The following is a 72,089-nucleotide window of genomic DNA, read 5'->3' as shown; positions in this document are numbered from 1 at the left end:
AAGAACGTGCCGAAAACCGGCCGACGATGTCAACGGTGGTGTTGATGTTGAACAGCGAAACAGCAACAATGGCTCAGCCTAAAACACCTGGCTTTTGCCTTGGAAGAAACACACATGAAACAGATTCATCTACAAGCAAGCAAGATGAATCATGCACTGTGAACCAAGTCACTGTTACAATGCTAGATGCTAGGTAGTGAAAAGCTTCACATGCCTCATCCATGGCTATGTTGTATATTCTTATTTATTATTTTAAAGCTTTTTTCTATAACTTTTGTGGCAGTTTTGGGTCTTCCATTAAATGTTTTTTTTTTTTTTGTTAAAAGAAAGAATTGTGATTCATGGTTGATTTCGTAGTCCTTTGTCTTTCTTTGCTGATTTGCTAGTTGAATGGTAAATAAATGGGAACACTAATCTTCAAGAAAAGCTCTAATTGATGTGTAATTATGATTGTGCATTGTAATAGATTATCATGATCAATAGACGGATATAGTATTATCCCTTTTTTGGGTTATATTGTGTTACTGTGATTACTATATCTCAATTTCAAAATTAAGTAAATTGATCTCCTTAAAGAAAAGAGTAATTTAATGTTTGTCAATTTTAAAAGTGAGTAACTAAAGGCAATTAATTATGGCGTTATTGTCTTTTTGTCAATTGTACGTAATTTTGATTGCTATAATAATAAATTTAGTCTTTTATGTTCACATGTTTTGTTTATTTGATCTTGATTCTAAAAAAAAAAATTCAACCTCAACATTTATACATTTACACAAATGTTGCAGGTTTGTTAAATCTGGACTAAATAGAACTTTAATGGCTAAATTTATTGTTATATCAATCAAAATTATGAACAACTGATGGAAAATATTAACACCGTAATTAATTACCCTTAATTACTCTCAAAATGACAGGAATTAAATTGTTTCGATTTTTTTTGAATAACCAATTTACTCAATATTAAAATTGAGAAAAATTAAAAAGGTTCTCTTACCAAACTTTTTTATTGACATTCTAAATATCAAAATTCAATCCTGCTAAAATGTACTAAAAAGAAAACAACCATAAGTAACTAGGGGTAATCAAGGGCATAAATATAATTATAATTTAAGTATTTTTCAAATTTAAATTATTCAATTTAATCTCTTTTTAACTTTTATTCAAATAGGACAATTGCAATTTTAACCCTTTTTAAAAAATTTAAACTTAATTTAAACTCTTTTTGTAACCTAACCCGAATTTGTCGCTAGAACAGGGTTACGAAGTATTACCGGAATTTACAAATCAAACAGACAGAAAATGCAAACATTTCATATATCATTCATGTCAAAAACTAATTAAAATCATACATATTGTCCCTTATACGAGCCCTCGAGGCCCAAAATATACATTAGAAACAAATCAAGACTAAATCGAAAACTCAGAAAATTTTTCGAAAACATTTAATATTTTCGAAAACATTTAATATTTTCAACACTGCAGGGGTCACACAGCCGTTTGATCAAGTCGTGTGGCTCACACGGTCAAGAGACACACCCGTGTCTAAGGCCGTGTAACTTACTGACTTGCATTCATTTAAAAGATACAGGGGACACACGGCTGTGTCACCTGGACGTGTGTCACACACGGCTGAGACACACACTCGTATCTCTACCCGTGTAGACGAAAATAGACTATTTTATAAGCTTTTTTTCTCACTCAACAAGGCATGTATCTACAGTTATCATCATACATGTAAACAAACCATATTAAAGTATCCAAAAGAAGTAAAAATCAAGCCTTAAATATATATAATATCTTCACATACAACCATTATTCCTTCAAACACCTCAGATGACAAATTATAACATGTGTATTCATGTATTCAGAATACTCATATGTATAACTAACTTATTTGCAAAATTGTACCTATGGTTCACCAAGCTAATTTGCATTATTTCAAACCAAGTCACCTACCTACCAAAACATACCAAAACACATGTATATAAATGCACATTTAGCTAACATTTTACCTTTCACTATACAATCATAAACCAACCCACACCTTAACCATAAAAGGCAAATATACACAAACCAAAATGTGCCAAAACACAAGCCAAATAAGTGGCTCATATTAACAAAACTCATATAGGCCAATATTAATCAGAATACTTATACATGCCACTATAATTAAAATCAAAACATCTTAAAGTACCGATAGAACTGATGGATAGTGTGATATAAATCCGACAAAATTTTCAACCCGATCAAGCCTCCAATAATCTGAAAAGTAAAGGAAAACAACTACATAAGCAACGAATGCTTAGTAAGCTCATATAAACCTTAATCATATCAATTCATTTCAAATATAAAATTTATACATATAAAAATAATCCAATATTGATACCACAATTGTAATACCCCATACCTGTACCTGAGACCGGGATAGGATACGAGGCATTACCGAAATTTTCAGAATAATTTCAATTAATTTATATTATTTAGTATTCATGTTTCATGTTTCATGTAACATCCTTTTCATATATTCAATTCAAAATATCATATAAAATACGATACAATACTTAAATTGTTATATTTACATGCTCATTTAGGGTATCCGAACCTACCTGACTAAATTGCAGAAATACCAAGATTTAGGGGCATATTGGTAATTTACCATTTTTCCAAATTTCACCCAATCTTAAATTGATAATTTCATTCGATTTATTAATTTAGATAATGAAACAATTTATTCCCTTCAATTTAGTCATTTTGACATTTTTACAAAATTACCCCCTAAAGTTTTACTTTTATTCAATTTAGTCCATGAGCTTAAAACATGCAAATTAGCTATGCTAACTGAATATTCATATATATTTTTCCTCCTCCTCCTCTCCATTCCACATCCTTAATGTATATAACATTCTTGTAAGTACGATTTCACAATTTACTTATTAATGCTCACATCAAGCTGTTCACACGAGTCATAGTCACTCAATTATTTATAATTCGAGCTACAGAGCTCAAAATTAAGATCCGTAAATTTTCCCTGAAACTAGACTCACATATCATTCCACCACAAAATTTTCAGAATTTTTGGTTTAGCCAATTAGTACAGTTTATTCATTTAAGTTTCCCCTGTTTCACTATCCACAGTTTTGACGTCTCTTCACTAAAAATTAATTATATCATAGTACAAAACTCGGATAATGTTCCCATTGATTTCTATTGAAAATAGACTCATTAAGAATTCTAAGCATATAAATTTGAGACTCTAATTAATTTTCTCCAATTTTTAGTGATTTTCCAAAGTCAAAACAGGAGAACCCGAATTCATTCTATCATTGTCTCACAAAATTCATTATATCTCATAATTTACAAATCCATTGCTTACACCGTTTCTTCTATGAAAAACTAGACTCAATAAGCTTTAATTTAATATTTTATTCATCTTCTAATTTTATTTCTACAATTTATGGTGATTTTTCAAAGTTAGTCTACTGCTGCTGTCCAATATTGTTTTAGTTCAAGATGTTTATTACCATTTTTCCTCTAAATTTCACAGGTCATACAATTCAGTCCTTACTCAATTAGCCCATCTATTAAGATAATTTTTCTCAATTAACATTTTATTCCATCATTCTAAACTATTACACAACCTTTGAAAATCAGAATTTTAACACTAAACCTTAATTCACAACTTTTTCACAATTAGGTCCTAAAATCAATTTCTATTGAAATTACTTGATAAAATCATCAAACAACAAAATCAAAGCTTAAAATTCATTTTATTTCATCATAAACAGCTAACAATTATCAATTATAGCTTTTAATTTTGTTCATAAAATCAAAAACTAATGAATTAAACACTTGGACCTAATTGTAAAAGTCCCAAAAACATAAAAATCTCAAAGAAAAGGGCAAGAATTGAACTCACATATGTCAAAGTATGAAAAACCAGCAGCTTTCAGACCTCCCATGGCGTTTTTGCTGAAGAAAAATGATGATATCTCTAGATTTTTCAAATTTGTCTTGTTTTATATGTTTAATTTGCAAAATTTCCCATTTTGCCATTGTTTCTCCTTGTCTTTTTTTGCTGATTTTCTTGCCCAACCGTCCAGCCCATACAATTTGGGTCCAATTTTCTTTTAAATCCCTCCTTTTTAATCACTTAAACTATTTAATCACAATTTAATAAATTTCACACTATTTTCAATTTAGTCCTTTTTAATTAATTGACAAACCAAACGTTAAAATTTTCTAACGAAACTTTAATACTAACTTAATAACTCGGTTTATAAATCCGAGGTCTCGATACCTCGTTTTCAACCAAATTTACCTGATTAATTCTTTTAAAATCGCAAAATTCACTAATTAAAAATAATTATTTTAAGTTCGCGCTTGGCCTATAATTATTATTTGTTAAAATTTCTAAACTTACTCGTCGGATTTAGTGATCTCGAATCACTGTTTCCGACACCACTGAAAAATTTGGCTGTTACAACAATACTCATGAAGCTATATTCATTAATTCACAGTATCAATTATACATATTATCCCAAGCTTAGTAGGATTTTATATATAACTTTAACTCTTCCAAATTTCTTTATTTTCATTTGCATTTCTTTACTTTCCACACTTAGTCCATATGCCTAACACATAAGTCATAATCATAACATTCAACCATGGTCACAGGCTAGTGCATTTAACCAAAGCCTTTTTCGAATTGATCACTTGATAAGTCATTTAATAAGAAATTGCATAATTTAAACTTACCACTCTTTCATGAGAACTAGCATATTTTCACTTAAATACTTACCATTTCAATATATTATATAAATAATCATATTATCATTCAACCAATAGCTTGACATTTACCTAAGCATCAAGCAACAACACTGGTTAGCGTACTTGCACATATTGCATATAAATTTAATATTGATAAACTTATTTTCTCAATATGTCACACTTGAGTTTATTACTCATCACAACATACATAATTTCCTTGTATCAACATATCAAAGATAATCACATATTTACATGTCATAATACATATCATTCTCTTGCTATTTCTTCATAAAAATATACCATTCATTTCATTATTTCGATATATTATGTACCATCATTTTCATGAATTTCGTGTATATACCGGTAATAGTTCATTTCAAACTCATGTTATCTCATATTAGAACTTTGCCCATTATATCATTTAAATATCAATGGTTACATTTATTTCAGATCAATACCAATAATAACCTTAAGTTTTCAATTATTAAATCCATATATCACTTACTAAGCGTCGTTAAATTGCAGAATGTTTTACGGATACGAGTACATCGTTTTCTTTGTGCCATAGTCCAACTATGGTCTTACATATGCATTGTCATGGCCCCGTCATGGCCTTACATTCGTAGTGCCATAACCTAATTATGGTCTTGTCACCAGAATGCCATTGCACAGCTATGGTCTTACATATAAACACTGCAATGGTCTAACCATGGTCTTATCCATCAATTCTTCTTTTATCACGGAACGTTCGTACTCAATCCTGCTGTAATACCCCCTACCCGTATTCATTGCCGGAATAGGGTACGAGATATTACCGGAGTTTACGAATTAATTTTTTTTTTAGGAAAATTCAATATAATCCCTTTACAGATATCTAACCTTTCCTGTAATATTATATCGAAACCAATCCAAATCAACCAATCCAATTCAACATATTTTCAAGATAAATTCATGCATATTTATAAAATAACGTCATCACATACCCAAAACCAGGTTTGTTAACCATACCAATGGCTAACTCTACATTCATTTCACAGAATCATTTACTTTATTAGCTTATACATGCCATTGATTTCCAAAATAAAGTTTCTTTATATACTGAAGTCCTGAGGTTGATAGTGTGATGTGTCTCCGACCAAATCCGACCTCCGAGCTCTTAATACTACAAAATAGGAAAAAAGGAAACGGGGTAAGCACTTCGTGCTTAGTAAGCTCATGTAACAAGAATTATACTTACCTAATATTTTCAATACAATACAATAAACATTCATATATCCATTTAATGCATTATTACCCTAATATTCACAAACTCAACATTCAAGTTAGTACAATAATTTCCATGTACCAATAATATATACTATGATTGATGAGCTCATCAATACCATAATTTCCATTTCCTTGTTATTTTTTCATATTTATCCCGTTGAATTTCTTGGAATTTCCGATGGATTTTCAGAGGTACACTTTTAGTGTACAATTCCGGCTCCATCAATTCATATTCATGTGCGCACATTTCCATTTCAGAGAGCACACTCCCGCGAACCTCAACCTTGCAACGGGATTACCAGTCCAGGCTAAATCCCCTGCAATATAAAGTCATAGAGTATTGTCGGGATTACCAGTCCAGGCTAAATCCCTTGCAACGACAATTACTCTAATGAGCTTGGATCTGAATTACCAGTCCAGGCTAAATTCATACCCTAATTCAGATTACCCGTCCGGGCTAAATCCATTTTACACATATTTTGCGGGAGGGCTATATCGGGATAGGATCACCCATCCGGGCTAGATCCTTTTTACCGTCAATTCCTTTTCAGAGATCCATCGAATTTTCCTTTCATTCAACTGGGATTTCTTCTAATTTTATCAAATATATCAATGTTTCATTAATTTTAATACAATGAACATTCAAATGATATTCAAATCAATAACATACATTTCAAGCATTTAAGAATATAATTTAAGTTACACGAACTTACCTTGATACTTGTTTGTAAACAAAAAAATCTACTAATCCCGAACTTTTTCCTTTCCTCGATCTAGCTTCGTATTTGAATCTTCTGGATCTAAATAAATAAATTTAATTATCAATTTAATACATTTCATGTTCATATGCAACATTCTCTATAATTCAACTATTATTTATAGTTCATTCAAAGTTGTCTACTTGAGTCATAGTCACTAAATTATTTTTATCTTGAGCTACAGAACTCTAAATTAGGATCGAATAATTTTCCTTGAAAATAGACTCACATATATTCTTACCATAAAATTTTCAGAATTTTTGGTTTAGCCAATCAGTACATTTTATTCTTTAAATTCACCCCTGTTCTGCTGTCGACAGTTCTGACCCTTCATCACTAAAAATTAATTATCTCTTCATACAGAATTCAAATGATGTTCTAGTTTGTTTCTTTTAAAAATATACTCATTAAAGATTCTAGAAATATAAATTTAAGCCCCTAATTGTTTTTATTCAATTTTTTTATGATTTTTCAAAGTCAGAACAGTGGAACCCGAATTCATTCTGACCTTGTCTCACAAAATTCATTATATCTCAAAATTTACAAATCCATTGCTTACATTATTTCTTCTATGAGAAACTAGACTTAATAAGCTTTAATTTTATATTTTTTTCATCTTCTAATTCGATTTATACAATTTATGGTAATTTTTCAAAGTTAGTCTACTGCTGCTGTCCAAACTGTTTTTGTGCAAGCTGTTTATTACCATTTTTCCCCTAAGCTTTTAATAAATGATAATTTCGTCCCTACTCAATTAGCCTCTCAATTGAACTGATTTTTCTCAATTAACATTTTATTCTATCACCTTAAACTATTTTACAACCTTTAGGAATCAGAATTTCAGCAATAGACTTTAATTCCAAGCATTTTCACAATTAGGTCCTAAAAATCAATTTCTATTGAAATTACCTAATAAAATCATCTCATAAACAAATTAAAGCTTTAATTTCATTCTATTTCATCATAAACTTACAGCACTCAACCATGATGACTTTCAATTTCATCCATGAAATCAAAAACTAATGAATTTAATAGTAGGACCTAGTTGTAAAAGTCTTAGAAACACAAAAATTATAAGAAAAAGGCAAGGATTAACTCACTTGGTGCAAAAATTATGAAATACCAGCTTAGAGAACCCTTCTATGGCATTTTTAGCTGCTGGAATTCAAGAGAAATGAAGAGAAATCTAGATATTTCCTATTTAGTCCTAACTTTATTTAGTTAATTTTGCAATATTCCAATTTTACCCTTAATTTATTAATTTTTCTGCTGATTTCATACCCTTGCCGTCCAGCCAAAATAACTTTTGGGTCTAATTGCCTTTTAAATCCTTTCTCATTAGACTCTTAAGCTATTTAATCATTCTAGCAACTTTTACACCTATTACAGTTTAGTCTTTTTCATTTAATTGACTACCCAAACATTAAAATTTCCTAACAAAATTTTAATATCACATTAATAAAATTTCATAAATATTTATAAAATTATTTTTGACTCGGTTTTACAAGATAGAGGTCCCGATATCTTGTTTTTACCCAATTTCTTCAATAATTTCTTTTTCTAACTAACCACTAAATCGGTAGAATTTTTCTATCAATATTTTTATACGATTTTCCTATCATATCAATTTTCATGCAAAAATATTGAAATAAATTTATCTTTAAATCGATTTGTGGTTACGAAACCACTGTTCCGATAACCTTGAATTTAGGCCATTACACCTGCGTTCTACTCATTTTAAAGATTCAATTCAATTTTCATACTTTTATCACAATCTTAATTTCAACAACAAAATATAAATAAATACATTATATCATTCCTACGTTAATAATAACCATGAAAGTTTAATCATATGAACTTACTTGGCTGAATTGCAAAAGTACTAAGATTCAGGGGCATTTTGATGATTTTTTTATTTTCCTTGATTTTCCACTAAACCTTGATCGAAATTAATAATTTGATTCAATATATTAATTTAGACAATAAAACAATTCATTTTATGCAATTATTTTTTTACATTTTTATAAAATTATCCCTAAAGTTTTTCTTTATTCAATTTAGTCCCTGAACTCAAAACATGCAAATTCACCATTTTTAATACAAATCTAAGCTAACCTAATATTCATGGCATTTAATACAGCCCATTTTTTAAATAATTTCACAAAAATTCCTTGTATTTTTACTACTTTAACAAATAAATACTTAATCGAAAAATTCATCAAAATCACTTAACAAAATACTTTTAAATAACCACTAATATCTCAAATTCATCATTTAGCATAAAAAATCATATATATTCATCAATGGCAATATCAAAAATCTTTAACAAAATCTAGAACTAAAGTAATATATAAAAGTCTTAAAAATATAAAAATTACAGAAAAAAAAAGGTAAGAAATAAACTCACGTTAGGCAAAATATTAAAACCAGCTTGAACTCTTTCTCGCATGGCTGTTTTGGCCGAATTTTTAGAGAAGAAATGCGTAGAAACTTTTACAACTTTAATTTATATGTTTTAATTTCATTATATTTTCCATTTTGCCCTTCATTTACTTTATTTTACCACTTAAGTCCTTCTTTATTTATTAATCATGTCATTTAATCACTCAAATTAATAAGTTTTGCACTATTTTTAATTTAGTCTTTTTTATTTAATTAACTATTGTAATGTTAAAATTTTTCAACGAAACTTTAATACTACCATAATGATACTCTGTAAATATTTATAAAAATATTTACAGCTCGGTTTATAGAAACGAGGCCCCGACACCTCATTTTCTAAAATTACTTAACCGAATAAATTATTATAAAATACAAATTACTAATTCAAAAGCCTTTCTAGAACCATATTTGACTAAATATTAAATAATAATATTTACGAATTTACTTGTCGAATTTGATAATCTCAGACCACTATTTTCGACGTCACTAAAAATCGAGCAATTACACTTTTATTACAAAATTTTTTTATCTTTCTCCTCTCAAAAAATTTAAATTTTATTTCCACCATCACACAATTCTTGAAGCTACCCCTCATGGTTCTCGTTCCTTGTTTATTTATGTATACGTGTGAGAATGAAAGAGAGGCAAAATGCTGAGATTTTTATTTTTGTTTTTCTTCCATTATAAATATCAAAGTTGAAGACGTGAGCCACTCTTTTTGACAAGTTCATCCAACAAAAAGAAAGTAAGCAAAAGCAATGGTGAAGATTCTCCACTACGTCTCCTCCATCAATCCATTTTTCTCAATTTCCATTAAACATAACAATATTAGTTTATTGAAAATACAAACCTAAGCCTTTTTTTTTTCAAAGCACATTTTAGAATTTTACCAAAAGAAATAATAAATTTCAAAGTCGTTATTAAGTAGAATAAAATATATATTATAAAATTAAAATTAAATAACTAAAAAGTCTAAAACGAACCCTTAATTTATGAGTATAAATGTGTGATTTTGTCTTGATTTCATTTGGTCGTATTTAAAGCAACAAATTGGAAAAAGAATATATGTATTTCCATCAAAACACAAATCCGCCAACCCATTTTATTTTGTAATAATTTGAAGAATTAACTTTAAAAAAAATAGCATTTTTAAGTATATTACGTGATAATAATAAAAGTAATATTAATTAATAATAAATATGTTGATTGGTAAAAAAGTCAAACAGAAGAGCCGATGGTTCACACGGTGGTCAAGTGTTTAAAATTGCTCGAATAGAAAAGAGTTGTTTGTGACATGTGTTAAAAGTAGAAGAAGACGCCTACTAAAGTTGTCTCTCAACCTTAAGTCTTAATGCGCGTATGATACAAGTTTCATCATATTTAACTATTTAAGGTACACGTTATCCTTTTAAATAAGAGATGATGAGACAAACCTAATGTAAAGAGGTCTCACATGTGTCTTTTATAATGTAAACTAAATAAACTTTAGGCATCACACATGTATATATTTTTTAAAATACGTAATAGTTGAAGTTAAAAATCTTGATTTTATATTTATTTAATAAATTTATTACATGAATATTTCATACACAGCATGGTGCACCAAATTTTGGTAAGAAATTTAAAATTTTTATTGAATTTGGTGGTAGCTAAACACTAATCCAATCTTAAGAAATTTCTATTTCTAATACATAATAATTTTCTTCCAAAACAAACATTCTCAATTATCCCAAATATTTTTTTTTCATTATAAAAAAAATACTTGATGGGCAAACATCAATTAAAAGCCCAATCCTGCGTTAATTACGGGAAATATATCTTTTAAAAACCAGATTTGGATTGGTCAGAAGAATGTTGGCACATTTTCTAATTTATTATGTACAAAAACAAAAGAAACATTTTCTTTGTTTTCTTACCCACCCAAGATTTATCCAACAAATTAAAATTTTATTTCGAAAGAATAAGATGAAATTCTATTATTAATTTTGTTTATATACTTTAATTTAGTTATTTTTTAGTTATATATTTTTAAAATTTTAAAATTTTAATTATGATCAAATGATGGTTAAATTTGTTAAGTCTAGTTTTGTTATTTTTAAAATTTTATGCGGCAAACATATTATTACATGTGTAATGTCATGTTAACTTCCTATTTCCACATAATACTCACATAAAAAATCATATTATTTTAGTTAATAAATTTATTGATTATTGGTTTGAGTTAGAATTTAAATTTTAAAATTCGAAAAGCATAAGGATTAAAAATGATTAAATTAAAAAACATGGATTAAATAAAAATAGACCTAAGGAATTTAACTCCATTTGAGTTAAGACATAAAATTTGAAAAGCATAATGATTAAAATTAACCGAATTAAAATATAAAAATTATATAATAGAATTTGATTGTTGATTGAGTTTTAGCTCGATTGACATGGACATTGTTGGTAATACAAGAGGATGTGAGTTTAAATGCATTAAAACGCACTATCATCTTATTTATGAGTTGGGAAGGGGTTATGGGTGATTAGAGAAATTTTAAAAAGTTTTGGATTAGGTCAAGTGATAATTTTATTTTGGCATAATGACTTATTTGATACTCCAAATTTACAAGAGAGAGAGAGAGAAATATTTTAGCTCTCTATTTAATTTTTTTTATTTTTTAACCTTTAAACTTGAGTTTTATTGATTAAATCATCACAAAACAAATAAAAAAGTTAACGTTTGATATTCGGAAGTGACATACACCAACATGTAACTATTTAATTAATTTTTTAAAAATTAATTAAATTATAATATGTCATATACATGGTAAACCATGTGCATACTATGTTAGAAAATTTACTAAAAATTAATTATTTAAATTTATTTTAAAGTAATTTGATAAAAATATAAATTTAATAGTTAAAATAGACGAAAAATTAAATAAAAAATTAAAATAAATTTTTTAAATTGAATGGAGAAAAATGATTATGGATTTAATTTTAGAAGCCACATAAATTTGGACTTTTTGGACAGTTGACTTTAAATGGCAACCACTTGTAAAGGAAGGCTGGTGGAGGGAGCCGTTACTCGGTAACCGTTGCATTTACCTTTTTTGAAAATTTTTCTTTTAATGCCAATTAATTTCTTTACTTTTATATCCCTTTTACATTTATCCTTAAATAAAAGCAAAATCCCAATCAACGGTTTTTTTTTTAATTAATGCCAATCAGCAAATGCGTTTCCGAATTTGCCCCTCATGTGCTTGGCGCCGGAAATATGGCTTTTTCTTGTGATTATTGAAGAAGTTGAATAGAAAATGACGATTTCCCCATTTTCCTCTTTGAAAAGAGAGGAAGCTTTTTTAATCTATGTAAAATTCCAGCCGACGGATTTGAATTTATATTTGATTTTAAATCCCATCAATTAGATGCGAAATTTACTTGAATTTGGAATAATTTAATTAAAAAACAACTTGAAATGATTCAATTTTGAAGTAATCAAAAATTAACATGTTCCAAATTTTAATTCCCTAATTTTAAAAATTCAAATAAAAAAATTAAATTTTAAATTAAAATGATTTGAACTTAAAATGACTCAAACTTGAAACTAAATATGACAATAGAATAACAGGAAAGTTTTTTTTTTTTTGCTTGTATTAGCTTCGGATTGATTTTTATGTCTCTCGCCTCTATCAATTCCAAAACCCGATTTCTTTTTGAAGTTTTTGCCTCGACTTAAATCTTGATCCCAATCTCGAAAATAGCTTCTCAAATCCGGTTTGACATTTTAAATAAGATTATACCCAAAAATTATATCAAAACCTCTTAAATTCTTTTGTCATTGTTACTCGCAATTACCTAAATTTAAAATTGATCCAACCCTAAAATTAATCGAATCCAAAAATACTCAAATTGTAATAACTCAAAAAATTGAGAAATCTATATTGATTCGTATCAAATTAATATGATTCAAACCCAATCCTATCGATACGGTCCGGTACACTCGAAATTCAACCTACTATCAACTAATCCATAAAATGTCCTTAATACCCTTTCGTTTTTATCTCTGTCCATGTTGGAGAATTTGAAAGAATGAGCAGGGTATAATAGTCATTATGTTAATCACAAACTACCTTCTTCTTCACTTACTCTCTCTTTATCTCTCTGTATTTCTCTGTATTGAATTGAGAAAACAATTCCTCTCATTCTCTCTCTCTATCCACAGCTTTGCAAAACCCTCATAAACCCTTCTTTTCTTTTTCGAAGTTCTTTTCTTCAAGGTGAGTTTTTGTCCGAGTTGAAATCGGAATGGAAACTCAGCTCCCCGACGATTTCAGGTGCCCTATTTCACTTGAGATAATGTCTGACCCGGTTATCCTTCCATCGGGTCACACCTTCGACCGGGTTTCAATCCAACGGTGGCTAGATTCTGGTCACCGGACTTGTCCGATTACCAAACTTCCATTACCTGAACACCCTTGTCTTATCCCAAACCATGCCCTCCGTTCCTTGATTTCCAACTATACCCTCGTCTCTCCTTCCAAGTTACAGCCTTGCCCTCAACCCCAAATCCTCATCTCTTCTCTAACCTCTCAATCATCCCATGTCGGTACCAAGCTTAACTCGCTCACCCATCTCGTTCGACTCACTAAGCACGACTCGGGATTCCGCCGTAAACTAACTGAGCTGGGTGCAGCCCCTGGTGTCCTCAAGTGTGTTGACTCAGATGATCCGAGTTTACAAGAAAAGGCACTGTCTTTACTCCTTAATCTCAGTCTTGACGATGATAACAAAGTGGGCTTAGTCGCTGAAGGTGCTATTAACCGGGTTATCAAAGTTTTACGATTCGGGTCACCCGATTGTAGAGCCATAGCTGCAACGATTATAACCAGTTTAGCCGTGGTGGAAGTTAATAAAGCAACAATAGGAGCATACCCAGATGCAATTCAAGCATTGGTTTGGCTTTTAATTTCAGGTAAAGGAAGGGAAAAAAAAGAAGCAGCAACAGCTTTGTATGCAATTTGTTCATTTGCTGATAATAGAAGAAGAGCTATAGATTGTGGAGCAGTACCAATACTGATTAGCTTATTAGATTCAGGCTTGGAAAGGGCTATTGAGGTGTTGGGATTATTGGTTAAATGTAAAGAAGGAAGAGAAGAGATGATGAAAGTTAATGGGTCTGTTAAGGTTTTGGTTTCTGTTTTAAGGAATGGTAGTTCAAGAGGTGTTCAATATGGGTTATTTACATTGAATTGTTTATGTAATTGTTGTGAAAGGCTTTGTTTTGAAGCTATAAATGAAGGTGTTGTGGAGATTTGTATGGGGTTAATGGAAGAAGAGAATGAGAAGATAAGGCGATATACTTCAAGTTTGGTTCAAACTCTTAGAGAAAATCATGCTTTTGGGTGAAAAAATTGAAGCTTTTTACTTCAAGTGTTTGGCAATGGAGGTGAGTCGTTGTTTTAGTTCATTTTGGTTAATTAGGGATAGTTTTAGAGTTAAAAAAAAAAAAGATTAGAATTTTGTATTTATGTATATGTGAATAAAAGGGTAAACATGGTGGAAAGGGAGGGGATTGTTGGTCTTCCATGGTTGGATGTTGTAGTGAGCAAAAAAAAAAAAACCAAAAAGTTCAAAATTTTTGTTACTTCAATGATAATTGTTTATTGAATTAGAACCTGTTTTCAGCTTTTGATCTTCTCTCGATTAGGAATTGGATTGTGAATGTTTCTGATTCAATCAAAGCATTGAACTTTAGCAAATGGTATACTTCTATAAGTTACTTTCAGTGTTCAATTTTCTAGTTTTGCATATTTGCAACCATTTGAGTGAGATTCAAGACATTCTTTTTTCCTTGTTTTATTCAATTTTTGATGTTGAGATTGCTTAGTGATTACAATGTATACGTTTTGTAATGTTGATATTCTTAATATGCATGCCTAAGTGGTCCATTATGAATTTGACCTTTGGACTTTTGGAGTGATAATTTGTTTCAAAGGATAACTTGGATTATGGAGGTTGTAATGTAGCCAAATTTGTAAACTTTTCATCTTGGCATAAGAAGAAAAGCAGTTTTAGGAGTTAAAGTGTATTTTACTTTCTCTATTCAAAAAATGAGTAAATTAATTTTTATATGATAAATCAAAGAGTAAATTTATTCTTTTAAAAATTTCAACAATTTTTACTATTAAAAATCAGCTCCTATATGTTAGCATGAGTACAAGTAGCACACCATGTATAATTATTTGATTATTTCGTCTGTTTCCTCTGATTTTAACAATAGAAATTGACCGATTTATTCTTTAATCTAACCTACAACAATTAATTTTCTCTTTTTTTTAGGTAAAAAGAGTAAAATGCAATTTAACTCTAGTTTTACCAAAGAAAAAAAATCTTACCTTAGTTTAGACTTTATTGTATAAATAAAATGGTTTTGCTTTCCCGTAATAGTTATTGTAAGAATAAATTAGGGTAATGCACAATGTATTTTTAAGAAAAAAAATTAAAATTCAAGTCTTGAAGATAATATTGTTGGGAAATAGTCATGAATTTTGAAAAGATTAATCATTATGAAACGTAAAATAAACATAAAAGATATCTGATTCATATCAAAACATAAAAACAAAAAATAATCAGAAGAAAACCAAGTCTAAATGTATTTGAATCATGTCCTTGGCATTATTCAATAGTAACAATATTGTGAACGAAATTACTAATTTTTTTTCTTTCTTTTTGGAAAGTTAAAACAATGGAGAATACGTTTTAGGGAATTATGCGGAAGCATGCGTTAGAAAAGTAAATTTTGTTAAAGAAAAGAAAGGCATCTTAATCCAAGTGCAATTGTCTGCTGAAAGAAGCAAGGCTTATTGTGCTTTTTTTTTTTTTTAACTATATGTTGGTTGAAGTATTATATTATTACAAAAAATAATAAAAGTGGTCTTTGTCGGTCCAATCCAAGAAGGTGTACTTTATTGTGGTTTTTACCTTTTCTTTTTCATTGTTTAATATTATATTTCTTCTTCTTTTTCTTTTTGTTTGATGGCAACATAGCCCAACTTAGCAAACCAAATCATGGAAGAAAAAAGAGCCTTGCCTCATGTAAAGGCAACACCATAAGAGAGGGTGCAAACATTGGTTGCTATTTTTTTCTTTTATATCACGCACTCAGATTTATCGTTGGGTGCAATAAGGGATGAAGTTACAATTTTTTTTATGGATTGAGATTGAGTTATATATTTTTATGAAAATTAAAATGTAATTTTATCATTATATCGATATATATTTTTATAGATTTTAGAAGGATTTAATCAAAATTTTATTATTTTTGAGAAAATAAACTATAATTTTACCTTTTATTTACTTAAAATTTTATAATTTTTAAGGGCTAAAAGCATAAATTTTTATTTTAGGAGGAACCAAGACCTTTGCTGACCCTCTTCTCTTGTCTCTGGGTGTAGTGATAAGGTATATTGCATTCTCAAAAAAAAAAAGAGATTTGAATTATGAAGATAACATTGTTTGAAAGGAGTAACTATAAACTCCGAAATAAATTTTTTTTCATACACCGTAAAATTGACATGCAGGTTAAAAAGAAGAAAAAAAACTTGAATGGCAAAAGTGCAATGCTTGCTGCATTTCATCTTTGTTGATCTCTATTATTTGGTTGGTCATTTGGGCTTATTAAGTCATTGATGATAAGCCACTGGCTTTGTGTTTATAATTTAGTCTTTGGGCTTTCAAGTCTTTGTGTTTTAGAACTAAAATGTAGGGTGTCAATGCATTTGGATTAGGGAATTTGTGGGGTGAAAGTGTAATCTAAAACAAAACATTACGACTAAGAAACTTTTGCACCGTTAAAGTACAAGCCACTTTTTTTTATATCAAGGTATTTTTTTGTTTATTTTATAATTTAAAAAGACTAATTTGTTTGAGATTCGTAAATATTCTTATTAATTATGTTTTACCATTATATCCAACTTAAATAATTTTTTACAGATAAATCTACATTCTTTCCTAATGACAACTTATAATTTTTGCATAAACAAAGTTAAAAACTAACTTATAAAAAATACCTAATGTTTGGATTGAACTGGAAGAAAAGTAAGAGGAAAACAACACCATTTCTCGTGTTTGGTTAACTTTTTTATTTAAGTAAAGGAAAGTAAAAATGGAGTTGAGTATTCTTTATTTTCCTTTGAATTACTTCGTCTAAATGAATATTGAGAAAAGAAAAATAATTTTTCTTTTAAGATGTGAATAGCATTTTTATCCTAATAATCTTTTACATAAAAAGTTATTTTATAATAAGAATATAATTAGAAAATTTAATTATAATCAATTATTTTCTTTCATTATTACAGTTTAATTAAATAAAAGTATGTGAAACTTTCCTTTCTTTTATAATTATCTATTCAAACATAATGTAACCTTTCGTTACTTGATCAAATAAACTCAACTATCCAAATAACTTGATTACCAAGTAACCTTTCGTTGATAAAATTACATTTAAATCCATAATAATTAAATTGTGAATTAGAATTTGAGTTAATATTAAAATTATTACTTTTAAGCCTAATAATGAACATGTGCGAATTGAAACCTAATCATGAATCACAGTGAAAAACATTGAACTTATATGGCCATGGAAAAAGAAACCAACCAAGAAAAAAAAAAGAAAAAAGGTAAAACTAATTGAGGAAGATTAAGTAGTGGCAAAAGAAATACTAATATATATGCAAAAGACATGGTGGGTTAGGGGGCAACTAATGCTTTTAATCATCTATAACGTGTATTATTGGATTGGGATTTGGGGGCACATCAGCTCAAACAAAAAGTGGACTTCAACATCACATCTTTTGACCATGGGGTTTTTGTTTATGGTGGTTTACCAACAGTCCCAAAGTGTGTATAATTTAGTGGTGAGTCCAACATGAACCTTGATAGAGTCCATAATGCTAATGATCTTCCAAAAAAAAAAAAAAAGCCAATACCAATAGCAACCACCTAAAAGAAGGCCAAAATTATAACCTTGATTATGGAGTAGAAGGTTGTGGTAAAGGTCTTTGGGTTTGGGGATGAAGATTGAAGAAGATAAAAAAGAAAAAAAGTAATAAGGGGGTGTTTGATGATTTTGAAATTACATTTATGTTTGGGTTTAGCAAATAATATAATATTAATATCTTAAAATTTGATAATATAGTTAAATTGAACAATTCTTAAATTACCCATAACTAAAGACAGTTAAAATTTTTTTTAAGGGGATCGAGATTAAGTTATAGATTTTTACAAGAGTTAAAATATAATTTTGCCATTGTAATGACTTATATTTTTTATGGTTTTTGAAATGATTAAATCGAAATTTTAACATTTTGTGGGGCAAAATTATAATTTTACCGTATAGTAACTTTTGATTTTTTGAATTCTAAGAGGTCTAAAGTAGAAATTTCTTATTTTTTAAGGGGCTGAGGGGATGGCTCTTGTCCATAACCATAACCCCGATCTCTAAAATGAAAAACATTATGTGTTTAAATGCATTTAAACCGTCATCTTTTAAGTTATTAAAATAACAAAGATATCAACCGAATTAAAATTCAAAAAAACTAATTTCATGTAATTTTATTACTAAAAATACTTAAATATTCCCCCAATTCAAACACCAATTTGGACATTTGGTTTCCCTCCCCACATTTACAAGCAAATGCAGTATTTGTTGGGTTATGATGAAATTGAGGTCCTATGGGAACACTCATGGATGAAAAAGTAACAAGCCATTTGTACCATACCCTATATTTTTGGTAGGTACCCAAAGGTCTAAAGCCTGAACTTTCTAACTGTTCACTTTTCCAAGATTTTCAACCCAAAAAATAGGTTTTGAATGTACCACTTTGGCCACTATTTCAATTCATGGTAATAATGGGGTCAATAGCTTTGGATTGAATTAAAAACATTATTCAAAATAATTTTATAAGAAAGCTTCTTCTCTAGGGTAAGCTTAACACATGCTATCTTAAGTTTAGGGTTTACCACTTACCAAATAAGTCAATGTTCAATTCTTTATGAATTAATGTTATGAAGAAAAAATTAGGTATAACTACTACCAAAATTTATGAATTAATCACTAGTTATCTATATATCTTTGTTTGATTACAAATTTTGTTTTCATGTATATTGTTTTTCAGTGCAATTAAAAACCTAAACCTCTGAATTTCTTTTTTCTAATTATGGTCCCTAATTCAATTTAAATGTTTCTAGTTTTTGATTAAATGAATTTTTTTTTCATCTCTCAAAAATTAATAATTTAATTTAACATCTTTTAACATTAGTTTTTTAGCTTTAGCCCTTTAAAATTTTAGGGATAAAAGAAACATTTTAGTCTTAAAAGATACTATTTTTTTAAACTTAGTCCCTGAATTTTTTTTATCTACATTAGTCTTAAAACTTGACAAAAATTTTCAGATTTGGTCCATGAGGTGGCACTCTAATGTATGCCTCATCACCTAGAAAATTGTTTTTTTTAAAAATGATGACTTGGCACATGGATTAAAATTGAAATAATTTGTCAAATTTCAAAATTATGTGAACAAAATAAATTTCAAACAACGAATTGAAAAAGATTATCAAATTAAAAAATTAAAATTTCCATATCCCAAAATTTTATAATTATATATATATATATTTCTCTAAAATTGAAACTTGGGAGCCTCATATTCTCATCACACATCTTTTCAAAAGAAGTGCAAAACAAGTGAAATGCAATGATGAAGCTCACTCAAGTCTAGCAAAAAAAAAAAAGAAGAAGAAGAAGAAAGAAAGATCAAAGAGTGCATGCAAAGAAGAGCAATGTAGAAGATGAAAAAGTATCAAATAACAACACCAATAATGATTATAATACTTGTAATTATGGGATGTATTGTAATAATGGTGGTATTAGGTGTATACAAACTATATATGCGTAAATAGGATGAAAATTGAAGACAATGGTCATTGATGCCAATTGTAGATCCCTCTAGATTGTAGACAAATAGACAAATATAAAAAAATTTTAAACTAAAACACACCATACCAAGTGATAACCTATTATTAACAAATTTATCTTCTCTTTATTTAATTCAACCATCCTTACTCTTATATATATATATTAGGTAAAAGTATAATAGAAGTTCTGTATTAGAAGTTAAATTATATTTTATTCTATTTATTTAAAATATGGATAAATTAGTTACTATATATTAGATCAAAGAGTAAATTGATTATTCTATTAAAAATTTTAGCCATTTTTATTGTTAAAAATTGATCCTTGTACATTATAATGAGGTACATGTGGCATACCACGTAAAATTGTTTGGTTATACTGATAGTTATGTTTGTTTTTAGTAGTAGAAATGGATGAATTTTTTAACAAAAAGAGGCCAGTTTACTCTTTAACCTAATATACAGGGACTAATTTGCCCATTTTTGAAGTAAAGGAACAAAATGCAATTTGACTCTTAATATAGGGGCCTCCATGATGCTTTTACCACATATTTTTATTAGGTACAATGTTAGTGGGAAAAAAATTTACAAGCACAGTTAAGATGATGTCGATGTATAATCAAAATACTTTTTTATGTTTATTTTATGGTTCATATAAAATAATTTTTTTGAAATTCTATGCTTGTCTTTCTTAACAATATTATTTTTAATATTTGAAGTGTGCCATAATTATATATATAAATAAACTTAATATTAGCCGCCAACCATCATGACACCACCACCCACAAACTGGGGCAGAGAATACGATCTTAATATTATCTTTGTAAAGTTATGAACTTTAATTTTCTTTGTTAATGGAGTTATTAAAATGACATAAAATATTTATATATAAAAATTGTACATTATTCTGTCATATTGATAGATAGTTTTGACTTTAGAAATTTTAAATGGGAAAACAAGAAAGTTATTGGCACAAAAATGGCTATGACTTGCTAACATCTCCCCATTCTACACTGCATAGATTTCATGGAAATTACAGTACAAGTGTTGAATTTGATGAGCTAAATCATCTTTGTTTATGGGATTAAAAGTCAAGATTAGAAATTATATCAATGTTACTATTTTTTATTTTGATAATAATTTGATTAATTTGAATTTGTTCAATTTAAATTTTATTGATTCAAATTTAAATTAACTCAAATTTAAAATGAATCCAACAAATATTTTAAACTTGAATGATTCGAATTAGTTACTTGAATTCAAAATGAGTGAAATTGATAATGATTAAATTAAAAAATATAAGGTTCAAACTTCAACTAATTGATCCCAAAATTGATGCAACTTAAAATATCCAAAATTTTATACTTCGAATTCATCTAATTAAAACTAACCCGACCCAAAACTCACATCCATCCACCTAAGTCACAGTTGTAATCTAATCTAATTTCATTCATGTTAAGATCACAAAGTCAACATTGAAAGCAAATGGCTGTAATTTCTAGCACCAAATAATCCATCCATTTCTCTCCACAAATCTGAATCTGTAATATATATATATATATATATATAGACTTAATGATCCTGACCTTGTAACTAATAGATTCAGATCAGACTCTAATGCATAAACAATGCATAAATTTAAGGAGCTCCATGCTTTCTGTCCATAATCAATGGATCTTTACTGTAAATAAAAATAAAAATTGGCATCTTGTTCTTAAAATAATATAATTTAGCAGTCATTGACAATATAATATTTATTATGTCTAAACCTAACTATTTATTTACAATATTTTTTTTAACAATTTCATTATAAGTTTTAATTATATTTGTTCCTTTTGACACAATGTCTAAAACTACTGATAGCTCATCCTTAACTTATAAATAAGAGAATAATGCGCTTCAACATACTTAAACTCATATGCTCCTGCATCGACAACAATACCAATACAAATCGACTATGATTTATAATATCTTGTAATTTCTAATCCTTTGAAAAATAGGGATTAGTCTATTTATGTTTACTTTTATTTATCTGATTAAACATGGAAATGTATATTTTTATTTAATAAAACACATTATGTGTTATATCTGATTAAATATAGGAAACATATAAAAAAATTAATGTGGGAATAAGTCATCCTCATACGTTACTGATTTTTAATTAATATACTAATTGGATGATTCCATGCGGCTGCGTAAGCTATAGGACAAAATTACATAAAATAATTTGTATTAATAAATAAAATTTTATTCTAATATGAAAAACTTATTTAAATACAAATTAAAGTAATAAATAATGAATAATTGTTTGATATATGAGTGGTAGTTTAGTAAAGTTTTTATATTTAATTTGATATTAAAAAAATAAAAATTAAATAAATGAGACACATTATAATTTAAACTAATACAAGCCATAAAATTCAATATATATATATTATGTTAACCTATTTCCTCTAATTTTTTGGCTTAAATAAATGCAACTATAAAAAAGAAAATACCAAAATATCAGACTTAAAACGTCACTATAAATAAAGGGTCCTTCCCTCTGTTCTCTCCTCCCTCGCTGCTTAAAAAACAGGGCATTTCCATTAAACCAACAACAACAACAAAAAACCAAACACCCAGAGTTAACCAAAAGAGAAAATGGTCACCAAAGTCTACATTGTGTAAGAATTCTAATCTTGTTTCTTTGTTTTTGCTCTTCTTTGTAACCAAACTGGAATCTCTTGTTACAGTTCTGGTCTTGCTCTGTTTTTCTTTTCTTGCAGTTTTTTTCTCTTCTTCATCTACCCATTATATTATAAAATTTCCTTCATTTTCTAAAAACTTTTCCTTAATGAAATCATCTAATTTGGATCCTGGGTTTTTTTTTTAGTGATTAAATCATTTAAAATCATTTACATATTCTCTGTTAAAAAGAGTTTAAGCTATGTACAATATTCCTCTGTTCTTTTCTTACAAATATTTCCAAAAAGTCTCCTTTTAATTGAAGAAAAAAAGATTAATTTGTATGTTAATAATAGGATTCTGGTTAAATTATTTACACGTAAGAAAAAAGGCCTCTTTTGTTCATTTTTTGGTGTACTTGTGTAAATGCGTGTAATACATAATTTTACTTAATATGAACAACTCTGTTTAATCATCCAAGTGAAAAAAAAAAACAACAAAAAAAATTGCTATTATTTAGCAAGAAACCAAAATAATTTGATTGTGAAACATGACCTACCATTGAAATCATAATTAGGAGAAAATAAATAAATTTGCTGGCTTTTTTTTAAGGTGGTCCCAACATCCATTATTATTATGAGTTTATTGTGGGTATATAATTTACAAAGTGGATTTCATTTTCATGGCTTTAAAATGCTTACAGATAAGCTTATATAATAGTTCTTCAATATCACCTTTTATTTTCCTTCTAGAAAGGATATATATATGTGTGTGTGTGTGTGTGTAGATGATATGGATAATGGATGTAGGAGAACTGTTTTCATGCGTGCCAACATAGAAAACAAAACAACCACCATTTGTCTTTCCTTGTTTGACAGACATGAGTGTCCCCATCAACCACTTTCTTTTGATGCATTTTGGGCTGTCATAGTTTTATTTTGGGTTAATATATTCCTTGGTGCTTAAGCTTGGTTTAAATGTTCAGTTTAGTATGTCAGTCTTTTTTTTATCTAAATTTGATGTTGGAATTTGGCTTCAATGTTAACTTTGATATATACATTTTTTTCAATTTGATAGTTCAATATTTGATTTGACATCAATGTTCAATTTGACTAGAACATGCATGTTAAACATTCATTAGGTCACTATATAGTTTAGTCTAAGTATTAAATTGAATATTAAAATTAAATTCAGGTACTAAGTGATATATTAATCAGTTTTTTTATTATAATAGGGTTTTTCTTATTGATGATTTTTCCTTGTTATGGTATTGGAAAATTGTTGCATTGTCAACCAAAAATGTTTTTTTTTTTAGAAATTAAATGGCTATTGGTGATGCAGATACTATTCCATGTACGGACATGTTGAGAAACTGGCCCAAGAGATGAAGAAAGGAGCTGAATCTGTTGAGGGAGTAGAAGTCAAACTTTGGCAGGTTTGATTATCCTCTCAATGTTATCTTACTAATACGTGGTGTTATTGGATTGGATAGGTTTAGATTGTTAATTTTTGTAATTGATTTAGTTTTATATTTATCTGGATTGGAGACCCTATACTAGAAATTAGATTGTATTTTATGTTTTTTACTCAATAAATAGATAAATTAGTCTCTATATGTTAAATTTAAAAGTAAACTAATCTTTTTTGTTAAACATTTTATTCATTTCTAATATTAAAAATTGGTATAGTTGACGGACACGTGGTGTACCACGTGTCCCTCATCTTGATGTATAGGGACCAAATTTTAATAATAAAAATAGACTAAATTTTCTGATAATAAGATCATTTACTCTTTAATTTAACATAAAATTTACTAATTTAAATTTTTTTAACTGGAGAAAATGTAATGACAGGTAATTTTACCACTTGGACTATATTTTATATTTGCTTAACCAATATTGGCAAATTGGGACCTTAATTTGACAGGTAGCAGAAACACTACCAGAAGAAGTTCTTGGGAAAATGGGAGCACCACCAAAGACAGATGCCCCTATCATAACACCAGATGAGCTGACGGAGGCAGATGGTGTGCTATTTGGGTTTCCAACTAGATTTGGGATGATGGCTGCACAGTTTAAAGCATTCATGGATGCAACTGGTGGTCTATGGAGAACACAAGCCCTTGCTGGTAAACCTGCTGGCATTTTCTACAGCACTGGCTCCCAAGGTGGTGGACAAGAAACTACTCCGTGAGTATTTTGCACCTTAGACTATTACAAAAATATCAAACTGAACGGATTAATTGCACCAAACCTCTCTAAACTATCGTTTAAAGTTTAAATTGGTTTCCAAACTCTAAAATGTGTAGCGAACATGAATTTAGGCCCAACGTGGAGAATATTTGAAGCAATATTCCTTTTTTGGCGTAATGATAAATTTAGCATCTGATATTTATTTATTTTTGTCACTTTGGTCCTAATTATTATTTCTGAATAATCACTTTGTCCCTTAACCTTCAAATTTTAGTCAAATTGTTAGATGAAAAAGTTGACTAGATGATTAAGGTTTTAATGGCATTGGCATAATAATTTGCATAGCAGTTCACATGTACTTCATAAAAATAAAAATAAAACCTAAATTGATCAACAAATTTTATAAATTCTAAAATCTCTAAAAAAAATTATTCATGTTAGTAATGAAGTACATGTATATTGTTATACAGGTTGTCGTGTTAATACCGTTAAATTTTTAACAATTCAATAAGCTTTTATATAATAAAAAAAATAAATTGACTAAATTTTGAAAAATAGGGCTAAAGTGACAAAATGGGTAAAAATTAAGGGCTAAATTTATTATATATATTCAAGCTATCCATGTATTAGATACACACCTGTTTACAACAAGTCGGCATTTATGATACTAAGATAAAAAGTTCAATTATAACGTTTTGAAACTTAAGACCAATTATAACGTTTTGAAACTTAAGACTGATTTAGAATTCAAGGTGTAGCTAGAGGACGTATGGTGAAATTAACCCAAATAGAACTTTCAAACCATTTCTAATTTGAAAACCCTTTTGCAGCTTAACTGCAATCACTCAACTGGTTCACCATGGAATGCTATTTGTGCCCATCGGGTACACCTTTGGTGCTGGTATGTTTGAGATGGAGAAAGTGAAAGGTGGAAGCCCTTATGGTGCTGGAACATTTGCTGGGGACGGTTCAAGACAGCCATCTGAGCTAGAGTTAGGGCAAGCTTTCCACCAAGGCAAGTATTTTGCTGGCATTGCAAAGAAGCTCAAGGGAACAACAGCTTGAGAGATTTGGCTTATCTAATTACTACATATATATCTATATCTATATTCAGCTTTATAAACATGTGTTTGTTTTTCATGCCTTTTCATTTTTACTTTGTTCAAGATCTTGCTCTTTCTCTCTCCATAGAATAATATTTGTATGCTTTGATTGGGATTGTATTTGTTGTCACAAAACTTACATTGTTTTTCTTCCAAGTCTAAATCAAATGGATTTGATATCTCGATTAAACTATATGTAAAAGTACCAATTCCGTAATATAAGATAGTTTTGGTAACTTTTTACGTGAATTTTATTGTTTTTATTATCAATGTAGTTATACAAAAATTTTAACTCAATTCAATTCAATTTCATCATTAAAAAAAATTAACAATCATATTTTGTTCAGATCTCAAGTTTAAGTAATCTGAAATAGTCTAAATTTATAATGACCTTATTTACAAAATCTAAATTTAAAATTTAAATTTAAATTCAAAATTTATCCAAATTAAAATATTCGAAAATGTAGCACTAAATTAATCTGATCTAAAGCTAACCAAGCCAGTCCTATTAACGGGATAATGGTATATATAATTTTGGTTAGTATTTGAGATTTCTAGCTGATTAGATTGCATACTTTGTCCAAAGCTTCTGGGTAATGAGATAAAATGGTGGACTGGATTTTCTAATTGGCTGGTCTACCGTATGTTTAGATTTAGGCCTAAAAATATTATAATCCAGAAAAATCAAAGTTCATAAGAATTAGATTTGTTTGTGATAAATTTTAAAATTATACACGAATTTTGATTTAATATGTAATTATATATATTTTTTAATTTAGTGTAATTATACACGTGAAATCAGGGGCGAAGCTAGAACAATTTTTTAGGAGGGCAGAATGAAATTTTAATTTTTTATAGATTATATCTTTATAATTTTTAAAGGATTAAATTGAATTTTTATAATTTTAGGGGGTCAAAGTGCAATTTTACTTTTACTAATCTAAAATTTTAAAAAAATTAAAGGCCTAAATAACAATTTTTCATTTTAGGGGGGTCGGGGCCTTGCCAACCCCCTAGATTCGCCTCTGCGTGAAACTCTAATTTTGGTTCAAATATATGCTTGAAACTTTAATTTTAATTTAATCATACACATTTAAAAAAATAAATACATCAATTTATTTTTATATTGAATGAATATAATTATTTATGTTTGCAATATATAAACATAAAATGATGTTATATCAATAATTGTGTTAATAATTTACAAGAATTTGATCAAATGAAAATTCCATGTATATAATTGCACAAAATCAAATCAAAGTTCATGTATACAATTACATATTGAACTATAGTTCATGTATAGTTTTGAGATTTATCTCGATTTGTTATAAATATTTCTTTGATAAAAAGAAAGTTAAAGATGTTTTTTACCATTAAATTTGGCAAGTTGATTTAGGTATCTGTATTTTTTTTATTCATTTTGTCATTTAAACTTAACAACTAATTCTATTTTGATTTTTGGACTTGGATTCTGTTAATATTTGGCAACGTTATCAATTTTTTTACAATTTTCAAGTTTTAGAGACTAAAATAGATTTAATTGTCAAATTCATATACCAAAATAGAAAAATAACCTTAAAATAATGAAACACGAAAAAAAACATATGCCAACATTTTTATTTATAGTGTTAGAAATTTTGATAAATGTTAAAAATTTTAATAGATCTATTTTTTTTAGTGAATTATAAAAGGAGGATAAAACCTTAATAGTAACTCGACTAATATAATTCGAACCTAAATCATACTTAGGAGGATCATCCCAGCACAGAATTCAGTAAATCTAATTTTTTTGTGAGCGTACGGTAGAGGTATCTAATTTACATTTGTTTCATGTATCCAATGTTTTTTTTTTGGCAAGAAATTGTAGAAAAACGATGATGACAGATTATGTTAGGTAGAAGATCATGCTAATACATTGAGATAATATATTTAGAGAATTCAACCAAGGAATCTTTTCTCACATATATATTATATTAAATATAATGTATGAACACAGAATTTAATGATCTTGACTACTTTTTATGATAGATTGAATCAAACTTTCATTATTGATATATTTGAATATAAACAATGCCATTTGTGGTCGAAAATATTCTTGAACAAAACAACTCCATTTCCGAGAGGTCAAAGAGCCTGGCTGACAAAACAAGAGATGAAAGAAGTTGGGCGACAACGCCTTTTTTTTCCATCAATTCAACACTTAAAAAATTGGTTAAAATATTTGGGAAGTCCCTATATAATAAGGATTGAATCAAATTTGAAGAATATATAATAATGGTGTAGCCATACTTCCTTAGAAGGCTATTATTAGCCATATATGGTTTGATTCGTAAATGGTGAACAAGATTCTATTCCAAGGATCGAAAAGAAATGACCCTTTTCCAATCTAAAAAGGGGAGGGCCGAGGGGGGGAACTTATAGCAGAAGACAGCAATTAATTAATTAATTGTTCAAAGAATGATATATAGATCATCATAAACTGATAAGACATACACTTTATTGATTTCAACAAAAATGCTTGGATGCTTTCCCCTTTAATCTTTATGTTGCTGTCTTTGTATTTCAAGGAACCTTATAGGAAAAATATAATAAATGTATATTTATTTATTTATATAGATAATGATTAGACTTGTTTGGGTGTATCAAATTAGTTTTAGGTACTTGACATGAATCATGTTTTAAGTTTTTGTTGTTTTATTTTGATTTGTGATTTAAATTTTTTGAGCTAAATCATTTCTAAGTGTTAATTTAATTTGAGTTAGATAAATTCGAATGGTTTATTTTTTTATGTTTAATTCAAAATTTAATCATATTTGAATTAATATTTATCAAATAGAATTTTTTACTGTAAATAAAAATTAATACAATAAAGGTTCTTTGAAACTATTATTATAATAGACGTCGATAATAATAATAGAATGATCGCAAAATAAGAAGGAAAAAAATAACAACACACAGATTTTACGTGGAAACCCTTTCGGAAAAAAAAACGTGTAGAGGAGAAGGAATTTACTAATGTTGAAAAATGAATGATACAAGAGGAGTTTCAACTACATCTATTTAAAGGTTGAAAAATTTTATTCTAATTAATGTTAAATAGAAGAAGTGTAGTTCTATATAGATTCTACTTGTGCGGCATGGTCTCGGCCCTCGGTCTTTCGCCCTAACAGATCCCCTTATTTTGCCACTATATTTTATTTTTTAACAAGTGATGAGATTCGGGTCACACAACTCTAACAACTACAACAGAACATGAATTGCTAATTTTATTGATCCTTTTGGAGTTTGTAATATTGATTTAACATAGAGTTTTAGAGATCATAAAAATTGTATATTTAAAATTAATTATTAGTTAATTTATTTAGGAATTTTCCCTCCTATAATTACCAAAAACAATGAATTGGTCTAATACTAATAAGATGCTTCAAATTAGGGACATATATAATCAATACCCATCAAACAAATCAATTCAAAAGTCACTAAAAAGTAAAATAGAAAAGAAAGCATGTGTAAAGACAATGTAGCAATCAAGAATATAAGAATTGAAAGTAGTTTATTTTAAAGAGAGAAAAAATTCATGATTAGCCCCTTGTCACGGGGGATTCTTCAATATTAAGCTTCCTTGGGGTAGTTGATAAATTAAGACCTTTAATAGGTTCTCAATGATTTTTTTTTCTCTTTGACATTACTTAATAAACTTGAATTGTATCTTGCGGTTAGATTTAGGAAATGGTTGAAAGCATCCATTTGAGGAAATAATGACTTTAAATGGCATATTAATGGATTCTCTTTGTCATCTGTCACGTGAAACAAATTAGATTATTGTTTTTTTAATATTATCTTCTCAAATATTCAATATAGTATATATTTGACAATAAAATAGTTTAAAAAGAAAAGCATGAAAAAATATTTGGTTTAATAATTTTAAGTGTTTAACTTTGTTATTAAAAAGTGTAGAAAAATGTTGAAAATGTAGACTTTTAGACATCACTAAACATGGCTTGAAAAAGTAAATAAAAAATTAGTTAATATTATAATAAATTAAGCATAAATTTCAAATAAATTGTTTTTAAAATTGATTTGAATATATAAACAACATTTTAGATACTAAAATCGCATATTTCTACATTTTCGCCAGAGTTTGATTCTTGTATTTTACGAAAATTGAAAGTTAAATAACATTATTAAATTTTATTGTTAAATCATAGGCCTGAAAAATAAACAATTCAATAATTTAGTAAAAACTAAAAATCCAATAATATTTATGCAATAAATTAATTCGCAAGAATCAACAGATCAAATTTTCAGTTTTTATACAGTATGTTTTTATAAATTTAATAAATTAAAATAGAAAGAATAAAAAATTAGATTAAACGATTTATATTTCATCATTTTACTTGAGATTAAGAAGATTTTGTTAATTATTTATTAAGGGACAAAGAATTCATATTGATTTAAATATTAAAGGAAAATGAATCTTTGAAAGTTGTCAAATTATTGCCTTAAAAAGAGTATATGTACTTACTATCGCCCTATGCTTTCTTCTATATTCAGGTATGATAAAAATTTCAAACTTTAGACGCGATAGAGTATATAATAATTAAAAATACATAATTATGTGTTAAACAACTTTTAGCATCCATTAAACTAAACACAAATTTAATTTAATTATTTCGTATAAATCATTTTTAACAGATAACACTTAACACGTTTCTAATTTGAATCCTAACATTTATAATAAGATAATAAAATTTTAAAGGCACAAACTAGTCATGTGCATATGCAAAGTTAGAAGTGATTATAGTCTTCGTATTTACTCAAACTTGATATGACTTAAAATATGAGTCTCAAATTTTATCCAAGTCAACTTATATTTTTAAATGCCTAATAAGATTTCATTTTAAATTGTTGATATTTTTAATTTTTTTTAAAAAAATTCCTGTTTAATTTTTATTAATTTTTATATATAATATAAATTACATAATATAGAAAACAAAAATCACATAATAAACTTGAAAATGGATTAGTTATGCTCAAGCTTTCAATATTAATATATGAGGCTAGCCCATATCTTAAACATACTTAAAGTTTTTTGCCCAAACAATTTTTCAGACCTACTAATAACATCATGATAGTAGAAGATCAAATTATATCAATTTAAAATAAGTTACTTAAATTTCTAATTTCAATATAATAGGAGGACTAAAATCATAATTTAAACTTCTTTTTTCTTGGTTTTCCCGTATATTTCTTTCAATAAACCTAAAAGCAGAGCAGTGGGCCGCTCTCTGACTTCCCACTGCTTCATTCCAAAAATATTATATAAAGACAAAAACAAAAAACAGAAAAAAAAAACACTAAATTACTAGTAAATTTATGTTTTAGTTACTTAATTGTAAAATGTTATAAAACAATTATTGAATTATTTGAAAGTTTTCATTTAACTCATTAGATTGTTAAAACCGCTATTGTATGGCCTCATCTGTTTACATTGCCTATACCAATCGAAAGTTCTCCTTTCGATTTTGTTTTACAATTTAGTATTTTTTATGAAACAACTTTAAACGTCACGAATCTGTGAACTAAAATTCAAGCAACTTTTTTCTCTATTCTCCGGTACTAATTTTCAAATCGACTTAGATCTAAAGTATGTTCTTTTACTTATTGATAGGTATTTATCTACTGTATTGATCATCAAATCATAACTTGAAACTCATTAACTAGACCTTTTCGTTACAAAAAAAAAGTCTAATGACTTAAATAAAAACTTTTTAATATTTTAATAACTATTTTTTTAATTTTTAAAATTTGAATGATCAAAACATAATATTACTAATAATTTAATAGCGCACTTTAAAACAAAAATACCACAATCAACTGAGCTACCCCCACTCAAAGAAAGAAAATTCAAATACAAGAAAAACAACAATAATAATCTTAGCTATTGTTTGATGATGATGATATACATGTAGTCAACAGGAACAAAAAGAGTCTCTTTAACCCCCATTTCTGCTAACTTCAGCTAAATTCATATTGATTTTTCCGCTGAATTTAGCACTTGTTCCTATTGCTAATCCCACTTCCAAAACTATAATTAACAAGTCAAACTTGGATTATTGAAATTTAAATAATAATAAAAAAACCTATCGTTATCATCTTTTTTTTTTTTAAATTAATCCTTCAAAGGAATGGGGTTCCTAATCATCTGCTAGCCCTACATTATATCATTCCTTGCTGTCTTTTTTCTTTGTTGTTAAATCTACCTGAAAGTTCCACCAAACGTTGGCGTCCAAAAATCAGCTGGTGTTTCATTGGCAACTGGGAATGTGCTGGAAACAGGCACTAAACATAGCCCACGACTTCTTAGGTCTTGTTTTGGACCTTCTAGGTGATCTTTCAACTTATCAGTACTCTGCAAAGTGGTTCGAATAAGACAATTATTTTCATTATTAATTGTAATAGTAATAATTGGCTGTTATTACTTATTAGCAGCCTTAGAAAATCTTGGTTTTTTTAATTACCTGTTGTATGGAAGCTGCTGCTTGTTTCATGTATGGAGTACTTAAAACCTGAAATCACGTAAAAAAGCAATAAACATTATTTTCTTTTTCAGTACAAATTTGAGAATTCTCCAGAGAATATGCTTGCCTTTATCCAATAATATTAAACAATATATAGGTAAAAGTATCAGGAAGCCCTTATACTAAGAGTTGGATGCATTTTGCTGTATCTGTTAAAAAATTAAGTAAATTAGTTCTTGTACATTAAATTAAAGAGTAAACTGATCCTTTATATTAAAGATTTCGTCCATTTCTACTGCATACAAAGACAAATTTATTCTTTTTTTAGTAAAAGAAGCAAAATGTAATCTTATGCCTATTACAGAAGCTTCACATTACTTTTACCACAATATATATATGGAGGGTTACTTTTATGTAGAATGAGGAACATACATTGACTTGATCATGGAGGAACTTGATGTATTCAATGGCTTCATGTAGAACTGATGCAGTATCAGTCTGAAAAAAAAGGGTTAAATACAAATTAACCCGAAGTTATATATATAAAAGTAAAGCTTGATATATATCCTTTTAAGTAACACATCGAGTTCGAATATAGTAAAAATTTACCTTTCCAAAAGGTGAAACCAATTGCTGGAGGGCAGTGATTCGGTCCCCTAGCTTTTCCTTTCGAACCTGATAAAAAAAAAGGACTGTAAATTATCACTTTACTTGGAAGAAAAGTAAATAAAGAAAAAAATTGGTGAAATTCATATGGCCTCAATGTTGCTTTTACAGTCCATACCTTAAAAGTTGGTAATGGAGATGGGGTTTCAAGTCTTGGCCTCTTGAGTGGAGTTTCATTACTTGCTTTCTTCGAATTCGAATTTTTCCGAACTTCTTCGATATTAGTCTATGAAAACAAAAACCAATTGCAAAAAACAAAAAATCAGAAGTGTATATATTTATATTTTTTATCATGACCAAATCTCAAACTTCGTTAATTATTTACCTTAGTAGTCAAGGTGGGACAATTAGGTTTCTCTTCATACAACGAAGGTAATATGTTTCCAGTTGCAGATGTGTTCCAAAAGGATGTATTGTTGGAGAATTGTAAGGTACCAGTACCTACAGGTGGTTGTTGCTGCTGTTTTGTCGTCAATGGTGGAGCTAGTTTTGGCCAAGAAGGTGATGATGATAAAGAAGAACAAGACATATAGTTAATTGACTGATTGTTGTTAAAAACGGATTGTTGTTGTGGGTCAGTATCGAATAACAGTGTTGATGGGCATTCATATGTTGAATCCATTGGAAACTCTTGATTATTAATCCGGCTGTAAACAAGGAGATTATAAAAAATAAAAATAAAAGCAAACAAAAAAAAAGGGTCTTTAAATGATTCTTGTTTTTTTTACTTACAGCAAGGATTGGTTCCAATTATCCGATGATGAAAGACCAAAACCCAAAGTGGAATCGATCAAAATACTGCTGTTGTTGTTGGTACCACTATTGTCTGAATTGTAACAAGACCTTGGCTTGATGATGATATCATCGGTGGCTACCATATCATTACCCCACCCGAAGCTACCCATATCAGCAATTGTCGTCGAATACAACGGAGAATTACAGCCTGAAAACATGGTTTTCGTCGGAATATTCCACCATGTTCCTCCTCCTCCTCCACAAATAGCTGCTTGAAATTCTTCTGCCATGGTTCAATTTAGTCCTTTTTTTTCCCTTGAGAGTTGAACGTTTGTGTGTATGTATATATATAGAATGGAATTTATATAGGTGTGGTGGAGATGTGCGATTTATATATATATTGGTTTGAAGAGGAGTAGGGGTTAGTGTAATGGAGATTATACCAAAAGTTGGTTGACATTTCAAGGGATGATTGGACAAATAAAGAGAGAATTTTGAATCTAATTCTTTCAATTATTATTAATTATAAAAATGTTAGAAGGAAATTTTAACTTTCTTCCCTATTTGTACTTATTCATTAAAATACACTTCTTTTTAATATTTATATTTTTCAATAACATGTTGATTAAAGTGGAGGTTTTAGATTTTGAAATTCTTAAAGAACTAAGAACGAAGTTGTAGATCAGTTAACCAAGTATTTTGCTACAAAATTCATAGAATTACATTTATTTGCATAATCACCTCATTCAATATGAGGTTTCATGTTGACCGATAATAATGTATTAATTTGATTCTTATTTTTTATGTAAATATATATATATCAAATTCTATCTTTAAATTAAGATTTTAACCCATATTGTGACTATTTTTGTAAAAAAAAAATTTGTGGGTATATGATGATTGATGAAGATAAAGGTGATCTGACGGCCACGGTAGTGTTGTTTTTGTCTCAAAAATAATCGGACGGTTGATATTTGGTTGAATACACATATTAGTGAATAATAATAGTGGATAAATAATAATAAAAGAAGCTTTTTGATAAACCTGAAATTTATGGACCATATTATATTTTTGTTGAGGAAGCTAAAGGGCGTGGTGGTGAGTGGACCTAAGCCTCATAGAATTGAAAAAGAAAATATGTAATTAAAAAATTGTAATATTATATAATTTTTTTTTCGAAACTATATAAATTTAATTTGGTTCGTTGATTTTATACTTTATTATTTAAAAATAAAAAATTAAAATTCGAGAATGGGAAATATTATTGTTTTATGAAAGCGACAAAACGAAAGACGCAAAAATGGAATAGGTGAACAAAGGCGGATTACCAAACCAAATTGTAATATATTAATTACAAGTCAACGCCTTAAAAGTCAATAATTTTTTCTTCTTTTGAGTAAACCGAAACGACTACATTAGTAAAATGACTACCAAAAACGAAACGACTACATTAGTAAAATGACTACCAAAAAATTAAAAAGAAATAAAAAATATTGTCAACAAATGAGTCCGAAACCAAACAACAAACATTAATGAAATCAATGGTTATAGAAAAAATTACATATCTCTTCAATTGGGTTTTAGTTCAATTAGCATGGATAGTGTTGTCAATACAGGAGGATGTAGATTCGAGTGTGTTAAAGCGCATTATCCTCTTATTTATGGGTTAGGAGGGCTTATGGGTAGTTCTAAATATTGTGTAAAAAAATAATCAGAACCTATAATAAAATTATTAAAAAAAAAAACTACCCATCCCTTCTCATTTTGACTAGATAATCCAACATTAGTTTAACGTTAAAAGAATTTTGTCTGTGTTTAAATATTCAACTCGTTTCTACTCACCTAATATTCCTATTGAAGATGGGAGATATTAGGATAAAAACAAAAACAAAAAGGTACTTGCAAGCATATTGACCATGAACTTATTAATTTTAATTTTTTGATTATGACAAAGTTAATTAGACCCTAAAAAAATCGAAGAAAATAGTTGACTTTTAAAGAATTAAATTATGTCTGATCCATGAAACGTAATTAATCCAAAACTAAAAAAATGCAAGGAAAGAGACCTTTATTTTTTTCCATATTTGATTTAATTTTGAAGTTTCAACCCCTTCTAATTTGCTTGACTTTGATACTTCATCAAGTCATAATTTGTGACTCAATCTTTCAACTAATGATTTTGGTCAATTCTGATACACGTGAGATTATGTAAATATATATATACATCCACTATAAGAGTAGAGAAATAAAAATGATATAAAAATATTTAAATAATAATTATTGATAAAGTAATTAAAAACTTAAATTACTTTTTAAACCTCATTAATAAATTACATTTTTGTCTTATAAATTTGGGTATACTAAATTAATTTTGACACACTCAAATATTTATAAGCTAAATGATATTTGATCTTTTTTATTTAAATTTATTTTAGTTTTAACTTAAATTTGAGCTAATATTAGATAATTAACTAAGACAAATTCAATATTATAGATTAATAGCATAAAATGAAAGAAATACTAATATGGAATGCGGCCTAATATTGACTTATATTATGATCCAATGTTACATATTACTTGTTAATTTTAGATAGTCAAAACAAAAAAAATAATCCAATCAAGCCATCGGCTTAATATAAATTTCATCATCAAATATATTATATGGACTGCGGCCTAATATTGACTTATAATTGAGTATAACTCCATTTTTAATTTTTGGCAAGTCAAAGGGTTACTAAAAATTAAGCCAATCAAGACATTATGGGAGGCTAAAATCGGATCAGTCTCGTATGATAATTAGCTTTAATCCACTATACTATATACTATATTCTATGTTCTACAATATTTTATTTATCATGTAAATGTTAAAAGCACAACCAATGGATTAATGTGTCTTGAAATTAAGTAAAAGGGGCGTCAATTCTAAATCTAAGTTTGATTTAACCACATATTTTATCCCCTTTTATTTGATTCTAATTAAATAAATTTTTATTAAATGACTTTCCGGTAAAATATTATCATCAAATTCATACATACATATCCTGCTCAATGAACGATTATTGGTCTCTCTATCCATTTGGCACGTGAATAATAAGCTACGTGGACTAAGAGATACGGAGGAATTGACATACGTCCATCCTTCACATCCTCGTACATGTGCAAATTGTTTTTCATGACTCAACTTTTAGAGTTTCACGAACAGATACCTGATTACAAATATATAGATATTGTCTTTTTACATTAAAATCCCTTACAAGCAACTTTCAACACAATCATTATATGGACTACCACCAGCCTCCAATCCTTATCACCGTATCAATAAATAAGATTAAGTTTTAAAAATTTTACGATTCTAGATTAAAATATTATCATATATAAGTTTTTAATCTACGGATACACTCATAAATTATAATAAATTATTCTAATCATAATGTATAAATTGAAATTGTAATTCAAATGGGAATGAGAATTGTAATTAAAATGTTGAGAGAGAAAAGAAAGAGTAATTTAAAAAAATATTAAAAGTAAAATCCTAACAGTAACACGATTAATATAATTCAAACTCAAATTATACCTAAAATAATGAATACATTAATTATCAGGCTAACACGAGTTCTTCCATCAATTAACTTAAGTCTATTTTTTGTTATATGCTTAGCCTTCACATTAAAGAAAACATTAAAACAGGATTAAAATGACTAAAAAGACAAAAGAGAATATGACATCATGCTTATATAAGAGAAAATGAGGAAAGACAGGAGCAGAATAAAAAATAAAAAAACAAAAACAAAAAGAAAAGAGTCAACGTAGGACCCACGCGGCACGAGCGCGTGCGAGGAGACAGGTGGGACCCGTGTTTGGCGCGTACCTGAGTCAAAGTACAAAGCTGACAGGTTGTTACGGCCAATATCTTTGCCCCCCTTCTTCAAATTTAAGCCCTAAATGTCTTTGTCCTTCGTTTCATTCCTCCATTTTTCAGTTTCTTTAATGGACTCAATTTTTTATATTTGATTTTATAATGTTATTTGGATATGGAAAATGATAATATCATTAATTCAATTTTTTTAATGATTGAGCATAATTCACTAAATTTTCATATTTTTATTTTAATTATGTTCGAGTCTCATTTTATATAAATCAAATTTATTTATTATCTACATTTATTTAGTTTAGTTTTAGATATTGTTAATTTATTTTGCTTTTGTAATGTTTGATTTTGATTTTAACGTAATACACGTATTAAAACGTTATTAATTCTCTGAATCACCTCCTTTGGTAAACTTTTAGTTTCCTTGTTATTGTATGTATTTATATATTATTGATGTAAACTAGAGGTGTGCATGGGCCGGGCCGGGTTTGGGTCGGGCCCATAAAAAATTTAGGCCCATTTTCAAGGCCCGGCCCAAAATATGGGCCGGGAATTTTGTCCAAGCCCGACCCGGGAAAAAATTGATAGGCCCGAGCCTGGCCCGGTTATATTTTTTTCTTTTTTTATAAAATAAAAAACTTTAAAAAATAAAAATTCAAATACATTTAAAACATAAAAACAAATATTAAAACAAATAAAAAACAAGATAAACAATTTTTAAAATAATACATAAATTAAAAATATAATAAAAAATAGTTATATTAAAATTGAAACAAATTAGAACTAAAATAATAACTAAATTAATAACAAAACAAAAAATTTACAATATCAAAATAATATTAAAAACGACAACATATAACATAATAAATAGCTGTAAAAGAACAATAAAACACGACAAAAAATAGCAGCAAAATAGCACCCAAACAACACTAAAATAGCACCCAACCCAAACTGCAGCAAAACAGCAGTGAGCTAGGGACTTGCTTAGAAATGGGAATAAAGGGAGGAAGGAAGCAGCAGGAGGAACTAAACGAAAATGAAAAAAAAAGAGAGAAAAGTTACTTAAACTTAAAAATAAAAAAGGGAAAAAATATAATATTAAAATCGGACCGGGCCGGGCCAGGCTCGGGCCAAAAAATTCTTACTCGAGGCAAAAACGGGCCTCATTTTTTGTCCAAGCCCATTTTTCGAGCCTATATTTTTATCCAAACCCTCTCATTTTTCGGACGGGCCTTCGGGCCGAGCCGGGCCTCCGGCCCATACACACCTCTAATGTAAACCATTCTATGCTTATTGAATTCACCTTTTAAGAGTCTGAAATTGATTGAATCAAAACCAATGAAGAACATTAATGGAGCTACCATTTTCAATACATATATTGGTAATCATTTAATTATTAGTATTTTTTGTCATTTAATTATAAAAAATTACAAATTGATCATCTAATTATTCAATTTTTTTCCTTTTTGACCACCATCATTTAATGGCTAATAGAAAGATAACATGACAACTTTTATAATTGTCATAATAACAACTTTAATCTTCAACATTCATAAACTATGTCAAGTTAGTCTTATTTTCGTGTAAAAAAACAGGATAAGATTAGGTAATTGTAAACATTGAGGGTTAAATTTTTTAAAGATAAGACTAAATTGACACAATATGTAAACATTGTGGCTAAATTCACTATCATGCCAGTTAGTTGTTTAACGTCTGGTGACAAAAAAAATCTCGAATAATTAGGAGATTATTTTGTAACTTTTTATAGTTAAGTAATTTAAAAAGAAACTTACTGATAGTCAAGTGACTGCTAGTAAATTTACCCAAAATCAAATCGCCTTCCAAATCTATAGCCATATGTGGCAAAGACACAGCATGCAGGTCACTTTCCATTCGATACAAAATGGGATACCATATAGTAGCTGTTTATACCCATCAATCCCTTGGATTTATCTCACTTGTCTTCTTCTCCTTGTGGGAATATTCTCTCTAGTTCTCACAAAGTGACCCGACCCATTTGCCCATAAGGGACCCTATTGCTCTTGTCGTGTTTTATGACTTCCTCTTACCAGTTAACCATATTCAAAACGTACCGATTGAGTTGTTGCAGCGTATTTGCCATTATAATTATTAGTTGACTTAATATATATACACAGAAAATTATATGTAATCTTGGATGATAATAGTTCATAAATGGTCGACTTATTTCCCTTTTAAGACCATTAATTATATTTACAAATTGAATTAGTTTAATAATAAGAAAAACTCAATAACGTTGAGATTATAAATTCAAGTTTCGTAATGAAGAGATTTGATATACCTATTTTGATTTGTTAGTTTGATAGTTTAATTAGTAATTCGATAGTATCAATATAAAAATAAATTATGTTGATAACTTTTAATTAAAAATAGGTTAAAATATCTCATCAAACTCTTTACTTTTTTTCAACTTTAGAATTCAGTCTATATATATTTTCAAGAAATTGGTCTCTCCACTTTTTCAGATTTTAAAATTTAAGTTTAACTGTTAACATCATTTTTCGTTAAATTTGTTGGTATGACATTTTGAAAAAAAAAAACTCAATTGATAGCCATGCAACTATAAAAATAATATTATAATAAACCAGAATTTAACAAAAGAATTTAAATAGTGTTAATAGTTGAACTTAAATTCTGAAATTTGAAAAGTAGAGAGATTGAATTCCTAAGAAGGGACTAAATTCTAAATTTATGAAAAATAAAATAACTGATAACATATTTTTAACTTTAAAAATATATATTAATCAATAAGGTGCATATATTCATGGAGGCTCTATCTCTATTCTTAAAATGAACAACATAATGTATTTAATCGAGTTTAAATTCATGTTTTTAAAATTGATACGATAACAATGATTTGTTTATGTATTGATGCATGATATTTATTAATTGAATACATGTATGTATACGCAGAAATATACTATATAGTGACATAATAATGAGAGAATCATGAGATGTAAAAGATGACAAGGAAACAGGACGAATCAATACCTAGAGACACATATATTCGAGAAAGAATTGTGGCCTTGGTAAAGTAACCCTAAGGGATGATCACGTTGGGCAACCATAAGAGGGCACAAAACACGTGCCAAAGAGCCCACAAATAAAAGCAATTAAAAGGAGAGGTAAAGGCAAAAACACTATATATAAACAAAATGTGAACAACAACAACAAATAATAGAGAGATGAGGCCATGGGGTTGACCAACAAAACTTATAAAAAGGGTCCATATGTTTTTAGATTTCAACGTGTGGCGGTGTCGTTTTTAGGGTGTTTGGTCTAACCCCGAAGTCGGTGAAACAAGCACCATAGCAACAATGGCCACCCTTCGTTTCCTTATTGAACGATAATGCATTGTTAATGTCGATTAATCCTTGGGGTAATTTACAATAATATATAAAGATGATTGTGGGGTTAGTCACTTAACAAATTATTAAAAGCATGCCTGCTCGTGTTTTAACTAATAGTATTATAGTATTTAGTATATTTATGTAGTACATCTATATTGTGAATGAACAGATGGTGTAGCGATAAAATTCATTGTATATGCATTACAAATATGAAGGTTTTTATTTGTGAAAATGAGTTTCATGTTGAAACCAAATGTGATGTTAAAACAAAATGGGATTTTTAGGGAAATAAAATTGGTGGTGAAATCTTTTTTGGGTTAATTATATTTGACATCCTAAATTATGTATTAAATTTTAAATTGGTCCCAAAACTTTGAAACGTTCTAATTGAATTTTTAAACTAAAAAATCATTTTAATTACGTTCTTTTGTTAGTTTTGACATTAAATGTTAGTTTAGATATGGCATGATTTTGTTTTTAAACACGTATAAATTAATAAATATTTTACATATTAGATCCAAACAACCATTTAGCGCGAAAGCTCACAAATAGATTGACAAAATGACCTAATTGTAATAACAATTTAATTTAAAGATTAAACTAAGACATATAAAATTTTAGGGACCAATTTAAAGTTTTTAATGCAATTAACCCTTTTCTATTATTTTATGTAGTGGATGTTGCACTACTTGATTTTATTTTATTTTCTATTCAATTCCCATTCGGTGCAAATCAGCCCCAAGCTTCAGGAAACTCCCATGGAATAGATCATTGGTATAAGTTCACAAATACTTTAACCAAATGGTAAGATTAAATATTTAAATATATCAGGTGTGGCAATTGCATGTTCAATGAGAAAATTATTAAAAGATAAAAATAACGAAAGGTGTAAGCAATTTCCCAATTTTCTTTTCTTGCCGTCCTATCTCAAAACTCTATCATTTAGGGATCATTATTTAATGTCTAGGGTTCTTTGTTCAAATACTTGTGATTCACTAATTCTCACCTACTTCTCTCTCCATATTTTTCTTTTTTAGCTTTATGTAAGACTATATAATCCAATTAAATTCAACTTGTAATCCTTCTCTTTAAAATTAGGTGCATGTTCCTTCCATGGCCATCTCTGTCCACAATATTGACTTCCATATCATCTTTTATATATATATAGATACAAATCTTTAGATTAAATTTTGAGAGATGTATTTAAAATTTTTAAAAATTTAACTTTTAATATTTACATATTATATAATTTTTTTTACAGTTTTGTTTTTATTTGTAATATTAAGAGTTAATTTTAAAATAATGAAAAAAGATAAAAATTATTATCTTAGATTTTTGGGTGTTTACATTTTTTATATCGTTTCAATCAAATTTAGTTGATAAATTTGTTATTTTCTAGCTTTAGCTGAAAAGATCATAAAGAAAAGCAAATGCAAAAAAGACCAAATTACATAATGTATAAAAATTGAGGGTTAAATTTTTTTGTATCAAGAGCAAATTGACATAATGTATAAATGTTGAGGTTAAATTTGCTATTATGTCATTTTGTAAATGTTGCCGCCATTAGCGAACCGGTGACCAAAAAAAGGCAAAATTAAATAGTTGGATAATCATTTTGTAAATTTTTATAATTAAGTGACTAAAAAAATTATTAATAACTGAGTGACAATTAATGCAATTTATCCATTTTACTGAAAATGCATTTTGTACTAAAAGAAAAAAATCCTCCTAATTTCTAAAGCCACTTGAGTTTATTAATCATTGTTTTTGTACACTTGTTTGAATAATTTTAAAACCATTCTAATACTCATTTGGGGTCCCCAAATTATACCCCTCTTTGATCTTCTTTAAGATAGATTTTAAGGACATTAGGTGAAATAAAGGGTCATTTCTTGTCACCTTATATGCTCACACCATGTCCTTGATTATAGCCCTTGAGATTGTAAGTGATATTCATTAGATTTTTTTGCAAGCTGTGTGGATTAGTTCTTTTTTTTTTCCATTGATATTTTAAGTTTCTTTTCTCAATTTTGGTATAATTGGTTGAATTTAATTTGAAATAACATCTTTAAATTTACCAATTCTTTTGAAACAAAAGGCATTTTTCTCATATGAATAAACCATATATTTTCAGTTCTCCCATTATATCATAGACCCCACCATTTATATATATATATATATATATTTGGTTTAGACACCCTTTTCCTTTTGGGTGGGTTGGGGGGAAGGGCTTAAATTTTGACATTCTCTAAATTTATGAAACTTGGTATGATAAGTCCCCACAACTTGACATAATCATTACACTTTAGAGAAACAATTGGCAGGTGGGTCAATTTCAATCTAATTCATACAAGGACTTTCAAAAGCAATGGACTCTTATTGGAAATAATCCCTCTATATTTTAATTTTATATAATTTTTAATCTCTCGATTTTTATAATGTTATTAATAATTTCAAATTGATAGTATTATTAATAAGTGCAGTTAAAGTTATGAGCAAATTTTTTATTATTATTTGATTAAATAATTAGAATCATGTAAAAATTTATTCAATCATATTCAGATAAATTTACACGTTAATTATATATTTAAAATTATTTTATTTTAATTCACGTCATTGTTTTAAGAAAACAATTAATTATATTATCAATTTAGACGTAGCGAATACTTGTCTATTGATTTGTGGTTGTAAAATGGAGTAGGGGGATGGGTTGGACCTACTTTTTTTTTCTCATGCTTTTCTTCAATGATCATAATTATTGGTAGATAAAAGAATTGCATCTTTATTTTGTCTCATATGAATTAAGTTGTTCACATTTTGATTTTCTTACCCTACTAAACATCGTAGTTTGTATAGCTAGTCAAAATTCTACTCTAGTATTAATAGACGTTGCTCAATCTTTGATTATGTGACATTAGTGACAACTAAGAAACGGGAAACAAGATTAGACAGCAGTTTACTTTTAAGTTAACCAATACCTGACATAACTGCTTATCCTTTCATTGGTCAATATATAGCTTTCCTCCAAAAACAACATTCCAAAATGACCCACAAAGGAGAAGGTTAAACTGCTCCCTGTAAAATTTGGTATATCATATATTGGACTTTATTGCAAGATTACAAAAGATTAGAGACCCTGATGTTTCTTTGGATGTATCAGCAAAAAGTCAAATAATATTGTATTAAGTTCATAGATTAACAATAAAATAACTCACTTCGGTTAGCCTAAGCCAAATTTAAGATAAACAATGATTCTTTTTGGGTTAATTTCACTATATGTCTCCCAGTTATGCTCTGATTTTAAATTAGTCTAAGTGGATCCTCAAATTATCAATAATTTGATGTGGTGTATATTTAAAACGCGTTGATCAAATTTTAGACACGTCTATACTTACCTAATGGGTAACTTGGATATGATGTGTTAAAAGGAAAAGAAATAACTCTATTAAATTTTAACAATAGTATTTATGTTTTAAACGATTAGATACAAACTATCAATGCAGTAAGTATACAAATATTTGAAACTTGATTCACATGTATTAATTTTAAATATGTTCTAACCATTAACACCTAAAGTTGATATTAGACTTCTAAAAGGACTTGATTAATATATACAAATACTTTAAAATTTTAATTAAAATATTTAAAGTTTATAAACCAATTTAAAATTTAAACCATAATTTAAATAACTTTGGTGGAATTAATTTTTTTTTATGCATAGACAATCCTTGAGCATAAGTTTTTTTTTAACAAGAAGTTAGATGCTTAGAAACAAGAGTTGATTAACTGTTTCCCAAAGAAAGTAATTTTTTTTCCTTCCATTCTTTCGAAGCATAATCATAAATTCAACTTTTAATATTTACATTTTATTATTTATTAATTTAGTTCTTATTCTTTTTAACATTAAATTTAACCTAAATCTTTTAAAAGAGTAAATTTTGATGATTAATATTTAAAAAAGAGTTAGATTTTTTAATAAAAATATGGACTAAAATATTAACTTTTAAAAATAATAACCCACATGACAATTCACATGTATTGCATGTTAATTTTTTTAAAATTTTATAAACTTGTTTTTGAGTTTTTTTTATAATTTTTAAATTACTTGTCGATGTGCCATATAAGCCAAATAATGTCTTGTCAAATTGAAAGGTTAATGATTAAATTTAGCTAAAAAAGAATAAAGACCACATTGAAAAAAGATATAAACATTGAAGGCTAAATTTATTATTATGCTTTTAATACTTATCTTATATATTTTTGGCTTAATGAAAAATTTGGCCACTACTATTTGCATGTTTTGTCAAAATGGTTCTAATTGTCTTTTTGAGTCTTTTTTGGCCGTCAACCTTTGTATTTTTTTTTCAATCTGTTTTTTCTAATAGATTTAATGAAAGTACCGTTAAAAAAGTTAATGGGGATGATATGGAATTTCATGTGGAAGATAATAAAATAAATAAATAATACATTAAATTTTAAAAAAAACTCTTAATTTAAAGAAAATAAACGTAATTATCTAAAAAAAATTAACTCAATAGAAAACTTTTCAGTAAACAAAAGTATAAAAGATTGAAACCTTTTGAAAAAAAAGAAAAATTGAAACATTAAATTTATTCATTAAATCTATTAGAAAAAGCAGATTAAAAAAAAGAAAAAAAGTTAATGACCGGAAAAAGCTCAAAAATATAATTATGGCCATTTTGACAAAATATACAAACATTAGTGACCAAATTTATCATTAAGCCTATTTCTTTATAAAGTATCTAGAACTAACCATAATTCCTCCTAATAAGATTATCCCTCTAATTAAAATGAAATGCTAGTATAGTATAATGTATAAGATATGGTGAAATGATTATATACTCAAAATAATTAACATTGAAGACCGTATACATAGTTATCATTGACGTATCTAATTAGGCCTTTTCTTTGATTTGCTTCAACAGTGTATTTGTTATCATGTACATAAACCTAATCTTGTTAAAATAATACTACTACTATAATTTGTCAATGCAAATTGCAAATTTAATCCTCATTCTTTATATTAATTATATACATTGGGTTGCTCTCTCTTGGATGCGAAAACTTATTAGGCAGATGAATGAGAGACTGATTGACTCCAGTTGACTATTAAGTAGCAGCAAAGTGCTACTAATTGATATGCTCGACTTAAAGAAAGTCAATTTCATTAATGAACAAAAAAAACTTTAAAGTCAATTTAATCGGTCGTCACACAGACAAAGTTTTGTAGTGCCCCCAAAAGAAGTTGTTTGGTGGTGCTGTAGTCCACTAAGAACGGGCTCTGGAACACAATTCGACACTTCACATTATCAAAAAGAAAAACTTAATTAAAAATAAATTTGAAATTATAAGAATTTTTATTTAATATATAATTTTATTGTTTATATATAAATTTTGATTAACAATAGATTTTAGTTTTGTGTAATTTTATATATAAAATTTTTATTTGATTAAATTATTAACATAATTATCATTATATAATTATTTTGCGCTTACATATTACATACACAAATAATTATATTTATCTATAATAAAATAAATATGTATAGTTGAATCAAAATTAAAGTTTCATATATCCATTTGAATTACAAGTAAAGTTCCATGTATATGATTGCATCAAATTAAAGTTCATATATTAAATTACATATTAAATCAAAATTTATATGTAATTTTGAGATTTATCCATTAAAAAATGTGATGGTCATTAGTTTTTATGATCAATAGTCATAGTGATTAAAATTTTTATCAAAGAATTGAATCATATGAGTTCAAACTCCATTATCACGGACGGATGCAAGGAAACATGCAATAATAACCTTAACCTCTCTTAACACGGTAAATTTATTCTTTTAATCTCTCTAAAATTTAAGAAATTATAAATAAATGTAATGATAAAATTATACCTTAACTTCAAAAATTTATTATTCAATAGCTTTGTATTTGTCCGTTATCTCCCATTCCCATCCCCTTCTCGTTATTGTAATTGATAAAAGAAAATTCTATTAACAATGATAATGGATTTGGATAACTTTTCTTTCTTTTCCTTCAATTTTGTTATTATTATTTTCAAATTGATAAGAGCGACTAATTAAATTCATCAAATAGCAGCATATTAGTTGTATTATATTCATAGATTTTCACATTTATACAACCTACAATTAAGGGGTTGTGGATTAAATTCTCATATAGAACATAAATGAATTTACTTCAACAAATGAGTTTATTGTTCAAAATTTCAATTATGATTAAATTAATTAAACATTAATTTAATTGACATTATTATTGCAATATATAAGAAGATATAAATTCAATTAATACAAGAGGTATTCGCGTCGCGTATGTAAGTTGAGATAGCATTTTGGCATATGAGGTAGATGATTTGAGCCTCAAGGATTTGCTATGTCTAAAGCAATTTAAGGTGAAAAATAAAAGTGCTTAAAATTAAATCCGAATTCTAATATCTATAACATAACCGACTATCTTAATCGTTAAATTAGAATCCTTTTCATTATATTTTACGCTTTAATGATAGAGAATGATAGAGGATGAGACAATGGACGACTTGTTTTTAGGGTGTGATTTGCTTGGATGAATTAATACAACATTGATTAAAAAGAAAAAGAAATTTAAAAAATAGCAACAGTGACCCAACTCCACAATTCATCCCTTTTCTCGTTGTGGTTGCTGATAATTAAATGAGCAGCAGTTCCAAAGGTCTTCATATATCGGGTACTCTTACTTATTTCATTTAATTAAATTGAGTAGGTTTAGATCGGGTTTAAATTTAGATTTTAGATGAATTAAGTATAGATGACATCAAAATTCGGTTTAAGCCCCAAAATTATTTTTGGAATTAGGTCTAGACTTAATTTACTTAAGAATACTTCTATTTCATTATAGTTGTGGAGATGTATATTTTAATAAAATATGGCGAACTCACTAAAAATAATTTCATCTATATTATTTAAACATCATACAACAACTTTAATTATTACTTAAATAAATTTTAACAACTAAAAATAATCATTATTATATATATAATATATAAGACAATTATCTCTCTACAACTTAAAAAAACTATAATTAGAATTAATATGTACACTATATTAAAAAAAATTGATTAAAAAATATGCATGCAACTTCCAAGTTTGGTTTATCGAAGTTTTTCACTTTAATGCTAACGTACTTGATAATAATTTTAATATATTTATAATTTTAAAATCAAAAAGTTTCCCGTCTCAGATGTGGCCTGAATTCCAATCGTGTTATTGTTATGGCTTTATTCTCTTCTTGTAACTCACCAATATATATATATAGTGTTAAATAAATATATGAGCATTATATATTTATCTAACAACACTGAAACTCAATTAAGTTACCTCTATCTTCCTTTAATTAAGCATGATTTCTTTCCTTACAAATCATTTCGTTTACTGACATGTCAACCAAATAATCCTATCTTAATTGGATAATTTAATTTTTACCTGTAATTTTCACCATATTTTAAGGGAGTCAAGCTTACATGCATCGTCATCAGTGATTCACTCAAAACCAGTATTAGTAAATTGACATAGTACTTTTGGATAGATCTTTTGAATACCATAATTATAGGCAAAACTAGTATACCAATCTTTATAATCATCCTCCAAATATATAGCTAAATTAGTTAACTCCAACCCAATATAATTACTCAGTTCTCCACCACCTCCATTATGCAATTTCACTCACTACATTTCAGTAGAATCATTTACTAATCTCCAACAATGTCTCTGCACATCTTAACCCCCATTACTCTCTTTCTTCTCTTCCCTTTGATGGCCACTTCTTCCATACAGGATTTGCTACGGAGCCAAGGGTTGCCTGCCGGTCTTTTCCCGGACAATGTTAAATCTTATAAGCTTAACCTTGATGGTCGATTGGAAGTGGAATTGGAAAAGTCATGCATGACTGAATTTGATGGGAGGGTGCATTTTGATCGGGAGGTGAGAGCTAACCTTAGTTATGGTGGGTTAGTGGGGCTTGAAGGATTGTCCCAAGAAGAGCTATTTTTATGGTTGCCTGTAAAATGTATTATTGCTAATGATCCTTCACCTGGTGTTATGTTGTTTGATATCGGTGTTGCTCATAAACAACTCTCTATTTCTCTCTTTGAAGTCCCTCCTCCTTGCATGACTCAAGGTAACTTATAATTTTATACTTCGTCAGTATTGTTTCGATAGTAATAATATCAATAGAGTTATAATAATACTCGGGTTTTTTTATTTGTGGTTGTTCAATGCAGAAGATATGGAAGGGAAGGGTGACTGGAAGAAGGGATTTGAATTTCAGAAGTGAACATTTTAATTGATTTTATTATTCAAAGGAGATTTTGTTTCATGGAATAGGATTTTTCTAGATGGGTATCTTTGTAAATAGGATTGTAAAAATCAAATAAGGATAACAAAATCTCTATGATTGAAAAAGATTTTTGGCAAGAAAGTTACAGCTTCCTAGTTAAGTGTTTTTTTTATTTATGAATAAAGTATAGTTACAACCGATTAAATTAAGCCAACAAAAGGACTGTACTTTCTGCAAACAACTGTAATCATTCTTTTATCTCGAAATTCATTTTGGCTATTCGATGTTACTTTCTCTAGAAATATGTTCTAATCTTCAATTCTTTGTTTTGTCTAATAGTTGATTGATACGCCTAACTAAAGTCAAACAAGACTCTTTCACATTGTTTTCCATGCATCAGTGATAAACCATCTAGGATACCACCGAGTTCAACATCAAAAATAGGACATTTACCCAAGCATCTCTTGAAACCAAGAAGCCACTCCCCTCTCTCGTCTTTTAGGACACCCCCTGCAACAACGTAATCAGAATTTATCTTCGCCGCACCTTCGGTCTATGGTCTTACCCAATTACCACTCCATTCAAACTCATCACTCCTTACTTGCCTCACGGCGGATTTGCTTTTATGATTGGATGAGCATTGCTTAACCCAGCTAAAAGCATTTTTGATAATTTCTTGAGAGCTTCTTGGTACTCCTTGAAAGATATGGAGATTCTTATTCTTCCATATTTTCCAAATAACTAGCCCATAGAAAGTCGTCCAATTGACCTCCCCAAAAATGTACTTTTTACTATTTTGTAAATCGGAAGATAACCATTCTTGCAGATTACCAGAGAAGCAATGGGAGTATCTTTCTCTCTTAATTATCGTATTAATTTATTAGTTTCTAGTTTATTAATTAAATGTTCACTAAATCTGTTACAAATGAAATTTTTGAGATGTCAAATTTAAATATAATAAAATCGAATCATAAAATTATAATATCTTCCAACTTATAAGATTTGTTTATAATTTATTGATAAAATTTCATTAAATCCTTTAAAAATAACAAAAATCAAACCATAAAACTATAAATCAATTAAGATTCTTCAAATCATATTAGTGCTGCTATAATTCAGTATATTTATTGGATATATTAAGCTATATAAAACTATTATATTCTTCAATTTGTGTTCCCTAATTCAATGGTAGATTGGGAATTTTTTTTCATGCTCTTCATCATCTCTGACAACAATTCCTCAATGTGTTCAACCATGAGAGTATCCCCATATTTTCCCTGAAAATTAATAACAATGGTAACATATTTTACTAATGAGAAGAAAAAATGGAAAAAAATGGTTTTTCAAGTCTCTCAATTTTTATATTGAGTAAATTGGTTCTTTTAAAAATTTGAAATAATTTAATTCTTGTCAATTTCGAAAATCAGAATTTTAGAATATTTACTCACAGCTTTAATGTTTTCCATCAATTGGTACAATAACAAATTCAGTCTTCAAAATTTACACATCTTGTCTATATATATATATTTTTTTTTTGAAGCTAAAGGTGCCTTTTTTTTTGAATTTTTTTAAATATTTAAAAATTTTATAATTTTTTAGATAATTTTTTAGAATCAGGATTAGATTAGTAGAATACGTAAATATTGAAAACTTAATTTACTATTATACCAATTAAAATGATGTATAATTGACCAAAAACATCAAATTTATGATCCTTTTAAAATTGAAAAGAATTAAATTACTTCGACTTTTTTAGAGGAGCCAATTTACTTAATATTAAAATGAAGAGGACTAAAGATGTGTTTTTACCCAAGAAAAAAACTGCAATTATGTTGGTAAGGCTTTTAACTTACATGTACACAGGATGAAAAAAGCATTGCACCACTGAAAGTGGTGACATTGGTTTCACTAAGCTCAAACCCAAGATAATTCATGGCTTCTACCAATTGAGTAAAGCAACCCCTTTTCTTCTCAACTATAATCTTTATCAAAAACTTGTTCCCATCAATGTTGCTCACCTTAACTTCTTCCTGTAATAATAATAAAAGAATCATTTGCAAAATGAAGACGTGACTGTGGATTCATATGAAAAAACAAACCTTTATCCCACATTTCTTCATATCATGTTGTGCAACATCGATTTCGAGTTTCATCGGCATTACACTTTCTTCAGACGATCCTTCCATTTCGAGCAGTTGTTCACTCAGAACTTGTGATGTCTTTTGTAATTCTTGAATGTAAGTGATTGCATCATCGATTATCGTTGCTTTGTTCATCTGAAAAAGAAGGGAAAGAAACGAAATTATAAACAATGTGATTGATATTAAGATAATAACGTATATATAAGAATGTGTGTTGGGTAATTGCATTTGTAATGATTGGGACAAGTGAGCGCAGTGTAAGGAGCCTGTCACTAAGTTTCTGTCTCCTACGTCTCTCGGCTTGAAGGTTTTTGGATTTGAATTCCTTGTTGTTGTTGTCGTCGTCGTCTTCGAGTTTTCTTCGGCCCATCCTTCCGCCGGTAAGTCTTTGGTGATCGGTTATGGCTAGTTCGTTTAGCTCGGACTTTAGGAATTCCATGTCCATGGAGTGTTTTTGGATATTTTGGAAGGTTGAAAACAATGGAGAGTAGTACCAGGAAAGGTATATAACTTGTAAGTATTATATTTATAGATAAGCATGGTTAGCACAAGGGTCACAAGGACAACGTTTGAGAGAGAGAATCTTGGCAGTTATGTTTCTTGTTGGAGGCACCAATGAAAAAAATTTTGAGCCTTCCAATAATTATTTATCTCCAGGTGAGGTGTAAAGTCAGAAAATTATTTTAGGAGGTGAAAGATGTAAATAACATTTTGGGGGTGTTGGTGTAAATTTATCATCATTAATTTATAATTTTTTAATTTTGAAGGTACTATAAAACAATTTTACCATTTTTGAAGGGGAAAACTTGGATCGGTTTTAATATTGAATTTAGTAGTTGAGTTTTTGTGATTGCTTACTTTTTAATTACCACTAATACCATTTTTCTCACATATTTATTTTTGAAGTAAAACTCATTATTTAGTTTAGTGTCACAAATTAATTGTGATTAATTAAGAAACTAAAATTTTCTTTTATTTTCAAAATATAAAATGGTTTATGTTCTTTTACTTTTTTGATTAATTGCACCAAATGTCTCTCAACTTTTTTCTAGATTTTAAATTGATCTGTAAATTTCAAAACTTACTTCAAATATTAATATTGTATCAATTAGGTTATTCTATCACTTTAATGGTTAGTTTAAACAATAAACGTTAAATACATGTATGAATAATTTAAGTCTAACATGTTAAAAATAGCCAACAACATTTTTTTAACATTAAATAAAAGTTCATGCAATAAAAAAACAAATACTTGTAATTTAATCCACATCTTTTAAATACGTTCCAACTCAAATTTTATTTATGAGCCATGCCCATGGGACAAATGTGCAAATCCAAATGTATTGTATCAATATTTAAAAAAAAACCCTATTATTACATTTTCTTTTGTTCATTGTACCTCTTATTACATTCATGATAATTAATTGATTTTATTAGACAAATTTACCCGTCAAACTAAAAGCTTAATAACTGTAAAAATAGAAGGTTGGTGAGTGTTACTTTCATGTCTTTAGGCAGTTAGCAGTTAGTATTGTTTGACTGTAAAAGTACAAAATGTGTGAGTCTTTTGGTTGGGCAGAGATATGAAATCCTTTCCACTTTCCAGTTTGAAAGTTTAAACTGTTATGGTCTAAGCTCAAAAACCCTAAAGGACAAAGATGAGCACTGCCATGCCATGCTAAACTTGTCTTACTTTTTGTCAAGATACTTGAGATGGAAATAAAGATATTGCTAAATTTATCATCGTTACATAATTGGTATATTTTATTTTATGACGCGTAAACTTTTATTGATATTAAATATTTACATCTTTATTTTACCTTAAGTAAAAAAATATAAATTTACATTAAAAGTAAATTTCAAAATAATTAATTTCTCTTAATTTTGCTAAAAACTAATCGAGTTGATGCTAATTTAGGGTCTTAACATATTTTTACATTTTTATCCTTTTATAATATATACACATAAAAGTAAAATGGTAATTTTAAATAATAAATAGGAAAAAGCAAGGCAATGAATTACTATATCTGTTCCATATTTATTGTCTAAAATAAATCCATTCTACATTTGTCTCACCCCTTTGCTTTTATTAAATAAAAAGAAAAACTCAAATCATATAAAACAAGATCATTCTAGAACTATTGAGTGATTCAAGTTTTGTCACCCCTAAATTTAATGTGTCATATACGAGTGTAGTTGTCTTATAATAATAAGAAATTGAGAATAAAAATTTTTTTTGAACAAAAGGTATTTATAATTTAGATCAAATTGAAACTCGATTTAAAAAAAAAATCAAGCTTTAACCACTCATCCAAAAGAACTATTTTATTATGTTTTTATATTTTTATATTTTATAAATAGTTAAACAAATTGGTCAAATTAAAAAAAAAAGGTATAAATATAAACCTAACTCAACGGTCCGACCCATTAACCCCTCTAATGCGTTATCTAACCTCAAAGTTTGATAGTCAACTCGTTAACCAAAATTCTTAACCTACGGAAAAAGAAATGAGCAAAGCAACAGAAGTCACTTCCATCCGCCGTCTGGCTGGCCTCTTTAACTCTTCCCGCTCTTCAGCTACCAATCCCGCCGTCCCCACCGCCGCCGCCGTAACATCCTCCAAATCCATAGACGAGGTATCCAAGTTCCAAAATCTCGTCCACAGATTCAAGAAATCTTCTAAATCCAGCAAATTCCGCAACTATAATAGAACTGCTTACTTCAACACTGTTCTCCGCCTCGCGTCGGCAAAACAGTTCTCGTTGATCGATGACATCCTCCAACACCAAAAGAAGTACGAAGAGATCTCCCAGGAAGGCTTTGTAATCCGCCTCATGACGCTTTATGGGAAAACTGGCATGTACGAACAAGCCCATAAACTGTTCAACGAAATGCCTGAATTGAAATGTCAACGTACGGTAAACTCATTTAATGCCCTTTTGGCAGCTTATCTTCATTCAAAGAAGTTCATCAACGCTGGGGAGTTGCTAGAACAGTTACCTGAAAAGTTAGGAATCGAACCGGATTTGATTTCTTATAACACAGTTATTAAGGCCTATTGCGAGATGGGTTCCATGGATTCAGCATTATCAATGGTTGATACATTGGAGAAGAAAGGATTAGAGCCTGATATTATAACGTTTAACACACTGCTTGATGGGTTTTTTTCAAGGGGTCGAATTGTTGATGGAGATGAAATTTGGGAATTGATGGAAAAGAAGAATATTGTTCCTGATATTAGGACTTATAACTCGAAGTTAAGAGGATTGGTTCATGGCAATAAGGTATTGGAAGCTGTAGAGTTCTTTGAAGAAATGAAGAACAAAGGGATCGAACCCGATATTCATAGTTACAATGCTTTGATTACAGGGTATTGTGATGAAGGGAATTTAGAGCAAGTGAAGCATTGGTATGGTGAACTGAAGAAAAGTTATAAACCTGATAGGGCTACTTATTGTAAAGTTCTTTCATTCCTTAGGAAGAAGAATGAGTTTGAAATGGCAAGTGAGATTTGTAAGGAAGCTATGGATCGACGGTTGATTTCTGGGGTTACATGGATGGATAAATTGGTTTCAGAATCGAGGATCGAAGAAGCTATACAATTCGTGGAATCGGGCTTGTCGCGATCGGCTTTGAAGTTGAGGTTCCCTTGTCCTTGAATGACACTATAAGAGATAATTTATTATCACCTCTTTGTTTACCTTCTTTTTGGTTCATGTTATCTTCTTGTTGGATCAGATTCTAAATTGCTCTCGAATTTTAGAACATTCTAATTGATTCTTCAAAAAAAAAAAATTGGAGAGGATAAGATATTTTTCTTTTGAGTTTGCTGTGTATGGTTGCCTGGTGTTGTATATATTGCTGTTGTACCCCATGCTTATGGTCATTTAAAACTACTTCATTCGAAGTCAATTGAAAGAAAAGGTCAAAAGATTTCTTCAGTTTCTCTCAATGAGATTGAGTGAATTGGTTACTCTAAAAAAATTTGAGTAATTTAATCCTGATCAATTTCGAAAAAGAGCAAATAAGAACAATTAATCACACCTTAATGATTTTCATGAATTGTATAAAAATTTATTGGTATAATAGTAAATTTAGTCCTCAAAGTTTACACATTCTATCAATTTGGTTTTGATTTAATAAATTATGTAAACGTGTAAATATTGAGGTTGAATTTGTTGAATTTTTTTATACTCAAGACTAAATTAATAATATATATATCAAGGGTTAAATTATTACATACTAATCAAAATTATATAATATTGATAGAAGACATTAACATAGTGAGTAATTGTCCTTAATTACTCGATTTCAAAATTGATAGAAATTAAATTATCTTACTAAATGATTCAATTAGTGTCAATGTTAACTCGAAACACAAGTGATCAAAATAAATTGAACTTAAAAATTTGATTTTAAAATCAGATAAAAAAATCCTTTTAAGTCTTATTGATTTTGCTCTTCTTCTTTTTTTAACATGATAAATTTATCTACATGGTAAGTACATTACAATTTGATTATTGTGTTTCAAATATACTTTAGAAAATATCCGAATTGATATTTTAATATTTAAGTTGACAACTAAGTTAACGAAAGGACGTAATTGATACAATATTAATATTGTAAGAATTCAATCAGAATGTTTTAAAGTTTATGATATGAGGAATTTAAAATCTTGATTATAATTTGGGACATTTGATGGTATTAGCCCTATGTTTGTTCTTTTATATGTGGTTTGGGCCTCATAGTAGACAATCTTCAATCTAGTGTCACGGGCCAGAGTTCAAAGCCCGTGACCATCGAGCCAAATGCATCCGATGGAGGTCTATTACTCAGATGGGGATCATTTGGCCCACGTGAGCTGGCCCGATTCAAGGAACTGTTGGAGAAGCCTGTCAGATTAAAGTCTGGTTGGCCCAATCGGACTGGGCCGTTGCTTGAAGAGATTGAAGGTCCATCTACAAATATGGAAACATGAGCTTAAAAGATATGATTTTATAATCTTAGAGATCTTAGATATGATATGCAATCTTATAAGATATTATATTATAATCTTAGAGATCTTAGATATGATATGAAATCTTATAAGATATTATTTTATATTCTTAGAGATCTTAGATATGATATGTAATCTTAGAAGATATGATTTTATATTCTTAGAGATTTGATTTGTAGATACCTTTTAATCATAGCCGTTGATGTACTTGATTTGTACCGTTGGATTTGGAGAGGCTCAACTATAAATAGAGGCCTCTCCCCTCATTTGTAGGGGACTCCATTCATTGTTTCATTATTCTTTGTGAATAAGAGAATAGAGAGTATTTACTCAAAAACTTTGCGAGCGTCCATTTCTGTTGTTCTTTTAAGCTTCTTTTGGCATAAGTTTGCTTCCGCTGTACGAGTTGGTGCCTTGGAGGAGTTCTTAAGGAACCCTCATTCGAGTAAAGACTGACTTGGGCGAGTTTGGACGAGCAAATCGCCTAAGGCAGCACGGATTGCGAGACGAAAGGTGTAGCCCCGTGACAAGTGGTATCAGAGCCGTTGGTTCGAAGGCACTGTTGGGATGTCGAAAGAAGAGTTCGAACAAAGATGGGCGAGAAAGTCTTTGAGGGAGATGCTGTCCGCAGTAAAGGTACGCGTGGGTAAACTTGAGGAGCCCATGGAGGACGTTAAAGAGTCTGACAATGCTCGTGGGGAAAGTATTGAAGACATGAAGGAACAGTTTAGGGACTTTGTGACCACGTGTCTAACTTCCCAAAGGGATAACGTGCAAGAGTTGCTAGATAGAAGCTGACAGAGAGGAACAATGCTCTCAAAGCCATGGTGAAGGCTTTGAAGGAGGAAACAATGGCCACGACGCTGGCTTTAAACACAAGAATAGAGGAGCTCGAGGGAGAGCTGGCCTTGTGTTGAGCAGCAGTGGGGGAAGGAGTGTCAAGTGCAGCACTCAGTAGCGAGTATGTCCCGAAGCTGAAAGAGTTTGAGGGGACAAGGTCTGCATGTGATGTGGACAATTTCTTGTGGAGGATGGAAAACTACTTCTGTGCCAAAGGTATCGTGGGTGATGCGGGTAAGGTACAAACTGCTTCATTATTTCTTACTGATATTGCGTTTTTATGGTGGCAAGGTAGGACCATAGATAAAAGGCAAGGTGAGATTGGAACATGGGAGAAGTTTCAATGCGAGTTGAAGGGACAGTTTTACCCGAAGTTTGCCGAGGAAGAAGCTCGGGCAAAGTTGCAAGAGATAACGCAACGGGGCACAGTGGGGGAGTATGATCGTGAGTTCAAGGAACTCATGCTCCAAGTTTCGGATGTGACCGAGAGAGAAGTAATGCTTACTTTTCAAGAGGGATTGAAGCCGTGGGTCAGACAGGAGGTGGAACAAAGAGGTGTCTAAAAGCTGTCGGAAGCCATGAAGGTAGCGGTATCCGTGGTTAAGCTTGGTCTAGGGAAAGACAAGTTTGGATCTTCCAAGTCCGAGGGAAGGGGCATATGTGAAGGGAATCACAAGGAAGATACGGATGAGTATGGCAATGGCAACGGCAACAATAGTGGTAATGGGAAACCACAGGTTGGGAAGAAGAAACCCAATAGGAAAAGGGACAAGCTGAAATGCTTTCTCTACGACGGTCCACACATGTTAAAGAAGTGTCCGATGAAATCCGCGCTTAAGAAGAAGCCGGTGAGTAAGGCCTTGGGACTTGGTTCGAGCGCAAGGGGTGTCGAAGCCAAGGAGGCCGAAAGCGAGAAGAAGCCAGTCGAGTACTTCTTATGTCATGGTCCGCATAGGTTGCGGAAGTGTCCGAAGAAGTCTGTTATCGATGGGAATGATCAGCAGATACGAAGCCTAGGAAGCTTGGTTCTAGCAAGAGAAAAGCCGAAGCCAAGAGGGCAAAGAGGAGCAAGTCTGTCATCGAAGGGAACGATGGAGCAGACAAGGAGCCCAAGAAGCTTGGTTCGAACAAGGGTAAAGTCGAAGCCAAGAGGGCTAAAAGGAGCAAAAAGAAGCGAGTAAAGTGCTTCTTGTGCCGTGGTCCGCATGAGTTGCGGAACTGTCCAAAGCAAGTCGTAGTCAAAGGAAAGACAACGTCCGAGCATAGTGAGTCGTCGGAGGGGCTTCCATCCAATGGAGAGGTGAGTTTGTCATCGAACTTAGAGGAAGAAGTTGCGATGAAAACAGTGAAGCTGGGACCAATGAGGTTCGAATCGAGTGAAGCGTCGGAGTTGGCCGAGTCATCGACAAGGCTTCCACCTATGGAAGAGGTGGGTGGTGCATCGGACTTCAAGGAAAAAGAAATGATGCATGTGGGACAGTTGACCCGAGTAAATGCAAAGGTACATTTGAAACACTCTGATAGTGTTTTGCATTCTAACTTGTGTACTTGGAGAGAACTTAGGGGCCCTTTCGAAGTCCTTGACCAAGGAGGCCGAGAGACTGTGGGTAAAGCAAAGCCAAGTGTTGTGAATCATGAGGATTCTGTTAGAGGGAAGTTAGAATGTGGGCAAGGGAGTGACATAACTCCTTGTCGTCGAGATGTACAAACGAGTAAGACGGCTCGAGTTAAGAAGCGACGGAAGCCGAGGCAAAAGTCCCGAAGGAAAGGAAGAGCTAAGGCAACGAGTGGGATCCAAGGCGAATCAAGTCAGTGCCATTCAGGAGTCGCAATGAGGACGTTGCGAGAATGGGTGGGGGAGAATGTCACGGGCCAGAGTTCAAAGCCCCTGACTATCGAGCCAAATGCATCCGATGGAGGTCTATTACTCAGATGGGGATCATTTGGCCCATGTGAGCTGGCCTGATTCAAGGAACTGTTGGAGAAGCCTGTCATTAAAGTCTGGTTGGCCCAATCGGATTGGCCCATTGCTTGAAGAGATTGAAGGTCCATCTACAAATATGGAAACATGATCTTAAAAGATATGATTTTATAATCTTAGAGATCTTAGATATGATATGGAATCTTATAAGATATTATATTATAATCTTAGAGATCTTAGATATGATATGATATTATATTATAATTTTAGAGATCTTAGATATGATATGAAATCTTATAAGATATTATTTTATATTCTTAGAGATCTTAGATATGATATGTAATCTTAGAAGATATGATTTTATATTCTTAGAGATTTGATTTGTAGATACCCTTTAATCATAGCCGTTGATGTACTTGATTTGTACCGTTGGATTTGGAGAGGCTCAACTATAAATAGAGGCCTCTCCCCTCATTTGTAGAGGACTCCATTCATTGTTTCATTATTCTTTGTGAATAAGAGAATAGAGAGCATTTACTCAAACACTTTGCGAGCGTCCCTTTCTGTTGTTCTTTTAAGCTTCTTTTGGCATAAGTTTGCTTCCGCTGTACGAGTTGGTGCCTTGGAGGAGTTCTTAAGGAACCCTCATTCGAGTAAAGACTGACTTGGGCGAGTTTGGACGAGCAAATCGCCTAAGGCCGCACGGATTGCGAGACGAAAGGTCTAGCCCCGTGACACTAGTACGAGCTTAACATTGGATAGGTTTAACAAATAACTTTATGAATTCGTAACACAAATATGATTATAATAATAATGTTGTTCAACATTCGAATGTCGAAACTCTTATTTAATTTTCACTAATATTATTATAAAGTTTTGGAATGAAAATATGTTTTACAATTGAGATTATGGTGGCTTGAATCGAAATGTTTACTAGAAGTTATAAATAACTATTTGGGCGGGTGGAGTGATTACTTTACTAAGATAATACATGTATTGGAATTTTATGATAACATTTTTTATTCACTTTTTACGTTAAAGTGAAGGGTACACTTCACTTAACGTCATTAAATTATTAGTAAGTTTACGTTTTGATTATTCAATTTTAAAATGTTATAAAATGGTCATTGAATTATATACTCGAAAGTTTCTATTTAAGTAATTGGCTGTTAAGTTTTTTTTGGTTAAACTCTGCTATTAGTCCTTGTATTTATTAAAAAATTTAGATTTAATCCCTATACTTTGATTTGGTCATTTTTAGTCCCTATACTTTTAAAATTTTAGAATTTCAATCCTCACAAAAACAATAATGGTTAAATTCATTAAGTGAAGTTCTTCTATTTCCAAAATCTAATGTGCCAAACATATTATCATATGTGTAATGTCATGTAAGCTTATTGTTTCCACATATTACTCACTAAAAACTCAATTAATGGATTATCAACTGCCATTTGTGCTAGGATTATAATTTCAAATTTTGAAAAGTATAGGGACTTAGAATAATCCACTTAGAGGAAATGGATTAAATCTACAACCGTACACATAGTATAGGACTAATAATTGAATTTAATCAAACAAGTTTAATTGCTACTGTTTGGGCTAGGACTAAAATTTCAAAATTTAAAAAGTACAAGGACTAAAATTTACCAATTCAAAAATTCTAGGGACTAAAATTGATCAAATAAAGTATAGGGACTAAGTCCATAATTTTTGCAAAGTACAGAGATTGATAGCAAAATTTAACCTTTTTTAAAGTTCGGCTAGTGAGCTTTAAGTAATGATTCAATAATTAGTATCATGGATTAATACCCAACGACAAGTAAAAGAACATACCTTAGATCCAAGTCGATCTGATGGTCAATGTCATATATTGGAGAAGAAAACTGTTTGGATTTTGATTCACAAATTTGTGATATTCTTATTTCATGAAAAAAATGGATTTGTAGAATGAATGGGGAAGGAGAGCTTTTGATAGGTGCAGAAGGTACGAATAGAGAATGTCATACTACAATGATTTTAACAACTTGGTGACTTAAATGAAAACTTTCAAAAAATTCAATGACCATTTTGTAACTTTTTAAAATTAATTGATCAAAACATAAACTTACTAATAGTTTAAATTAATGTTGAAACGAAATTATTAAATCATGCGGAGTAATACATATGGATTTAAATTTTAATGTATAGATAGGTGTAATTTTTTTTAATTTAAGGATAGAAAGGGATTATAGGTGAAAATAGGCTTTGAATAAAAAAATTTAAGTTTTATATATCATAGTAAAATTAATATAAAATTTGTAATTTTTTGCTAAACATTCACTAATTCAACTATTGAAATACTTTTGAAATCATTTTAACCTGAAATTAATAAAATCGTAGAATTTGTGTTTTGGTCCTACAAAATTACAAATCATTTCCAACCTTTCAATATAAAGTTTCTACATTTCCAACCTTTTCAATATAAATTTCCACAACTCTTCTTTTTAACTCTCAATTTTGATTTGAAAAAAAAACTATCACACTCTTAACAAAATTTTTACAAGTGAAATGGATTAATCATGTATTAATACTTTGTCTTTGTTATGTCATACTCATAAAATCCAATAACAAAGAGACTTAAAAAGGTAAAAAGGAGCCATAAACAACTAATAGCAGGAAAACGAAAAGACTTTAAACACGATTACAATGAAACATAAAGAATGAATCAAACTTGAGACGCCTCAACCCTAAGATTAAGAAAATTATCACGTTAGAGGTATGAAAATAAGGCGTTTAGGGGATCTTTGCTACGTTCACCATTAATTTTTTACCTCTTCCTCTTCTCCTTAAACAAAAAGGTTGACTTAAATATGGGAGAGCCATTAGAGTGCCAACTCTAATGCCCCAAAGCTTATCTTCTTTCCTTTTTGTAGATTTTTTTCACCTTTACAACAAATTTGTGTGGATTCGAACAATCTTAATCATTAGTGTAAGGTGTGCCCATGACGATGGAAATTATATATGTAAGAAGACGCATGAAGGTTTTGCATGGAGCACATGTTCTTCGAACACATTCAAACAAGCATTATATAATGTTGGCCCTACTTTCGTAGGAGTAATAGTACGCTTTCACATACGCAACAAGATTCCACACTTGTACCACGGAGCCTCTTTGTTTGGTTTTTTCCACAACAATAATTAAATTAAAACAAAATATCATTGCCTTTTTCTTTTTAAATTTTTCTTCAATCAAATAATAATAAAAACCAAAACCAAATGAAATCGAAATAATTTGTGGTGCACATAAAATTAAAACGTACTACTTTATCTATTAACCCAACTATCGTTTTGCATGTGCTAGCTACAATGAATGTTTTATGATTTTTTTGGTTTCGTACCACAGATGAAATATGTGGTCTATGTTTTTATTCTATAATGTGATTTGATTTAAATAAAAAATAAAAATATTAAGTTTAAAAATTTATTTTATTTAGAAAAATCAAATTTAAACTGTAATATTCAAAACAATTTAATTTGAGAGATTTTTAAGTTTATAATATATTATTTTTTATCATATAAAAGTTATATATATTATATTATAATGTATATATTAAAAATATATTAATTTATTTATATTTAGAATGTTAATAAAAGAAAATATATAAAAAATAGTAAAATATATATAGTTATTAAATATAAAATAATTATAATTGTTATTTTATATATATATAATAACGAATTTAAATGAATTTGCATTGAAAAAAGTTTTGACAATATTTTATATATATAAAATTATATTTTTTATATATATTTGTATATAATTTTATGATTCAACTCTCCCCCTTTATTTATTGAGAATATGTCTCAATGTTCCCATAGAATGCAATTTTTCCAACAGTAGGATGATAACGGGTTCAAATTGGTTAAGCAGCCAACAAGTGGATTATTTGGGATTCCCTAGGTCAACGGGATGTTTGAAGGTTTCAAAAAATCTCAAATTGAACCGCACGAGTGAGATCATTTATATCTGCAGCATCTAAGCTACAAGATAATAATATCGAGAAAGTCACTCCTGTTGCACTACAAGATAATAGTATCAAGAATGGCTCCACCAAAACAAAATATCATTTTAAAAATTTTTAGATTAAAAAAACATACAGTACATTGGTGGTGCTATTCTATATGACTCCACCAAATAAAATATTATTTTTTTAAAATTTTAAATTAAACAAAAAACACATTTAAAAAAAACTTGGTAATAAAGTGGTGGCGCAATTTAGAATCGCTCCATCGATAAGAAACATTTTTCCATAGTTTTAAAATTAAAACAAAAAACAAAAAAAAACCCACTAATAAGAAAAAAATTTATTTATGGTTTTAAAATTGAAAAAAGACACGGACGCACATTGGAAATTGGTGGTGTCAAATTATTTGGCTCCACCAAAAAAAGTTTTTTTTTAAAGCCCCTCATTTTTCAAAAATAGCGGTATTTCTTTGATATTTATACAGGTGGCGCCATTTTACATGACTCCACTAAAAAATAAAATTTTTTTATCTTATTTTCTGATATGGCATGTTAGTGGTGCTAAACTATTTAGCTCCACTAATTTTTACTATAAATTTCAAGGCATTTTCGAGTTTAATCAGAAAAATATGTCATTTTTCATAATTAATAAAAACTTTAGGATATTTTTATATAGGAAATAGTGCTTTGCTTTTTCTTAAAAGGGAAAACTACTGTAAAAATATTCGTTTTGTCACTTTCATGAGGGAAGTTGGCAGTAATTAAGAGTATAAATGAGCTCAAGCACTGAACTTTCACCATGCAACTTATTGACTATTGCAAAGAATTGATTTAGTAACAATTTACTAAATATGTGGTATAATTAAAATCAATAATCGCAGTAAAATGATTGCAAGTAAAAAGAAAAAATATATATATAGATTTTATGTGAAATTTTTTTTTAGGAAAAATACGGATAAAGTGGGAGAAAATTCATTAATGTTGAAAAACGAATGATACAAGAGGAGTTTTGATTACATCTATTTAAGGGTTGAAAAATTATGTTCTAATCAAAGTCAAATAGTAGAAGTATAGATCTATACGGTCCTCGACCTCTCGCCCTAACAGATCCCCTTATTTTGCCGTTATATTTATTTTTTCAACAAGTGACAGGATTCAAATTACACAAACTCTAACAAGATGTTTCAAAACTGAGCAGTCTCCAACCTCGTTTAAAAATTGTTTGATGAATGATCTAAAATTGCAAATTTTTGTTATTTGAGACATTTATTTCACCATTAATCCTGCTTCCTTTCAAACCCAATACAGTTAAACCATGTTTCCATTTGAAATCTTGTTGAAAGAAAGATCAAGAACTTGCAAACTTGGCCGCAAACTCTTGAATTTTTTCAATAGAAAACTCAGTTGGGGCAAGTTTCAATCATGTTTAAAGAAACATCAGTGGCGTGCATTGATATGGTTTGATTAATTGATACTATCTGTTATAACAATTAAATTATATAAAATATTGTCATATTATCATTCATATCCTAGAGGATCTGTTAAGGAAATTTTTGCACTTATTTTGCTAATTGATCCGTCAACATACAGGTTCGCTAGTGCCTTGGTTTTGTCCAGAGACAAAGTTAAAAAATTATTTTAGAGAAATCAAAGATGAACCATAAATTATTGGGGGAGTAAAAGTAATTTCATAAAAAAATTAAAATTAAATGAAAAATCAACCATTTTTTTCGAGACAAGGCCATTGCCTGATTTTGCTCTTTGGTGGAAAGGAAAACTAGAAAAAATGGCATAGTCAAAATTTTGACGATGCCAATTTCCATGAGCGTTCTGATACGGGTTGTAGGCAATCTCAAACTAGCAATCCTCAAAGGCTAGAATTGCACATGTGTCAAGACCCGTAAGACCTTTTAGGTAGTCCTCTCTTACTCCTAGGGTTTTGACACTTATACAGTTCATGTTCCACATGATATCGACCTCTTAAAAGGTGCAATGTTTTCTAAGTAAGTGGTGATGGAATAGAACTAAATTAGGTGAACCAAAAAGTGTTCAACACTAAGGCAGATCAAAGATGCTTCTCTTGTCATGAATACATATGTTCATAGAGCCTAACCTTGACAGAGTGCTGCTCTTAGCAGGCTTTATAGTGTACTTTTATGGTTAGCAATTTTGACCCGTAAACTTTTCATTATTTGTTACATTTTGAGAATATTACTAGTGTTAGTTCCCGCTTATGTGGGAATTTATAATTTATTTAATTAAATAATAATTAATTTCAAATTTTATAATTTTTTATTTAATTTTATGTTGTAACAATATATTATTAATATATTATATTTTTTAATTATATATAAAAGGTAATTATTTAGTATAGAGGTAGTGATTTTATCATATGCCTTATTTATTTTAAAATATTTTAAATACAATTTAAAAACACATGATAAAATCTCAAATTTGTTTATGGAGTTAAAACTTTTTACTGTCAATGTATCAAATAATTATTCTTATAAAAATTAATTTAGGATTGACTAAGTATATTAAATCAATCTGTGAGTTAAATTTGAACAGTCATTTTAAATGCGTAATTTAAATTCAAGAAGTAAAAAAATATTATTCTTTTGAATATTAAATAAAACTCTAAATAAACTTATTTAATTTTTAAATCAAGAAACTAAATTCTTGAAATTAGATGCAAGAAGAGAGAATAAATCCTAAAAAAAGAAATTTATGGGTTTGAAGAGAATGCTCCTTAAATTTATAAAACTCCTTTTTTAAAATCGTTAGTTACTTTCATGATGTAACATTAAAGAAATTGAAAATATGTAGACTACGTAATTTGAATATCTTGAAGAACATAAATCACATGAATAAAGTAGATGTGCCAATTCTCAACTTCTATCAATTCGTCAATCAACTTTTAGAAACTGGTCCCTATTCCTTGACTTGCAAAACTATTATTTTCTTTGTTTGTTCATGATGTAACATGACAGAAGTTAATACCATGTTTTGCAATTCAATGTGGGATTTTTGTAAGGTTAAAACATGCCTACTGTTCTTGATTTTTTTGAAAAATTAAGAATTTTATTACTGTATTTGTATTTTTAAGAATTTAATTTATTTACTTTTTAAATTTTAAAATTCAGATTTAATTGTTTTGTTAAATTCAATTTAATTATAATATCTCTTTGTAATTACATAGCTACTAAATGAGCAGTTTTTTTACTTTAAAATGTCATAGCAATTAATTTAATTAAAAAATTTAACAATGTTAATAATTGAACTTAAATTTTAAAATCTGAAAAGTAAAAAGACAAAATTCTTAGAAATACAAGTACAATAACTAAATTCCTAATTTTCAAAAAGTAGGCACATTTTAGCCTTTTTGCAGAGGTTTGATTGTATTTTATGATGAAATCAATTTAGGTTTATGTTTTTATTTCAACTATGAAATGAACTGTCCATAAAACTTAAAGAATAGTTGACAATTTATTAAAAACGGAATTTTGAATCCTAAAAGTAACATTATTAGGAGGAGCAATTACGATATTCAAAAAGATTTTCATGTACCATAAAATAAAGGGTAATCTATAAAAATAGTCAATTTTGTGTGCCTCAAGTTACATTTTAGTCACTTATGTTATTATTTTGTTACAAAGTGATCACTCTACCGTTAGGTTTCGTTATCTCTCTAACGGTAATCCTACGTGACAATCCAACTAGATTTTAGGTGCCAACTTGAATTTCTAAATAGGATGAAAATAGATTTTTAATTAAAAAAATTTAATTAATTAAAATTTTTAAACCTAAACCTTAACTAAAAAAATTGTTCATCTCTTCTTTTCTACTTTTCTTCCTTCTCTTCTTTTTTTTTCAATGGTTTTTTTTCATTTGATTGGAAAAACTATTTTTAAGATCAAAATAGTTGAAATCAAATTGACTGCTTCATAAAGATGGATTCAATGGGGGATTTAGGTATTTCCTCTTTGCATTCCTCTATCTCTTTTATTCAATACTGAAAAACAAAAGATTGAATTTTTTATTGTTTAGTAAAAACCCTAAATTAAAATTTGGGTTTTTTTGTTCATCAAACAACAAAAAAACAAAAGACAAAAGAGAGAGAGAGAAAGAGCGCAGCTATTCACTTTAGCACAATTTCTGTCTCTTCATCAATGGTGGTTTCGGTGGAGCTTTACGCAAACCCAATACTCACCCAACCAAATATTCTCTCTTTTATTTTTATTTTTATTTTTCTTTTGATAGAGAAATGAAAGGAAAGGCCAAGTAATTTTTTTTTCTCTTCTAAACTCCTTTCGATTCCAAATAAGTTTTTTTTCATTTTCTTGGTTTTAAGGGAAAAATGGAAAACCAAAAAAATCATTGAAAAAAAGAAGAGATGGAAGAAAAATAAAAAAGGGAGATGAACAGTTCTTTTTAGTTAAGGTTTAGGTGTAAAAATTTTAATTAATTAAATTTTTTAAGTAAAAATTTATTTTCATTCTATTTAAAAATCCAAGTTGGCACCTAAAATCTAATTGGACTGCCACGTAGGATTACCGTTAGAGAAATAACAGAACTTAACGGTAGAGTGATTACTTCGTAACAAAATAATAACATAAGTGACTAAAACGTAACGTTTCAAACATAAGTGACTAAAATGTAACCTGAGACAAACAAAAGTGACTATTTTTGTAGATTACCCTAAAATAAGTATAGAAGATAACTTAATTATAAAAAAAATCATAATTTTGAAACAGATGATTTTTTTTTCTGTTTGTTTACAATTGAGTTGGTAAAAGAGTTTTCCTGGGTATACTTTGATAAAGAAGTGATTTCATGTACTCATCCAAGCTTGGAAGGCATTGATTTTCGTCGTAGCTATACATCAAAGGAACCATTCTTGCAATATTTAGAGAAGCCTTGCAGAAAGTCATGGAAAATGATTTTTGGAAAATGCATTCTTGGTTAAGCAATTTCCATGCATTGGCAATCATGTTGATAACATGTTTTCTAGCATTTTCAACTTCAATGCCTTGATTCTCTTTCATGTAGCAATCAATATAGGACCCATCATGTCCATCTTGATTCTCATCCTACAATTAATATATAAGATAAGTATTAGTATTGTATTAATCATAATTTTTTATAAGTTTAACAGTTTATGTATATACCTTGGCACTTCCCAAATCATCCCATAGACGAAGGATTGTAGCAGCGGATGAGATTATGGATCGATTGTTGTCAATAAGTTCCATATTTTGATCAGTCAAGCCAATTCCAAGGAGCAAGAAGATGTGAACCAAAACTATATGTACACCTGAGCTAATGATCCCATTCTCCAAATACTCATCAGCTTTTGGCACATTCTTTGAATCGAACCATCGTGCTTCTGCCAAAAATGCTCTAAACAAGGTGCTCCACTATCCAGATATATAAAATATTAACTATAATATGATGGATCGTAAATTAGACATGAAAAAAAAATTCTATTGACATATACATACAGCTTTCCTTAAGGAGTTGATAGGGTTCCGACCATGTTCCTTGTACACCTTTTGGCTAATTTCATTAGTGATATCATCAAGAGCTTTGAAGCATATTTTCATGTAATAAGGTAGCTTATCACTTGCAGCATAATCCCACCTACATGCAATTAATTAAATCAATAATTTCATCAACTTGAAATCATGTATTACACTTTATAGTGTATATCTCAAATAATGTAATTTTATGTTATAGATACAATCATAGCGTAAATATAATAATTATAATATATATATATATATATATCAAAATGATAAACATAGTATTCACATATCGTAAAATTTAAATATGAAATTTCAAAATTCTTAAAGTTTTAAAGGTATTAAATAAGATATTTAAATGTAACAAATAAACATTTTATATATGGATGTGAGATGAGACCCAGTTTTAATAATTAAGATGAAATTTGAAAATATCTAAGTTGATAAGAGGAATGTATGAAAAATAGAAAAAGGAGGAAAAGAAAGGAGACTAAAAGACAATATTTTTCATAAAAAAAAAGATGATTGATATACATCAAACAAAAACAATCAAAGGATTACCAAGAAAGGAAAAGGAAATAATTAAGATGAAAGGGACAATTCCAAAAGGTTGAGAAAAAAAGATATATATATACATATACATATACATATTCCAATTTTAAATTAAGATGTTAATAATGTTGATATTAATTAGATGATATGTTAAATGTATGGTGCATCATTTACCTCTCCACAACTTGCACAAAAAGAGTGAGTTCATCAAGTGTCCCATAAACATCAAAAATATCATCTATTATATAGATTAAGGAAATGGACTTTGTGAGATCAATCCTTTGCTCTGATAAGGTTGGATCAGTGAGGCATGCCATGGACCAAATGTACCATTTCACTGGTTGGTCCCTAGCAAACTCCAATTCCTTGGCTAAACCTAGCTGCTTCCACCAACTAAACAACATAAAAGAAAATTAGAGTTGGGTTTATTTTTGGATAATGTAAAACTAGCTTTTAGATTATGTCAAGTTATGGTTATGGTTTTTCTGTTGCTTAAATTCAGAATTTAATCCTTATAATGTAACATAATTTGATCCTCTATTTTTATCATGTCATTAGTTAGTCTCCCTTTTTGTACTCATCATGATAACATGACTGAAGGGGGTGTTTCTAATTAATGATATCATAAAAGTAGAGGAATAAGCGGAGTACATCCTATAGTTGAGCTAGTAGAGGGACCAAAACTGAATTTGACCTAAAAAGTATAAACCTTACTTTGAAATGTGGGCAATTTCTTTCTGGTGTAAGGACTGAACTAGATTGAAATCCATTTTGGCTAGTTCTTGGAGGATATTTATCCATCCATTGGTGCCTTGGAAATCAGTGCCTAACAAGTTTCTTGCTGTGAATCTTGATAGGTTTTTATGAAAAGGTTGGTCCAATGTGTTCCTTATAGCCCTATCAGAGAAAAAGTCCACTTTGGCCATTAGCCATTTTTTCAGGGACTGGGAACTAAATTCTCTTGCTTCATCAAGAACATCTTCTCCATCTATGCCTAGTTGTGATGCTTCATATAGTTCGATTAATCCTTTGATGTCCCTGCAAAGTTCATGTCTGAAAATGCCTTCCCTGTCTCTGAACCTGTTGAACACTCCTGCTTGAACAAAACAATAGATTAATTTCACAAGAGGTCCTCATACTATGACCTTGATTCTAAATTGGTTTCCAAGCTTCAAATTGAATCCTCCGTTAAACTAACTATTACTTTGAATGGTAAATGGTAGCTCGAATCCCAGAAGGAAACATCCCCTAGGGACAGTTTGGATATTCTAACAATTTGAAAGAAAATAAAAGAAGATAACGCGTTAAATATAAACTGTTGATATGATAGATACACACCACGTATTCGTTAAATTCAATCGAATAATTAATGTCCAAGCTGATAGTTAAACTGACGAAAAACATCTGATTGATGGAATATAAATACTTTTTAGGATTCAATTATAACGTTTGAATTGTTAACCAAAAAGGAAAAAAACTTCAATCCAAGGATGGAAATTTTCACACCTGCAGGGACAAAGTAGCCTTCTTGTCTGAGCAACCGAAAACGAAGGGCAACCTCATGAAGGTCATTGTTATTAAATCCATTACCATTTGCAGATAACATAAACTGTCTTTGCAGAACCTGTTCAATCTCATGTTGGAAATGGTGATCGATTCCTAGCCGTTGGATAGCATCAATCATAGTCAAACCCTGTAAAGGGTCTTCACTAACTAGTTTAAGTACTCGCTTGAACCCCTCCAATTTGCTTGCATATTCATCCAGAAACTCATCCTGTAAAGAATTTAAACAGTTGAAATACAAGGACCGTATTGAAGAAAGAAAGAACATTTAAAAAAAAAAACACAAACTCACTGTGATATTGGGATTCCCATATCTGTAAGCGTGCTGTAAAGGAGTAGAAACGAAACTGGGTTCTTTAACAGCATTACATCTAGGGATCATGGACAATGATGAAGGAGGATTGCTCCTGATTTGTGAAGTTTTGTTAATGGCAATGGGGGAATTGGGGGATGTACAGATAACTTTAAAAAATGAAGCCATTTGGGAAACTTGTTCTTGGATTTGGATCAAAGTGTTTTGTTGAATTTTATATACGAAAAAAAGAATGCTAAAAGGGTTTATATTTATAGGATTATTTGTTGAAATAGGAGAAATGCAAGGGACTTGAATTTTGAACACTGTGTAAATTTCGGCCGAGGACGGTGTCGACGAAGGTAGAAGGAAACCCTTGACTTCTGAGTTATTATTAGTTGATCAAACTTACACTCATAAATTTACCCTTCAATACTTATATTTTTATTAAATTTGATATTTATCCTTCTTCTTTTTTAAGAAAAAGATTGAAATTTAAATTAATAAAAATATATAAATATTAAGAATTAAATTTAACATTATACCTTAATAAAATAAACAAAATTATAACTT

General features: G+C 29.1%; 8 protein-coding genes across 9 annotated transcripts in view; 5 read left to right on the top strand and 3 right to left on the bottom strand.

Annotated features, from left to right (window-relative positions):
* LOC107925254 (uncharacterized) overlaps window positions 1-514 on the top strand; it is a 15,932-nt gene extending 15,418 nt beyond the window's left edge. The window contains exon 14 of the mRNA XM_016855897.2: window positions 1-514. This exon is cut by the window's left edge and continues 115 nt beyond it. Within this exon, the coding sequence (XP_016711386.2) occupies window positions 1-197 (197 nt within the window). The 3' untranslated portion in view covers window positions 198-514.
* Window positions 515-13,195: 12,681 nt separating this feature from the next.
* LOC107925309 (U-box domain-containing protein 8) lies at window positions 13,196-14,889 on the top strand. Its single transcript, XM_016855972.2, has one exon. The coding sequence runs from the start codon at window positions 13,524-13,526 to the stop codon at window positions 14,622-14,624; it is 1,101 nt and encodes a 366-aa protein (XP_016711461.2). The 5' UTR covers window positions 13,196-13,523; the 3' UTR covers window positions 14,625-14,889.
* A 7,787-nt stretch (window positions 14,890-22,676) lies between these two features.
* Window positions 22,677-26,338, top strand: LOC107924906 (probable NAD(P)H dehydrogenase (quinone) FQR1-like 1). Its single transcript, XM_016855482.2, has 4 exons — window positions 22,677-22,852; window positions 24,195-24,288; window positions 24,780-25,042; window positions 25,876-26,338. Exons 1-4 carry the CDS (start codon window positions 22,830-22,832, stop codon window positions 26,108-26,110), a joined length of 615 nt encoding a protein of 204 aa, XP_016710971.1. The 5' UTR covers window positions 22,677-22,829; the 3' UTR covers window positions 26,111-26,338.
* A 5,729-nt stretch (window positions 26,339-32,067) lies between these two features.
* On the bottom strand, window positions 32,068-34,520 carry LOC107924946 (transcription factor bHLH112). The gene is made up of 7 exons (XM_016855523.2): window positions 34,068-34,520; window positions 33,661-33,982; window positions 33,454-33,561; window positions 33,279-33,344; window positions 33,102-33,167; window positions 32,670-32,717; window positions 32,068-32,560 (listed from the first exon to the last, which is right to left on the bottom strand). The coding sequence occupies exons 1-7, from the start codon at window positions 34,358-34,360 to the stop codon at window positions 32,408-32,410; spliced, it is 1,056 nt and encodes a 351-aa protein (XP_016711012.2). The 5' UTR covers window positions 34,361-34,520; the 3' UTR covers window positions 32,068-32,407.
* Window positions 34,521-49,058: 14,538 nt separating this feature from the next.
* Window positions 49,059-49,974, top strand: LOC107925119 (uncharacterized). 2 transcript variants are annotated; one of them, XM_016855691.2, is made up of 2 exons: window positions 49,059-49,526; window positions 49,633-49,974. In XM_016855691.2, exons 1-2 carry the CDS (start codon window positions 49,112-49,114, stop codon window positions 49,680-49,682), a joined length of 465 nt encoding a protein of 154 aa, XP_016711180.1. In that variant the 5' UTR covers window positions 49,059-49,111; the 3' UTR covers window positions 49,683-49,974. The 2 variants fall into 2 exon arrangements, with proteins under 2 accessions (XP_016711180.1, XP_016711179.1); XM_016855690.2 differs by having other exon boundaries at window positions 49,063-49,526; window positions 49,630-49,974.
* Window positions 49,975-50,760: 786 nt separating this feature from the next.
* Window positions 50,761-52,309, bottom strand: LOC107925123 (transcription factor DYT1). Its single transcript, XM_041079481.1, has 4 exons — window positions 52,053-52,309; window positions 51,785-51,961; window positions 51,539-51,715; window positions 50,761-50,962 (listed from the first exon to the last, which is right to left on the bottom strand). The coding sequence occupies exons 1-4, from the start codon at window positions 52,269-52,271 to the stop codon at window positions 50,849-50,851; spliced, it is 687 nt and encodes a 228-aa protein (XP_040935415.1). The 5' UTR covers window positions 52,272-52,309; the 3' UTR covers window positions 50,761-50,848.
* Window positions 52,310-54,334: 2,025 nt separating this feature from the next.
* On the top strand, window positions 54,335-55,486 carry LOC107925032 (pentatricopeptide repeat-containing protein At3g13150). The gene has a single exon (XM_016855602.2). The coding sequence runs from the start codon at window positions 54,335-54,337 to the stop codon at window positions 55,484-55,486; it is 1,152 nt and encodes a 383-aa protein (XP_016711091.1).
* Window positions 55,487-68,196: 12,710 nt separating this feature from the next.
* Window positions 68,197-71,883, bottom strand: LOC107924963 ((3S,6E)-nerolidol synthase 1). Its single transcript, XM_016855541.2, has 7 exons — window positions 71,517-71,883; window positions 71,168-71,435; window positions 70,376-70,754; window positions 69,836-70,054; window positions 69,089-69,227; window positions 68,756-69,004; window positions 68,197-68,677 (listed from the first exon to the last, which is right to left on the bottom strand). Exons 1-7 carry the CDS (start codon window positions 71,703-71,705, stop codon window positions 68,363-68,365), a joined length of 1,758 nt encoding a protein of 585 aa, XP_016711030.1. The 5' UTR covers window positions 71,706-71,883; the 3' UTR covers window positions 68,197-68,362.
* Window positions 71,884-72,089: the final 206 nt, after the last annotated feature.

The sequence above is a fragment of the Gossypium hirsutum genome, chromosome A10 (assembly GCF_007990345.1).
Source record: "Gossypium hirsutum isolate 1008001.06 chromosome A10, Gossypium_hirsutum_v2.1, whole genome shotgun sequence".
Classification (NCBI taxonomy): Eukaryota; Viridiplantae; Streptophyta; class Magnoliopsida; order Malvales; family Malvaceae; genus Gossypium; species Gossypium hirsutum.
The sequence above is the reverse complement of the archived record's forward strand: the minus strand, read 5'-3'. Positions and strand labels throughout refer to the sequence as shown.

What these genes read in the sequence shown, in the direction of transcription:
- LOC107925032 (XM_016855602.2), top strand. Translation starts at nt 54,335, where the DNA reads ATGAGCAAAGCAACAGAAGTCACTTCCATCCGCCGTCTGGCTGGCCTC.
- LOC107925309 (XM_016855972.2), top strand. Translation starts at nt 13,524, where the DNA reads ATGGAAACTCAGCTCCCCGACGATTTCAGGTGCCCTATTTCACTTGAG.
- LOC107924963 (XM_016855541.2), bottom strand. Translation starts at nt 71,705, where the DNA reads ATGGCTTCATTTTTTAAAGTTATCTGTACATCCCCCAATTCCCCCATT. An exon ending in ATGGGAATCCCAATATCACA is followed by an intron (nt 71,436 to 71,516) that starts GTGAGTTTGTGT and finishes AATTCTTTACAG; the next exon opens with GATGAGTTTCTGGATGAATA. An exon ending in GAAATTGCCCACATTTCAAA is followed by an intron (nt 70,055 to 70,375) that starts GTAAGGTTTATA and finishes TATGTTGTTTAG; the next exon opens with TTGGTGGAAGCAGCTAGGTT.
- LOC107924946 (XM_016855523.2), bottom strand. Translation starts at nt 34,360, where the DNA reads ATGGCAGAAGAATTTCAAGCAGCTATTTGTGGAGGAGGAGGAGGAACA. An exon ending in AATTGGAACCAATCCTTGCT is followed by an intron (nt 33,983 to 34,067) that starts GTAAGTAAAAAA and finishes CCTTGTTTACAG; the next exon opens with CCGGATTAATAATCAAGAGT. An exon ending in TGGTTTCACCTTTTGGAAAG is followed by an intron (nt 33,168 to 33,278) that starts GTAAATTTTTAC and finishes CTTTTTTTTCAG; the next exon opens with ACTGATACTGCATCAGTTCT.
- LOC107924906 (XM_016855482.2), top strand. Translation starts at nt 22,830, where the DNA reads ATGGTCACCAAAGTCTACATTGT. An exon ending in TAGAAGTCAAACTTTGGCAG is followed by an intron (nt 24,289 to 24,779) that starts GTTTGATTATCC and finishes TTAATTTGACAG; the next exon opens with GTAGCAGAAACACTACCAGA. An exon ending in GGTGGACAAGAAACTACTCC is followed by an intron (nt 25,043 to 25,875) that starts GTGAGTATTTTG and finishes ACCCTTTTGCAG; the next exon opens with CTTAACTGCAATCACTCAAC.
- LOC107925119 (XM_016855690.2), top strand. Translation starts at nt 49,112, where the DNA reads ATGTCTCTGCACATCTTAACCCCCATTACTCTCTTTCTTCTCTTCCCT. An exon ending in TCCTCCTTGCATGACTCAAG is followed by an intron (nt 49,527 to 49,629) that starts GTAACTTATAAT and finishes TGTTCAATGCAG; the next exon opens with AAGATATGGAAGGGAAGGGT.
- LOC107925123 (XM_041079481.1), bottom strand. Translation starts at nt 52,271, where the DNA reads ATGGACATGGAATTCCTAAAGTCCGAGCTAAACGAACTAGCCATAACC. An exon ending in TGAAGAAATGTGGGATAAAG is followed by an intron (nt 51,716 to 51,784) that starts GTTTGTTTTTTC and finishes TTATTATTACAG; the next exon opens with GAAGAAGTTAAGGTGAGCAA. An exon ending in TTTTTTCATCCTGTGTACAT is followed by an intron (nt 50,963 to 51,538) that starts GTAAGTTAAAAG and finishes ATTAATTTTCAG; the next exon opens with GGAAAATATGGGGATACTCT.